General features: G+C 35.8%; 5 protein-coding genes and 1 pseudogene across 6 annotated transcripts; 4 read left to right on the plus strand and 2 right to left on the minus strand.

The window, feature by feature from the left end:
• Positions 1-14,952: 14,952 nt before the first annotated feature.
• Positions 14,953-15,537, plus strand: LOC131005042 (uncharacterized protein At2g29880-like). Its single transcript, XM_057931840.1, has 2 exons — positions 14,953-15,300; positions 15,385-15,537. Exons 1-2 carry the CDS (start codon positions 14,953-14,955, stop codon positions 15,535-15,537), a joined length of 501 nt encoding a protein of 166 aa, XP_057787823.1.
• A 7,131-nt stretch (positions 15,538-22,668) lies between these two features.
• LOC131017200 (uncharacterized) lies at positions 22,669-25,425 on the plus strand. Its single transcript, XM_057945939.1, has 4 exons — positions 22,669-22,936; positions 23,431-23,597; positions 24,573-24,677; positions 24,836-25,425. The coding sequence occupies exons 1-4, from the start codon at positions 22,877-22,879 to the stop codon at positions 25,251-25,253; spliced, it is 750 nt and encodes a 249-aa protein (XP_057801922.1). The 5' UTR covers positions 22,669-22,876; the 3' UTR covers positions 25,254-25,425.
• A 452-nt stretch (positions 25,426-25,877) lies between these two features.
• LOC131017192 (uncharacterized) lies at positions 25,878-27,000 on the plus strand. Its single transcript, XM_057945932.1, has one exon. The coding sequence runs from the start codon at positions 25,878-25,880 to the stop codon at positions 26,886-26,888; it is 1,011 nt and encodes a 336-aa protein (XP_057801915.1). The 3' UTR covers positions 26,889-27,000.
• A 186-nt stretch (positions 27,001-27,186) lies between these two features.
• On the minus strand, positions 27,187-27,851 carry LOC131017210 (uncharacterized; annotated as a pseudogene).
• Positions 27,852-43,101: 15,250 nt separating this feature from the next.
• On the plus strand, positions 43,102-49,184 carry LOC131024483 (hydroxyproline O-arabinosyltransferase RDN2-like). Of its 2 annotated transcripts, none has more exons than XM_057953992.1 (9): positions 43,102-43,509; positions 43,706-44,265; positions 45,511-45,578; positions 45,655-45,856; positions 46,524-46,621; positions 46,732-46,801; positions 46,905-46,976; positions 47,143-47,256; positions 48,832-49,184. In XM_057953992.1, the coding sequence occupies exons 2-9, from the start codon at positions 43,873-43,875 to the stop codon at positions 48,892-48,894; spliced, it is 1,080 nt and encodes a 359-aa protein (XP_057809975.1). In that variant the 5' UTR covers positions 43,102-43,509; positions 43,706-43,872; the 3' UTR covers positions 48,895-49,184. The 2 variants fall into 2 exon arrangements, with proteins under 2 accessions (XP_057809975.1, XP_057809981.1); XM_057953998.1 differs by having other exon boundaries at positions 43,370-43,509; positions 43,762-44,265.
• On the minus strand, positions 49,143-53,227 carry LOC131024474 (non-specific phospholipase C2-like). Its single transcript, XM_057953982.1, has 4 exons — positions 52,778-53,227; positions 50,400-51,054; positions 49,596-49,775; positions 49,143-49,523 (listed from the first exon to the last, which is right to left on the minus strand). The coding sequence occupies exons 1-4, from the start codon at positions 53,189-53,191 to the stop codon at positions 49,237-49,239; spliced, it is 1,536 nt and encodes a 511-aa protein (XP_057809965.1). The 5' UTR covers positions 53,192-53,227; the 3' UTR covers positions 49,143-49,236.
• Between the last annotated feature and the right edge of the window lie 18,862 nt (positions 53,228-72,089).

Here is a 72,089-nt window from a genome sequence, read left to right on the forward strand (position 1 = left end):
AACGACGGGACGCATACCAAGCCCAACCTATACATCAAGAAATGTGGCCCATTGAGACCCAAGTTAGCAAGGCCATTCTTCCATTTAAAATATTTGTGTAGCATGACTATTTTTGATAAATTACTAAGTCAAATGGGTCTTACAGAGGTACATTATATTTAGTAAAAATTACTAAAAAACCATCCACACGTAAGACATTGATTTTTTTTTTTTTCACTATTTTCTTTTCTTTTGAAAGTAGTTTTGTAGTTTGTTTGTTTTCACTTTAAGGAGGAATAATATTATCTTTTCTTAATGTAAAAGGAATAGATGAAAAATGGTGAAATAATCATCTGTAAAAAATGAGAAAAAATAAAGAAAATATTTAAAGGAAGAAATTTTTGTTATTCCTTTTTTTTCCCTAAAAATTTATGAATCAAATAGAACACACACTAAGATAATTTAGCTATATGGGCTGTAGATGATAGTTTGGGCTCTCTGATATCAAAGGCCCATTTTCCTTCTGGCTAATATGCCCATTGACATTATTATTCTTCTAAGATTCGTGGGCCTATCACCATAGATTTTTTTTTTTTGGGCGAAGGATCACCAATCACCATAGAAAGTTATTATAGGTTTTCTCACATTCGAGTCTTGACGTGCACTTGCTTCATGCAATTTTCCATATATCAATTATAGCACCTGAGATAAAACTATAACGCGGATTATTGGGTGCGACCGTGGCATCCCATGCGATGGTCGACCCGCGCCCCAAACCCGCCCTCTTGACCCGAGACCCTGATCCGTGTGGGTTTGATCCATGTTCCTAATTATTACATTTGTTTATAATAATTGTTACTTTTAATTGACATAATATATATATATTTGTACACATAAATGTATATTTATGTTAATATAAGTAGTTAACATCAATATTGTGAAGAAATATAATATTTTAAAAACATTACCTTTCTTTATAATAATAATAATAATTTTTATTATAATAATAATTAATTTTTATTACAATAATAATTACAATTAATATAATATTTTTGAAACATTACATTTCTCCATATCAAATATTACTTTTTATTATTACAATGATTACTTTTAACAAGCATAAATAATTACATTATTATTTGATCAAATAATTATTATCGTACGAAAAAATAATTATTAATATGTATAATGTTTTATATTGAATGAAGGTAAATATTTATATTAACATAAATATACATTTGTGCGACCAAATGTATATCTTATGCTTATTAAAAGTAAATACTCCTATTAGGGTTTAGTGTTCATATTTAGGGTTTAGCTTACAGGGTTTAGGGTATAGTTTACAAAATTTAGGGTTTAGAAAATATAATACTTTATATTAAATGAAGGTAAATACTTATATTTATATAAGTATACATTTGTGCGAACAAATGTATATCATGCTTATTAAAAGTAACAATTATTATAAACAAATGTAATAATTTAGGATTTAGGGTTTCGGATCTGGAGCGCGGGCCGGGTCGGGGCAGACCCGTCGCACTGGAGTGCGACCGTCGCACCAGAGACCGACCCAAACTATAATGTAACCTTTTCACACCAAAAGAAATCTAATATTTATTTTACATGTAAAATTGTGAATCGTAAAAGAACCTCAACAAATTTTATATACCAAAGTATCCATCACAAATTTTAAAAACAATCTCTCTTCATTTGCTTATATCGTTTTAATTGCTTCTTTTTGTGCGCGCGCATGTTTGTTGTTTTTAGTGTGTGTGTTTTGTTGTGTGTTTCTTATTTATATCATAAATCATTTCCATGTGTTTATTAACCTTTTGTTAAAAAAAAATGGCTAATTATAGATATTAACCCTATTTTTTTTTGTCATTGATAAACTTATTTTACAACTTAAAAGTGAATTCATGCATTTAATGTAGTAGCCCGCTCTTTTAATTATGATTAAAACTAGTAAATGCAATTTTTATAAATGAATCCAGTTTATGGTCCTGATTTTTTTTTATTATCAGAAACGGAGTTATTATTTTAGCTTTATACTTTATAACGTATGAGAAAAACGCGACGAGGATTATTCAGTCATTCAATAATTTATTATCCAGTTTAATAACTGACTTAGCAAAGTCAAGTTATTAATTTATATGCGATAGAAATATTATTTCTATTATTTACTAGAAGTCGAGGAATTATTCCGACTGCAACGCAGATTAAATCTACGGATTTAATTTAAGTTATATTACAGTTTATCAGCAGGCAAGGAAAAAGATATCAAGCAGATACATAAATGCGATGATTTAAAATCGAAGCCAGTATTTATTTACAGTTCACAGATTACAGTCTAGTTCCCAGCTTGGGGAAAATCGTCTAGTATATTACAAAAGCAAAAGCTCTTCAATCAATTAAAGTTTAGATAAAATTTTTATTTCCATCTTTTGCTAATGATGTACACGTATTTACTCCACCAACACCACTCCAACCTTTTGCTTTCCTCCTCAGCCAACCACCACCACTATCTCCAATATCTCCAATGATTTAACTATCAACTCCACCACTACTTGCTCCCCACCCAACAAATACAATATTCACTCTCATTTCAATTTCATCCAAAAGTTCAGAGGATCAATTCCAGTTCGTTTCAGCCGAAGCTTTCAAGGTAATGCTTGGCTTCAATGCTTTCTTCTCCTTTGATTAAGTTCATCCTGCAATTGTTAAGCAAATAAGCAATTTATTTCAGTTTCTATCCACTGATTCAATAGCAACAAACAGCCACCAACAACAAGCAATTACAGGTAAACACTAGGCTCAGCTCATTCAATCCATTCGTATTTCATTCAACAAGCATGATCGATTAAAGGATACTAAGCATACAATGAGTATATTCATAAAGAGACTTAGCAAACTCATATAATCTTTAGGCAGAAATCAGTATGTATATGTATTCTTTTCATGAGATATATATGCATGAGAACTTTTATGATGCAGTAGCAAAGCCACACGCCATTAATCCCTTGCATAATCGACAATATAGAAACTAAGAGAGTTGAGTTATGTACTGCCAGACTAGAATTTCCTATTAACAGTAGAGTATTACTAACTTAGCAATTAAGAAGAAGAGGAAGATAGAACAAAGACTTAGCTTATGGAAGAAAAGAGAGGCCGACTTCCTTGTTCAGTCCAGCTGCAACGACGGAGATAACGGCGACAAGCTCCTGCTACCTCGTCGTAAAACGGGAACAACAGTAGCGGTAGCAGGCGGCGTACCCTCCTCCTCCAGAATCCAGCAGCGGCATAGCACGGCTCGAACCCGCCGACTGCCGGAACGGAGAAAGGCGGCGACTCCGGCGAAACAGCAGCAGTCGGCGGCGACTCCAGGCGAAGCAGCAGCCACTCCCAGACGACGACCGGCACCGTTTGAATCGCCGGATCCCAGACGGAGGTGCGACAGCAAGCTTTCCCCTCCACTCGCCGATTTTGGAGAAGCGACAGCGGCGACAGCAGATCGAAGAACAGGCGAGAATTTCCTTGAGAGATGTGAAGTGAGAGAGGGAGTGAAGCAGCGCCGCTCGCCGGCCTTCACAAGGCGGCGGCGGAACTTCAGCGTGAGGGAGAGAGACCGGAACCGACGGCCGACTATCGGATTCACAGCAGGAGCAGCGGCGGAGCTCACGAGGCTGCCGTGAATCGAGAGAGAGAGAGAGCTCGATTGGATTTTGAGAGAAGAAAGAGAGAGAGATCGGCTCCTTGAAGAGAGAGAGGACCGAGAGTTGGGATAGAAGGAATTGGGCTTGTTATTTTTTTTAATTTTGGGCTTGAGTTATTGTTTGGGCCGAATTTGAGCTTGTTTATTTTAAGGAAATTGGGCTTTTCCTTTTAATTTATTGTGGGCCGAATTATTTTAAGCTGGGCTTGATGTTATTTTTAATGACTTGGGCTTCATATCTAAATTCGAATTGGGCCTTTATCTATATTATTTGGGCCGAATTATTTGAGCTTGGGTTTGTTTTATTCTAAAGGAATTGAGCTTCCAATTTAATTGGTTGGGCTTTCATTAAATTCGAACTGGGCCAGTCTTTTATTTAATTGGCCCTTCTCATTAATTCTATTGGGCTCGATTTAATTAAGGAGTTGGGCTGATGCATATTTTATGATGGGCTATTATTCTAGTCCCATTTATATTTCGTTGGGCCAGTTTAATTCATCATTTTGGCCGATTAAATTGCCTTTTTGGGCTAAGATTAATTCTTTTCAGTCCACATTAATTATCATTTGGACCCCTATTTTAATTGTTTTGGGTCGAAGACTTTTTAAGTTGGGCTTTAATTTTTTTAAAGCTTGAGCTGAAGTTACTCCTTTGAGCTAAGCCTAGCAGTATCAATTTTTGATGGAGCCCAATTATTTATCAGTAATGAGCCGCCCAGTTTATTAATTAATGTTTTTGGACTTCCGACTTTAAAGCAAGCCATTATTGTTTATTTCATTTAAGCCACTGGTTTATTTAATTAATTGGCTACTCTCTTTTGAGCCTATTAATTATTTGAGGTTACGCTAGTAATGATGCTTCTATCGAAAAGCCCGATAATTTCTACAAGGTCACACCTCGTTTAAAGCCGAGTTAGTCCTTTTTCAATCAAGTACAAATGCGAGGTTTATTTCACGACTAGAATATTCCGATGAGGAAGGAAGAATCACAGTTTTATTCGACCGCGCTAGACGAGAATTAGCTAAATCTATTAACGAGGATTAATAGTAGAATTCCCGATTATCGCTCAGAGTATTAGTTCATGCATACCAGATTCATGCATAGTTAAATTACGCTTTCTCATTAATTAAGAATTTTCCTCGAGGCAATGTCTTATTTTATATTCTCGTGATTAAGGTCAAGCGCGAGAGTAAGAACTACACAAGGAGTTAGAGTACCTTAGCAAAACTTTGCTATCAGGTGGGCAATTTCTTACGCGTAAATAAGATGTTATGCAAGTGTTATGCTTTTAAAATGCAAATTGGATCTTCAAGTGTGGTATGCTTTATTACGCTTAAATGAGTTAAGCTTTATTATGCTGCACGTTAAATGATTTACGCCTATGTAATTTACGCTTGATTACGCTTATTTACGCTTGAATGCTTTATGCTGATAAGTTTATGCTTATGTTTGATGCTTGCGTCTGTTGGGGGAGGCCTCCCTCAACAGTACGATGCCGTGTCCGCTGAGGAGGGCCTTCCTCACGGCGCGATGCCCGTGTCCGCTGAGAGAGGTCTCTCTCGCGGCGCGATGCCAGTATGCCAGTGTTACAGCGTCTATTGGGGGAGGCCTCCCTCAATAGTACGATGCCGTGACCGCTGAGGGAGGCCCCCTTCACGGTGCGATGCCCGTGTTCGTTGGGGAAGGCCTTCTCCACGACACGATGTTTGTTAATGAAGGTTGATGATGAAGAATGCCCTTATGCTATTTAAGAATTTGGAAATGTTTAATGAGCAAAGAATATGAAAGAAACTCATGCCTCTTATGCGATATTGTGAAATTGTTAATGATGTTATGTTATATGCTTGGCAACTGCCCACTAAGTACTCTTGTACTTAGCCCTTCGATGTTTATGTTTGTGCAGGTTGAGCTGTGATGGGCGATGAAGTGTTGTTGCTGAGTGGAGTTTTTGTCGAACTTAAAGGATACATGTCTTCATACATGTATCTCAGTTATGCATTCCGCTGTAAACACTGATTATTTCAGTTACGCCTTCCGTTGCAAACTCTGATAATGTTTTAGCCAAGCCCCTAACGACGCCTTTTTCCTTTTTAAGGAATATAACGCGTATACAAGTTCTTTGAGTACCCTTTTTATGCGAACTATGCCTTTTTCCTTTTTAAGGAATATTTCACGCATATTCAAGCTCTTTGAGTATTCTTTTATGCGCCCCTTTCTAAACCCGCTTCTTAATTTCCCTTCCCCAGTCATGGTTTTCCCGGATTAATTATCCTTAATTAAGGCCGGTCGTGACATTTAAAAACTTATTTTATCAAATATTTTGAAATAGTTTATAATTCCCTAAACAATTTAGGGTTTGTTACTTTAATTGTAAAAAAAATTATTGGAAAATAACGGATAAGAAAATATGAGAATATATTATCATTTTCTCTCTTTTTTTTATTATATGGTTACTAGGGATGATTATTTATTTTTTTATATATCATATACTACATTTCTCCTATACAGTAGTTTTCTTTATTGGAAATAGGTGGCTAAATTATTAAATTATTGAAACCATATCTTAGCCTCCCTCAAGGGTAAAGGTGGAAAATTAAAATTTTGAAAAATATTTTTACACCACTATCTAAAGATAGTCTTATTCAACATTGAAGAGAAAATGAGTAAAAAGTTGTCCTAAAAGATATTGAGGTGGTCTCCTGTAAACCCGGGTGTACCGTACACCCAGGTTGTACCCGATCCGGATCCTGACCCAATTAGACTATCATGACCCATTTTTTCTTGAAATGATACTAACACTAACACGAAATGACACTAGCACGATCTTGGAATGGCATCAACACTATTTTGTTTTACAAATGACACTAACACTATATTGAAATGACACTAACACTATGTGTAAAATGACACTAATACTATATCGAAATAACACTAACATTTGACATTCGGGTAGGATAGTCCAGTTGGATTAGATTCGGGTCGGACACGATCCGAGTGCCCCGTACACTCGGGTGTACATAAGATTTTGTGAAAGAAATTTCACTTTACCCCAAAAAAAATTATATCATAATAAATATATTAAGATGATAATAAAAATGATGTATATATTCTCTCATTTTCCATCTAAGCAAACCAAAACTGTTGGGTCCATGAGGGTTACGAAACTGGTGTATGGGAGGGGGGAAAATACACCAGAAGGCTAATTTTGACTTTTGAAACTTTTAAAGCTTCTTGAAAAACTCACTTTCATAAACTGAAAGTAAACTTGACTAATACTAAGGATAAGACAACACAAAATTTCAGTCAAGGAGTTTCAAGTTTGAGAGTGAGCACTAAACTGGATTTGAAGAGGGTTCAGTTCAAGAAACAGATCAATAGAAAATTGATCCAATTTGAGCTCCAGTCTAGTGTAAGTAAAAGCAGATAGGTGTTATGAATCTCACAGACAAATCAAAGATTTGTCAATTCAATCAATAATACACGCAGCGAAAAAATGATCTTTTATAAAATAGTCTTTTTGAGGGTTGGGTTGTCAGTTTTCAGAATTCTCTTTTTACTTATACCAGTTTCAGTTGAAATAACAATTGAGCATATAAAAAGAAAAGTAACAAATGAAGGCGATAAAGAACACAGAGAATTTTACGTGGTTCAAATCAACATCCTACGTCCACGGTCAGCTGGTTAGACTAACAACCACTAGGCTTGTGCTTACGGGTGCACAACAAACCTTACAACTGAAACAACCGTTTCAGTGCCAACACACAGGGTTGGACTTCTCATCTCTTTTCTCAATCTCGCAGGTTTGCTAAGACTTCACTTGTCTTTCTTGCGAGGACTGAGAACTCTTCGAGTCTAAACAACTGTCTAAGACTCTAACTCTCAAACACTATATTCGCTCGGTTGAAAAGGGAGTTTGTACTACCAACTAGATTACAGAGAACAGGCTCTCTGTAATCGACATCTAGGCTTAAGATTTACAAAGGAATGCCTAGAGGTAGGTTCTAAGAGAATATATGTAATCAGATAACTGATTTTGACTTGGTGTATTCTCTTTTTCGATTCAAACTATGGATAAGTATGAATAGGCTGACTTGCGAATTTGACAAAGGTTCAACAGAGTGTGCTTGAATCGGTGAAGATTGAACTTGGACGTTGAACCTATGTATAGGCAAAGTCTTGAATAGATCCGTTGATGGAGATTGTCTTCAGGATTTTGCCGTTGTGAGATAACATTGAACTTTGGGCTCAAGTCTTCAATCTTCTGATCTCCTTAAGTCTAAAAGAGGTAAAGTAATCTTTCTTGGAGATGGTGTTGCAGGCCGATGTGACACAGCATGAGCATGAGAGGCCGATGGAGATTGTCTTCAGGATTTTGCCGTTGTGAGATAACATTGAACTTTGGGCTCAAGTCTTCAATCTTCTGATCTCCTTAAGTCTAAAAGAGGTAAAGTCTTCTTTCTTGGAGATGGTGTTGCAGGCCGATGTGACACAGCATGAGAGGCCGATGTCAGGAAGGACGATCTCCTATCTTTGGCATTTAATGCTTTTGTCCTTATCATTAATTACATTATGTACAACGGTTGACTACTTTAGCTTCTTGAGGAATGGACTGATGCAATCTAAAGTATCAGTCCGAGTATAGTCATGTAGTCTTCAGTGCCATTCCTTCAGTCGGCTATGCTGATCATGTGTCTTCAATCTTCTCCTTCAGTCAACATCCTTTATTCTTCAGTCTGTAGTCTTCAGACACTGTCTCCAGTCCCTGTTCTTCTTTCCCTTTTATCCATCTAATTCTCAGATTTCTACTTCCTCAAACTAATAAGTCTCAAACTATTTCCCATTTTAGGAATCGACGATTCAAGGGATCTCCAGTTCGTCTACTGCTCAAGATCCAATTTTTATATGTTATAAACCTATTTTCCCTTTATTGCTTATTGTAAAACTGAGATTTTGATGGTAAGGAAACAATACTGTATCGTTACTATGCTTATGTGTAGCTATGTCTTTTCTGCTGTTCTTGATTGCTGCCTTTATGATATAAAGTTAACTGTATTGAAAAGAAAAACTACCTTCTTTGATGTCTGCTGTGGATGATTGTGTGTAATTTGTGTGTTGGATGGATGTTTACTAGTAGTTAAGATTTTGCAGAATGAAGAAAATGGTTCAACGCGTGAGGGATGAAGCTTATACTGGCTTGAGTCGGTTTGTGTGAGCAGCTGCGTAAAAGCTAAATGCTACGTGTATGAAGAATAACTAATCTGGATTAATAATTTGAATAATTTAACTTACACTAATAAGGTTGACTAATCTGCTTAATGAAAGAATGTTGGGTTTGGGCCCCTTTCTTCATAACAAAACTCCTGGCCCAAATATATAGTTATTGGGCTCGCAAACTTAGCTGAATAATTTAAAGTACTTGGCCTTTGAATAAAAATTGAGATTTTGGCTCCTCTCTTTTTACATAATATGAGCTTCTAAAATAAAATCATGAAATCTATAACTATAAGTCTCAATATAACTCAATTCACTAAGTACTTAATAAATTCAAGTCTTTCTTGCAACTATCTTTGACGTAATAAACCAAATATCTAATTTATTAGGAATCGATCTCTCTATTTAACTATATCTTAACAAATAATAATATAGTTAAGGTGAGGGCTACTACATATACTTATATCATCAGTTTTAAAATGAGCATTGAGCGAACACAACACTACAAACCTATACAAAGTAATTACAAGGCTTCATTCTTATGTTTTTTGGAATATTATATTTTTTTTAACTAAAATAGTACTCCCTCCGTCCACGAAATAAACTCCCAGTTGGGGTTCGGCACGGAAACTAAGAAAGCTGAAAAAGGTGGTGTAAAGGTGGTGTAAAAGACTAAAAGGGTAGTGTTTATGTATTGTGATTACTTTTACTAATCTTTAACTAGCAATTTGATAATAATAATAATAATAATAATAATAATAATAATAATAATAATAATAATAATAATAATAATAATAATAATAATAATAATAACAACAACAACAATAACAATAAAAATAATAAGGATAATAATAATAATAACAATAATAATAATATTAATAATAATAAGAATAATAATAATAATAATAATAATAATAATAATAATAATAATAATAATAATAATAATAATAATAATAATAATAATAATAATAACAACAACAACAACAACAACAACAACAACAACAACAATAATAATAATAATAATAATAACAACAACAACACTTCACTCGCGTTGGATTTCTCACTCCTAGCACGAACTGGCACTAGGATCTCACGGAGTCAGAGTACCTTCCTGAACTCCTTTTCAACTCAAACACTTGATTCTATCGGTCGAAAAGAGGTTTGAAATCTTGCCAACTAAACTTCAAAGAACAAGTTCTTTGGAGTTAGTTTTGACCTAGGCTCTGGGTAAACAGGGGTTTGCCTAAGGTCTAAGAGAATGTATGTAATCAGCAGTGACTGATTTTTGACTTTGGTATTCTCTTCTTCGATTCAAGCTTTGGAGAGGTTAAGCTTTTGGCTGAGAAATAATTTTGGCAGAGTTTCAGCTTATGTTGTTGAATCGGTTAAGATTGAAGTGATCCTCGAGCGCTATTTATAGGAGAGGTCTTGAATAGATCCGTTGGCGAAGAACGTCTTCAAGATTTCTTCCGTTGGAGAGCTTTTTTAATTTGGACTGAGGCTTCAATCTTCGAGGTTCCTTGTTTGGTGAGAACGGCTATGTTGAAGAGCAGAAGATGCGACGTCTCTGATAAAGTAGCCACCAAATAGGAATGACCTATGCAGAGAAAGGAGGATCCTGAGATCTCTGCATTTAATGCGGCTGTACTTTTGGAGTACGTGGCTTCCTTTGAACGTTGGAGGTTCAGTCCGAGGAAGAATGTTTAACTGATACTTGACTTTAGTATCAGTCCGCTGAATCCACGTGGCACGCATTAAGTAATCAGTTCTGGACTGATTCTTCAACTGATACTTCAGTTGGTAACTTCAGTCTTCAGTCTTCAGAACAACAAACTAAACTAGAAAGGAACTCTAACACTTGAGTTCGAACAGTTCTAGTCTATTACAATTAAGGCCTATGGATTTTGGTATCATCAAAACAAGGATTAGGATATTCCATTAAGTTCCCAAAAAACAAGTTTTCAGAGTTTCCTTATATATTAGTATAACCCAACATTTGAACTGAAGTTGTCCACAAGTTAATAAATTGAAACATATATAGCGAAAATATAATAACATAATTATTATAATCATATAATCCAATAATTATGTTATTATGTGTTATAATCCTATAATTATTATAATCCTATATGTTTTTGCAATTATAATCCTATAATCCAATATATAATCATGTTATTATATATGCACAACACACGCGAATCTAAAATCACAATCACCGCACATTGTACGAGAGATACACTAGTTTTTATATAAGGGCTCGTTTGGTTTTCAGTTTTGGATTAGTCAGGATAAAAATTATTCAGATAATTAGCGTGGATTAGGATAGATAATTACTAATATTGAATGTGTGTTTGATATCATGGCTAATTAATCCTGAAATGTGTTTGGTATCCATATGAATAGGTTGGATAAACAAAAAAAATACCAAAATTATCCTCATCTATTTTTGAAAATCCCTAGCGTATCCTTCCACATAGCCCACTATGTTGGATTTGTATACTGAAAGCAAGAACGTTTTATGCTTGTATACAATGATTCATGTGTTCACTATTTAATCTCCTATCTGATTGTGTTCATGTTTGCATATGTATGTTCTTTATCTCTATATAAGTAGATTATATGGTGTGTTGTAGATCACAGAAGACCATATAATTGGAATAACCTTAAGAGATATAAAAATTATCACAGCCGAAATGACTCTAGGACGAGTCGTTGGTTTAGGCTGCAGTATAGATGGAAGGAGTTTGTCTTGACTACTTGTCTATACTGGTACGTCATAACGTATTGATAGGATCACAGTGAGATGTATTCTTCTATCTGACATAAGTGAAGAATCAAGATCTCGGTGACTTAATAGAATCTTAATACTAATAAGATTTCAAATATATATGTTTATTCGTATATCACTTTGACTTACTATGGGTGAGAGTTATATAGTAACTTGAGTACTCTGTATCTTGGGTGATAGCGGTTAATATATGATATTTGATTATCTGTATTAGTACCCGTATCCGGTATAGGATAATGACATCCCCTTAAGGAGCTCAACGAGGATTATTGCGTTAAACCCTGCAGGTTGATTAAGTCCAGACGCAATAATAAAGTTTGAGTGGTACTGCTTAAGGATTACAAAGAGATTAATTAATTTAAGCTGTCAGAGCTCTAATTAATTAATGGATGTCGGATATTTTAAATACGGGGATTTAATAAGTCTAAATACAAGCCCAGACTCATCACCGGCAATAAAGGGGTAAGTCAGTATTGATTCTCTAGTGGAATGAATTAATACTTATGAATTAATTATGATCTGGGCTGATCATAGAAATTAATTCATTAGAGGCCCATCTTTATTCCTTGTATCTGGTCCCTGGACTGGCCCAAAGTCTCATGTGCCCTAGTAGGAGAATTTTCGCCTATCACAGTTCTGGTGCCCTAGGACTGTATTTTGTCTTTAAATACAGCTGTATGCTCTCAGGAAAACACACACGCTATTTAGGTTTTTGAGAGAGCAGCAGAGGGGCGCAACTTGAGAAGGCCGAATCTCCCTTGGGAACTTTCACAGTTCGTTGTCCATCCAACGGTGAAAGCTGAGCGGGATACAGTTCAGAAGATCAGAACTGGAGTCTTTCAACTCAATCATCGACAGCCTCTGCATACAATTCTCAAGTAAGTAATTCTAACTCCTATGTGCAGCACTTAAATTCATAGGAGCATGTTAGGAATTAATCGTTGTATGGTGAATTAAGATATCCGAGAAACGATCCTATTGGGGCTATAATCCTTCACACTATCCATTATCAAAACAACAACTTGATTTTCGGCCCTTTCACCACCCAGTTAAGAATAGGAAGAGTCGCTTACCAGTTGCAGCCGAGAAGAAGTAGATTCGACAACCTCCATTGAAGCAGTTTCAAGGTCGACTTCTCTTGCGAAAAAATGAGCCAAGCAACAACAGGTTTTCCATCTTATCCGACGCTTCGTTTCTTTGTTGAGATACAATAATGCCTTAAAAAAATCTTGACATTTCCGTGTGATTGGGGCCGAGATAAACTTGTTTTCTGCATTCATGTATAATGGCCATTGGTTTTGGGACACAAAAATGTTCAAATCTGTTCTATGCGTGTAGTTTCAATGAACATCTACTAGAATAGTGAAGCTATGTACAATGAATATCTATTAGATTGGTCGGGCCGCGTACTTATTTTCAGCCTTACGTTTCCGTCAATATGTGATATGCTTTTAGCCTTTTCATATCAAAATTGAATCATCTGTTTTATGGAGTTTAATATTAGCATTTTATGATGAAATACAGTTCATAAATGTGTTCATACATGCAAGTTGCGAGTGCTCAATACTTGAACAAAATTGAAATTGTTTTGGTGTTGTAGCCGCCGACGGCAGTACACGTTCTGGCAAGGCTAACAAGACGGACCAAAAGCGCCGTTCTTGGTCCACTCACGAATAACAGGTTTTGATTGCATCATTGAAAGATCTCGTTGCACAAGGCTGGAAATCCGACAACGAATTTCGCGGAGGCTATTTGAATAAGCTAGAGGAGTCTATGAGGAAGGTGTCCCCGACCACTGACTTGAAAGGAATGCCACATATCAACTCCAAAGTGACAACATGGAAGAAGACGTACTATTCACTTTGGAACATTCTCAAAGTTAGCGGAGTTGGCTTCAATGTTAACGGGAAGCATATGATTGACTGCGACGACGAGCAGTGGGAAAACTGGGCCATCCGCATAAGCCTAACAGAATACCAAACACAACATAAATCTGGAATAAATTAACTTATACAGGGTATAACCCAATATCAAACACGCCCTAAGAGTGATAGCAAAGTCAAATTAAAATTAAAATCCATTTAAATGATAAAATTAAATGAACAGTCTCTATACCATATCATCCACACAATTGACAATTAAAACAAATTGTATAGATGGTAGTATAGTAGGTAACAAATTAAGCAGGTTGGGTTAATTGCATTAAATTAGATTTACATATTATATAGTGTATCACCCGCGCGATGCGCGGCGATTATTTGATTTTCCATTGTTTTTCCACTGTCTTATTAATTTGATTTTTTTTTTCAATTCCAATCATATCATTAAAATTGATTTTATTTCCAATCACTTCTCTTTATATATATATATATAAATAGAGAGAGAGAGAGAGAGAGAGAATGGATCCATAGAGAATGCATATATTTTTAAGAATAGAGAATTGATATTGTCCCTTAAGGGGGTGTATTCGTTCCGAATTTTTAAAGATTTCTGCAGACTTTTAAAAGTCTTTTAAAATCTGGGTGTATTAGTTCAAGACTTTTAAAAGTCTATATAAATCTGAGTGTATTCGTTCAAGACTTTTAAAAGTCTATGAAAATCTGGGTGTATTCGTTAATCTACGGATTTTTAAGTTGGAATGACTTTCATTGATTTCGTTCAAAAAATAGGCATCAACAAATCCGACCAAACACCACAAGAATTCATAAATCTGCCAAAATCACCCAGCGAGCGCGGCAAAGAAGCCAGCTGCCGTAGGTGCCCAGCGCTGGAGCCTGACGAAGCCAGCGGTCGCAGGCATGCAGCGCGCGCTGGGTCTGCCGCGATCGGACAAGCGAGCGGTCGCTGGCATGCAGCGCTCGCTGGGCTCCACGTGCGTACAAGCCAGGGATCGTTGGGCTCCCTTGCCCCGGACAAGCCAACGCTCGCTGGGCCCAGCTAATTCTTTATAAATAATAGTCTCAGCCGTCAGTTTTCTTCCTCGCACAAAATTTGAACCAGACTCGAAAAAAAATAGAATTTTAGGGTTCTGCATTAACTATTAGCAAGGTATTCTCTCATAAATCTTGTATCTTTATATTATTTTGGTATTCAATTTTTCTATTGCATAAACCTTGTATCTTTATAATTTGTTAGCAGCTTTATTTTGTTTTTTTATTGCATGTGAGTTGATTACAGTTTTTGTTATTTTTATTTATACTTTCTTTTATTCATTGTTATAGTACTATATACGTATATATATTTTGTGTCTAGTAATATTATCATGGGAGATTCTCAACAACAAGACACGAAAAAGAGGGCAGTCTATGAACCGTGGACTAAGGAACAAAGCGATGTATTGTTAGAAATTTTGGTTGAGTCTGCAAAACGGGGATGGCGTGATAATAGTGGTATATTTAGCAAAGCTACTGTTGAAGAAAGAATACTACCTGCTCTTAATCAAAGACTTCGGTGTAATAAGACTTATAACCACTACCTAAGCCGTATCAAATGGTTTAAGACCCGTTGGACTGCTTATTCAACACTCATGAAGTTTAACTCTGGTTTTGGCTATGACAACAACGCTAAAAAGTTCACGGCCCCGGATGAAGTTTGGGATGCATACTGTCAGGTAAACTTGTTAGGAATTATACTTTTAAAACAATGTTATTTAAATAATTTAGTTAATTAATAAATATATTCTTTATTATGTTAGGCTCACCCAAAAGATGCATACTTGCTCCATGGGAATTGTCCGGATTATGAAGACTTGGAAATTGCTATTGGAAACGGTGTGGCGGTAGGGAAAAACTCAATTGGATTGGGTAGTGCTACTGATGCTAGGACACTAGGAGCTGATAAAAAATAGAGTTCCGCACATAGAGGAGTTGAATTATGATACTGAAACTGAGGCGTTTGTAGGACTTACTCAAGACAATCCGCCATCATCCGGTTCCAAATCACCTTTGGTATTTCCTGAAGTGTCTGTGGAATCCACTCAGAGAAGAGCTCCCGCCAAAAGAAGTAGAGGCCAATTTGAGATAAATGTTGGTCACACTAAAAATAGTTCGCATTAGGAATTCATGGCAGAAATCAAAAAAATCACTACCACAATTGATGGAGTTCAAAGCCTCTTGGTGAAACGAGATACATATCTAGAGAAGAAAGAAAGGGAAAAAACTTATACAACTTGGGATGCTATCAAAGAAATCCCAGATTTGACTGAAGACGTTCGCAACAAAGCATTTGACTTGCTTGATACCAAGTCCAAAAAAGATGGATTTTTGAGAATGACTGTTGATGAACGTAAAAGTTGGATAACTTACAAGATTAGAAATTAGGGAATAGTGATGTTTTTTTTATACCATCTTTATATGAATACATTGTTTTGTTGGTTTTTTGTTTTAAGACTTTATTTTCTTCATTAATGAATAAGTTTTTTTTTTTTTTTTGCATTTTTAGTCTATTGCTTTTATTATTATTTCAATTATTATTTCATTGTTTATATTGCATCATGAATTATGAAGATAAAATTGAAAATGAAATTGAAGATGAACTTGATGATGAAATTGACACAAAAATGGAGCTTGAATTTTGTGATCAGGTTAGGCTTTTGATGGAGGCAACTAAGGCAATTATCATTTTATTGGGAAATATTATGACGATGCCTCCGACCATTGACAACTCTTTGATGCGACGACCAAAAACTAGGGAAGGATTCCATTTTGTACGTAATATGCTCGATGAAGATCCAAACAGTTTTCGACAGTTGTATAGAATGTATCAGGATGTCTTTATCAAATTATGCCAGATCATTAGAGAGAAAACTCATGTTCAAGATACACGATACACAACTGTTGAAGAAATGGTGGCAACATTCTTGATCATTGTTGGACACAACGATCGTTATTGTAATGTTCATCAAAAGTTTGATCGTTCACATTTTGCTACTAGTCAGAACTTCAATAAAATCTTGAGAGCATTGAACACCATAGCACCGGACATGATGGTTAAGCCGACTACAACAATACCCGCTAAAATTCGGGAAAGTACTCAAGATTTAATCCTTTCTTTAAGGTATGAATTATTTCGATATTATATTGTTGTCATTGTAGTATATCAATTTTTTATGCTTTATTTGTATAACATATTCACTTTATTTTAGGATTGTATCGGAACTATAGATGGAACTCATATCCCGGCCATGGTCACAGGCAGAGACGTAAGCAGTTATCGTAACCGTCATGGGGTGCAATTGCAAAATGTTTAGGCAGCTTGCAACTTTGATTTGCAGTTCATCTATGTGCTTAGTGGATGGGAAGGCTCGACCCATGATTCAAAACTTTTAACTGACGCATTATCCAAACCTAATGGACTTCATGTGCCTCAAGGTAAATATTTCCTAGTGGATTGTGGATTTGCTAATCGCCGTCAGTTTTTGGCTCTGATGCGTGGTGTTCGATATCATCTCAAAGATTTCGGTGGTCAAGGTCGTCACCCCAGAAATGCAGATGAGTTGTTCAATCTTCGACATGCATCATTGCGAAACGTGATTGAACGAATTTTTGGAATCTTCAAATCACGATTCACAATTTTCAAAATGGCTCATCCGTTTTCATTTCAAACACAAGCAGAGTTGGTATTGGCTTGTGCTGGATTACATAACTTTCTTCGAAATGAGTGTCGTTCTGATGAATTTCCAATTGAAGATGAAGAAGAGAATGCTGCACCCGATGTTGAGAACGATGCAGACAATTTGGAATATCTTTCTCAAAGCCAGCTGTTTCAGAGGAATGAAGCTAATGCATGGAGAGCAAGTATTGCTAATGCTATGTGGAAAAAAAGGTCAACGAATGGAAACGATGGAAACGAATATGATGAGACTGAAGATAATGTCTAGGGAGGTGTTTTGATGGATTGTTATCCCGATGTCGTTGAATTATAATTTTTTTTAAATATGGATTTTGTCAGATTTTTTTAATGGATTTTGATGAATTATATTTTATTTAATGGATGTTGATGAATTATATTTTTTTGTATGAATATTTATGAAGTAGTTTGAACGAAAAAACATGACTGAATTATAAATATAATCGAAGGCATGATCGACTATAGTGGAAATTAGGATTTATCGATTTTTTTGAGAATTTATTATTATATAATTAAATTTTATTAATTATAATTAGAATTTAAATATATCGAAACTGGCATGGCATGAACTGCAGAGACCCAGCGGCCGTTGGCCCGTTGGGACTCAATCGCTGGGTCCTAGCAGTTCATGCCATGCCAAGTTTCTGCTTGATCCTATTTTGCTCAAGTTTCTGCTCGATCCTATTTTGCTCAAAATAAAGTGATATAGTAGATTGTAGCATAATTCAGAGTCTTCCAACATTTCAATATTTGAAGATGGTTTGATAATGTTCAAAATAATATACTAAAAGAGTTATACTTTATTCATATGTAATCATCAAGCTGCACGAATGTCCATTCATCATAGTACAAAATGAAAAGTAAGAAACAAGATGAGAAATGTCAATATCCTTTGTAGGGAACGCACCAAACCAAAGAATGAATTCATAAAACAAATAACAGAATTCATCATAACACAAATTTATAGTTGAAATCCAATTTCAAATACAAACTCAAATTTTAAAAAAAAATAATCATCCAAAATAATAAAACAATCCAAACATTCATCCCAAATTTAAAATTTAAACAAATCACCCACGAGGTCTCCACGCCTCCCACTGACGCTGTAACTCGGCTATCTGCTGGTCTTGTGCATCAAATCGGGCATTCATATCTTGCCTCAATGATCCAATTGAAGCGTCGAAAGGATCACGGAATGAAGTCAAATCATCATGAAATCGTTGATAGTAATCTCCCGACATTGAACCACCAGCTTGTTGATCTTCATTGCCCCTTTCTTCTTCCTCTTGATCTTTATCTTCGTTATCTTCTTCTTCATTCCCACCAGCTGCGGATGATGTGTCGACCCCAGAATCACCAAAAGTGGGAGGATGACAGCCAACTGCAATCTCGGAGTGACCCGGGTTCGATCCCTCTTGGGAGCAAATTTGGAGATTGGAGATATAAGGTGGATTTTGGTGAATGGGAGAGATAAGGTGGTTCTTGGAGTGGATGGGGAACTAATTACTAACATCTAACATGACTTTGTCCGATCAAAAAAAAAAAAAAAACTGCAATCTCGGAGTGAACAAACGATCTAACACACTGCCTTTTTGCATGAGGAACTATAGTGAATCTATCAGAAATCAACTGAACTCCTTTCAGCTCACTAAAATCAATGAATTCAGGTTTGATTTCCTCATGACCATCCTGTGCGCCCTCGGTGTTAGGTAGAACTCCAAATGCATGTGCCAAACCAGTGACAATGGGACAAAAAGAAGCATGGGCAGAAGAACGTTTCTGCATCTGAGTCATAGCCGACCAAATAAATTGTGAAATGCAAACTTTTGTGCCATTTAAAGCACAAGACAACAGGAACACTTCATTTGCATTCACTTTATTTGCCTGCTCCTTTCCAGACACATTATATGCAAGAAATTTGTGCACTATGACCAATGTCGGATCTTTAATGAATCCATTCGGCATACCAGATGAATTCCAATTATCAAACCCCGTCAATTCAGTCCAAACTTGATTTGCATTGAATGACCGAGGTCTCTCAGATTCCCCACTAGAAGAAAATCCAAATATAGCTTTCATTCTTGCCAAACTAACAGTATACTCCTTCTCATTCATCCTAACTGTAATCTTCTTCTTATCACCACGCACATACATAGTAGTTAAGAATTCATAACAGAGAGGATCATATCCAGAAAAATTAATATTCCTAGAAAAAGTATCCATTCCCAAATTCTTCAACAATCTCATTACTCTACCTTCAAGTCGAATATCCTTAATCAAATCCAAATCTAAATAATGAGGAGTAGTAATCTCTGATTCGTTAAACTTTTTAAATACAGTGCCCTCCCATTCAGAATTCAATTGAAAGGGACACATGTACCTTTCCGAGAGATCTTCCTCCTCCTCTTCCTGCTCCGAATATTCTTGCTCCGAATATTCCTCTTCCATATCTTCCTCTCTCCTGATGTTGGCGTTTTTTGTTCGCGGCATATTGTCAGCGGATTTGGAGAAAATATGAGGCAGCGAATCTGGTGAAGGCGTGGGGTGGAGCGCGGTGGAGATGAGAGGCAGCGGACAAAATGGAAAGAAGGAGAAAATGGCGGTGGCTGGAGAGTTGTGGTTCGCGGATGGAAAGGGAGGAGGGCTGCGGCGCAAATGGAAAGGGAGGAAAATAGAGTTAGGGCACCCAGCGGCCGCTCAAACATATATATATCACACAATGCCAGCGCTCGCTGGGTATCCAGCGCTCGTGTGATGCTAGCGACCGCTGGCTTTGTTTCTATCGCCCGTTGAAGCCCAGCGCTGGCTGTATTTGTAGAATTCAAATCCAAAAATATCGCGTCAAAGTCTTGCAAATTCATTAGAAATCTCATCAAGAATTCATTCAAAATCATGAAAATTCTGTCAGAATTCTATAGACTTTTAAAATTCACGGATTTTTAAAATCTATAAAAATCCGGAATGAATACACCCCCTTAGATAGCGCGGATATTACGGTTTAGATTATTAGGTGTATTTTACATCCAGATTTAATTGAAGGTTAGTTATGTAATTTTATTATTATTTCACCGCTCTAACCTAATATGGAGTTGACCGAATCTTCATATTTTCAGTAGTTTGTGGACATATCCTGTGTTTTTTTTTTTTTCATTTTTACTATTTAATTATATCTACACACCTGGATTTTATTATGATAAACTTTTTTTTCGTCTGTAACATTTAATATTAAAAACCTGCAACTTCATTGTATCATTCGAAGAGGAATATGAACGAAGATATGTTGGACTTTTTTTTTTCAGTTTGTTTTTATTATCAATGTTAATTTTTATGTTCTTAGTTGTTGAATATGATTATTTTTTGTACACTTCAGTCGTGTGTGTTTATGGTGTTTTTACATATTCGTTGAATGTAACTAATATGCTCATTACATGATACGTTTAGTTTATTTTTATATTATTTTGAACTTAATAATATCATTTAATTTATGTACACAAAATAATTGTATTCAAACCAGAGCTCATTAATTTGGTAGTTTGTCATTAGATAATATTCACCGTGTACATCTCATTCATAAAAATATATACTGTATGTGGAGGATGAATCCAACAATCACGGAAGCGACGTCAGCAACGTCTGGATCGATGGGCACTAGCAACCTGAAACCACTAGCAACGTTAGAGCCCTCCGAAGAGCACCGGTGGGTGTGTCGATGGAAGGGCCTCCGACGCTCAAGTCAGTAAAATGATAGAAATAGTAAGCGTAAATAACGTAACGAAACAAATAAATAGTAGTAATAAGTGATGTATCCGGGAGATCGGAATATCCCGGAAGTTGAATGAAAGCTAATGAGCGGTGTGGAATAAGGGACGACGGACGTCCGGGCTAGCGGGGCGATCGGATCCCTAGAGTGTTGTGAGCGTGGAGGCGGAACAGAAGAGCGGAGAGAGCACCAGATTGAGAGATTGTGAGTATAAGATTGAATGTCAATGATGGCGTACCCCCTAGTGTTAATGAAGTAGTATTTATAGGTTATGGACCTGCAAGGAGGCGACTAGGGTTTGGGTTTGTTGGAATGTTCTTTGAAACCCTAGCGGTTCCGATTTTTTAGGAAACGATCTTCCGCGACTGTCGTTTGACCTAGTCACCTATGTTTGACTAGGTTTTCGTGAGCTTATAATCCAGTTTGTATACTTTCGTGTCGAGATGTTTATTATGGCGCTGCTGCCAAAGCAGAGGGATCGCGCCTCTGCCAGAGCAGAGGAATCATGCCGCTGCCAAAGCAGAGGGATCGTGCCTCTGCCAGAGCAGAGGGATCGTGTCGCTGCCAAAGCAGAGGGATCCCGCCTCTGCCAGAGCAGAGGGATCATGTCGCTGCCAGAGCAGAGGGATCGCGCCTTTGCCAGAGCAGAGGGATCATGTCGCTGCCAGAGCAGAGGGATCGCGCCTCTACCAGAGCAGAGGGATCATGTCGATGCCAGAGCAAAGGGATCGCGCCTCTGCCAGAGCAGAGGGATCATTTCGCTGATTCCTCTGGCGAGGATTTCGCTGACTCCTCTGGCGAGGGTTTCGCTGATTCCTCTGGCGAGCACTTCGCTGATTCCTCTGGCGAGGATTTCGCTGACCTCTGGTCAGTCGGATTTTATCCACTACACTGTATTCAAGTAATAATAAGAAATATCATTATATATATATTATGTGATATGCACATGGATTATATATTTAAATATACTAATATTAAAATTTAACTTTTATTAATTATAGATTTGATAATAAAAATAAAATACAAACCATATATAGATTAATTATTATTATTTGAAAGAACATTCACATAATTCTTTTATAATGCGATTGTTTTGTAATTTACTCTATTAAATAGACTATAATTTATAATTTGATGTCTTTTGATAGTAATGTTATATTATTTTATTCATAAATTTTATACATTAAATTAATTTTAGATGCATGATACAATAATCAAAGTATCATAAATAAATAAAGAAAGAGAAATAAGAAAATAAAAAGTTAATTTTTTAAAGTTTGTTTAGAGATATATAATAATTGGTTTTATTATTTATAACATAATTTGAAACAATTTTCTTACGAAACACAATTTTAAATTAAATAATTTGATTACGAAACACAATTTTAAATTAAATAAGCACAATGAGTTGTATCTTTAAAAAAGAAAAAAGCAATGAAAAGGCACGGTTTTGTAGGAAATGAAAATGCACGATTTTCTCCGCTTCTTGGTAAATTGATTTATAATTTTTCACTTCAATTTCAATTATATCCTTGAATTAAAGTAAATTACATTTACTTTGCTTTTTATTATATATATAGATATAGAGATAGATTAGGCAGATTGAGCCCGTCTCTGACCCAGCGGCCATTTCTAAGTTACCGCCCTTTCTCCCCCAACCGCCCTTTCTCCGCCTCAGCCGAATACTTCCCCTTTCTTTTCTTTTCTTTTTTGGTTTCTTTCTCCTATTTCCTCGAATTCGGTATATTTCTTGACAGATATCCGTGGATACATAGTGGACTTGTAGGTTATTGCAGGGATGTCTCGAGCCGTTGTAGTCGGCGGTGTAGCTCTTCATGATCTCGCCATCCATGTCCAGGTTTGTCCACTTTCTTTCGTTTTGGTTTACTTTCCCAGCGAATGCATAAAGAAGTTTTATAATTTGGCTGTTAACTTATTGTTGGTGTGTTTGACCGATTTGATTGAGTTTTATACTTGATTAACCCTATTTAATAGAGTTCTTGACCGATTTTGTTGCGTGGATCTACTTTTGTTTGAATCGGATATTAGATGAATACACATTAAGGGTAATTCATTACAAGAAGGACATGTAACGTAGATTTGTTGAAAAAATAGGGGGAAAACCTATCTCTCTATGTGCGCAACTAAGTTGAGTAACAATTAGTTGGGAACGACTGCAGTGTGGGAAGCTTCGCTTCCATTCTTGGTATTTTATTTTGTGTTACTGTGACAGCTTGAAATACTTCTTTTCCTTTAGGTTTTAGGGTTCTGTGTAGATCTTTTATCTTGGTTGTAGTGCAGTGTCAATAGTATTTATTTGGATTTCAATTGAATTGAAACTGTGGATTTCAGCTTGACATGGAGGGGAACTCGACAGCAGCGGTGGAGGAGACTAACCAAGGGGGTTGTGACACTAACAATAGTAACATCAATAACCATTACGGATTTTGTGCAATATGTTTGGATAAAATAGTACTCCAAGAAACTGCACTTGTAAAAGGTTGCGAGCATGCCTACTGGTTTGTCTGGATCTCTTATTTTCTGTCATTGTTTGTGAGATCGTATTGAGGGTACGATCCCAATTGCTTTAATGTGCCATCTGTGATACGATGATGGGTGTTGCAGACTAGGATGCATGAGAACCACTTTCTGTGGGGCTGTGTTGGAGTTTGTCATCCCTGAAGTTGCCATTGCATCGGTTATATTTGAAGCACGGGAATTTCTTACAACTTCTTTGAAACTTGTGTTTTGCTTACATCTTAAAGCTGAAGTTTCATTTTGAAATACTTGGGGGGATTGCAACCCCTGGTCCTTCATCTCGCTGCATAATACTAAAGTAAAAAATGGCATGTATTTTCTTTTCTTGTAACAAGTTAATAGATTATAGTCCAAGTAGATAAAAACATGCACGACCAGGTCCTGATTGAGATGTTGGCACAAGTCTAAATTATCTTGTAGACATTAGCTAGTGATTATTTGAGACTTCTTTTAAATCTAATTCCTTGCCAGTTTAAAAGGATAATAATATTAATATGAGTTTGCTTTATGTTCAACTTACTTTCGTGGTAATACATTGTGTTTCATATCCTTTTCCTCTTTTTTGTCATCACATGGAATTTATCAACTTTGTTTGTCCTCTAATGAGTGAAGGACTGAAAGGAAATGATTACCAGCTAATGGTCATATTACAAAATTTAACTGTTCAGGGTTATTTATTTATTTATTTATCATTTTCTTTCTCTTTTTTCCTAATCTTCATTTTTGTTCTATGTCTTACTGTGTAGTGAAATAACCTGTATAACTCACTCTGAACCTGATGTCAACTGAATATGTAATTATGTATTATTATTTGGTAGTCCTATCAATTTAAAGATCTATTGTGATGCAGCTTACGTGCCATTCGTTGTTGTGAAAGTGAAAGCATGTTTTGAATTATCTTTTGAAGTAGATGGCAAGGCAATTCCATTATTAACTAACCAACATGTTTTCTTCAGTGTGAATTGCATCTTGCTATGGGCCTCTTGCAAAAAGGAACCAACATGCCCTCAGTGTAAAAAGCCATTTGAGTTCCTTAATATTCACCGTGCTCTTGATGGAAGGTAATCCAGCTCTCCTGCCTTATTTTCCTCGGAGATATTTCTCCTTTAAAGTTATTATTAATATCAGAAGATAGCAGAACTTAGAGATTGTGGAAGTAAACTAGAGTACATTTTGATGCACATGATATGTCTTACAAGTTCATACTCTTTTTGAACAGCATCCAGGATTATATCTTCGAGGAGAGTGTATGCCTTCTTCTAAGAGCGTCTTGGTTTAAGCCTTTGGTTGAAGTGGTGAAAGAAGAGTTGGAGATAGTAGAAGAGTGTTACTATGATGATGAGGAAGATGAATATCCAGATGAGTATTATTTGGGTAGATCCTCAAGTCTCTGTATTGGTAATCGTCGATGGGGAGACAATGGATATGTTAGTGCAGGAAGACAAGAAGCACGGCCATTTCACTCCTCTTCTATCCATGATTCAGGTGCTGGTTCATCTCGTCAGCCCAAGAAGAAAGAGACTCCTACTAAAGAGATGGTTGGGCGGCGTGCAAAAAGGGCTTTGAAGCGAGAGGCTGCTGACAAGGCTGCTGCAGCCAAGCACCAGCAACATCTAGCGAGGTTTGGCCGCAAGTAGATCCTATTGCCGTGAAAAACTACTATATTCTCCAAGCTATTGTCAAATAAATATATACTCGATGCTGAATTCGAAAGTGTTGCTTGCCCTTTACTATTCCTCTAACATTTAGTTGTACATTTTATGTCTGTAGGCTAGTTCGACTTGATTCTAATGTTAGATTCTTTTTCTAGATTTTGGTTTTTACTAAGTCTGCTAGCTGATGATGTTTTGACCAAATATGTGATGAGGATCTTTGCCGTTAGGATTTTGTGTGTGAACCAATAATGAAAAAGGTATGATTGTATGCATGCGTGGCGTCGACATGTTGTTGTAGTGGGATGATGTGTGTGACCAAAGTTACGAGTCTTTGAAGGTTTGGAGAGGGAGAGAGAAAGGTGGTAATGAATAATGAAAGATGGGGGGGCCTCCATTGCCCTTAGTGGAGCAAGTTTTCGTCGCTGCAAAGTGGAAAAATAAGCTGCATTGTGAAGCAAAGCAATATCACCATCTCCTACCAAACCCTTTTTTCTATCTCACATCATCATTCTATTTCATTTTCTTTTCTTTCTCACCTACTGCAGACTTCAACCTTGTTAGTTCCCTTCCACTATTGAAATTTCTAATGATTTGGTTGTGTTGAAGATGGATTCCTTCTTCTCTGGGGTTGTTGAAATCCATGTTCATCACGCGAGGAACATCCACAACATATGCATCTACGAGAAGCAGGATGTGTATGCCAAGTTCTCTCTGACCTGCAACCCCGACCACACCGTCTCCACCAGGATCATCAACGGCGGGGGGAGGAACCCCGACTTCAACGACAACCTGGCCATCGACATCAGCCACCCGGATGCTGTGCTCAAATGTGAAATCTGGATGCTCAGCAGGGCCAAGAACTTCATGGATGATCAGCTCCTTGGATTTGTATTAGTCCCAATCTCTTCCCTCTCTGCTAATGCAACCCTCACTCAGGATTTCCATCTCTCCTCCACTGATCTCTTTCACTCCCCTGCTGGCACCATCAAGCTCTCACTTTTCTTGAATGCAAACACTCCCACCAATCCCAATCCCAATCCCAATCCCAATCCCTATCCCAATCCCAATCCCACCCCTTTTGTTGCAACTTCACAGCTTCTCTCCCAAGACACCATCATCTCCGATGACTACTGCAGGATCGAGTTCCCTGACGTCAGCGTGGTCGATCAGAACCAGCAGATGGTGTCGGAGTACTTCGCCAAGAATGGAGCTCCCCTGAGGCCGTGGGCGGACGGCTCGTTCCTCCGCCTAGGGGCCGCGCCCGAGGACTACGAGATGGTGGCCAACTCCTCGGACGAGAGCAGCAGTGTCCAGAACTCGGGCATGACGAGCTTGAGCGATGATCGGAACTCGGCGGACTCGATGGAGAAGAAGGGGAAAAAGAGTGAGGAGGAGAATGAGGAATCGGCAATGCAGCAGCAGATAGTTGATATGTATATGAGGAGCATGCAGCAGTTCACGGAGTCCCTCGCTAAGATGAAGCTGCCCATGGATTTGGAGAAGGCTGAGGGAGATGTGATTCATGATGAGAGTGAGAAGATGAGCAAGGATAATAATAATGATAACAATAATAATAATAATTGCAGGGTGTTCTATGGCAGCAGGGCTTTTTTCTAAATTATATATGTTGATTTAGATTTGAGTGAATGTCTTCTTCTTCTTCTGCTTCTTCTTCAATCTGTGAAATAACAGAAATAAATTATTGATGAAAGTGGATGCATTTTGATTATTGGTGTTGCTGGATAGTGTAGAGTAGTGCTGAGTTAGGCACGGAAGTGTTGGTTTATTTTGTGATGTAACGTTTCGTGTTTCTTTCACCTAGTAAAGGGCAGGCAACACTTTGGAATTCAGCATCGAGTATATCTTTATTTGACAATAGCTTGGAGGATATAGTAGTTTTTCACGGCAATCGGATCTACTTGCGGCCCAACCTCGCTAGATGTTGCTGGTGCTTGGCTGCAGCAGCCGCCTCTCACTTCAAAGCCCTTTTTGCACGCCGCCCAACCATCTCTTTAGTAGAAGTCTCTTTCTTCTTGGGGTGACGAGATGCAGCAGCAGCTGAATCATGGATAGAAGAGGAGTGAAATGGGCGTGCTTCTTGTCTTCCTGCTCTAACATATCCATTGTCTCCCCATCGACGATTACCAATACAGAGACTTGAGGATCTACCCAAATAATACTCATCTGGATATTCATCTTCCTCATCATCATAGTAACACTCTTCTACTATCTCCAACTCTTCTTTCACCACTTCAACCAAAGGCTTCAAGGCCTGGATGCTGTTAGAAGAAGAAGCCATACACTCACCTCGAAGATGTAATCCTGGATGCTTCCATCAAGAGCACGCTGAATATTAAGGAACTCAAATGGCTTTCTACACTGAGGGCATGTTGCTTCCTTTTTGCAAGAGGCCCATAGCAAGATGCAATTCACACTCAAGAAAACATGTTGGTCAGTTTGCCTTGCCATCTACTTCAAAACATGCTTTCACTTTCATATGTGAGGTGTGTGTAACTGCATTCATTCTAGAATTCAGTAGGAAGAGAGAAGAGAGCATTGTAATCAAGCTAAGCATAGCCATTGTTGCTATAATCTCTTGTTCTTTTCATCAATATAAGTTCCATCTGCTTTTCTCCGTGGATGTAGGCACTTGTGCCGAACCACGTAAACACTTGTTCTTTCATTTATTTTTCAGTTTCTTGGTTAATTGTTTTGGATCGAAATCTACATTATCTGATCTCCCAAATAGATACTGAGCATGGATTTAAATTGAAAACTCAAATAATCTAATAAATATATTATTTTTCATTCAAATTCAATAACTCAAGAATGAATCAATCATTCATCGCACCTTGACCAAGGTCTTAGAATTATGAATATATCAAAAAATAACAAAACACATATAAGATTACGATGGTGTCTCAAGTCTAAGGACTAATCGTAAACTATTGTAACTTAGAAAATCTTATTTCGATAAACTCCATATAAGAATTTCTAGCGGGTCAATTCAATGTACTTGTTCTCCAACAAGCATCTACATATATATACTTGCATCAACTATGCCAACATTGATGGAATACAATGCTCTCCGTTTGATAGTTTTATTAGGATATGACAAGATAATTTAAGTCAAGATAGATATCGTAGATAATGAATGATAAATATCGTATATTTGTGTTTGATAGTTAAATAGAATCAATGAGATAACTATTTTTTTTGTTTGATAGAGAATATATAACTTAAGATTAAATTAACAAAAGAACAGGAGGGAGGGAAAATTTTCCCGGGCAGCCCCTTTTACAACATTTTCATCCCAAATCATGATAATATTATCATGAGTCATGACATGCAGGTGTAATAAAATTTTCCCATGATGTATATTTTTTTGATCTTCTAATTTTGCCCTTAACACTAAGAATGCCAGTGAGTGAATCTTATTCGGATCGAAACCATTAATTTTTTTTCTTTAATTTTACTTCCCACCCCATCCAAACCCCCACCCCACCCCACGCCCCCACCCACCCCCCTTACCCACGCCCCCACCGACCCCCTCCCCACCCCCCAATTTTTTTTTTTAATTTTACTCGCCACCTCCACCCATCCCTCCCTACCCCACGCCCCCACCCAACACCCCCTCCCCCCCCCCGCATCCCCCCCAAAAAAAATTAAATTTTTCTCGCCACCTCCACCATCCCCCCACCCCCCACCCCCTTGCCCTTTTTCGCAATTTTTTTTTTAAATTTTTCTTGCCACCTCCACCCCGCCCCCACTCACCCTCCCCCCACCCCCCAAAAAAAGTTGGATGGGGGTGGGAGTGGCAAGAAAAATTTAAAAAAAAATTGGGGTTGGGAGGGTGGGCGTCGGGGTAGGGGGTGGCGAGACAAAAAAAACTTGGCGAGGGGGGTGGGGGGAGGGTGGGTGGGGGTGTGGGTAAGGGGTGGGGTGGAGGTGGCGAGAAAAATTAAAGAATTTTTTTTTGGGGGGGAGGGGGTGGGTGGGGGTGTCGGGTGGGTGGAGGTGGCGAGAATAATTAAAAAAAAAATTGGGGTTGTGGGGGTGGTGGGGAGTGGGTGGGTGGGGGTGTGGGGTAGGGGGGATGGGTGGAGGTGGCGAGAATTTGTTTTTTTTTTTTTTTTTGGGGGGGGGGGGTCGGTGGGGGCGTGGGGTAGGGAGGGGTTGCTGAAGGTGGCGAGAAAAAAAAATTTGGTTGGTGGGGGGTGGGTGGGGGCGTAGGGTAGGGGGGGGTGGAGGTGGCAAGAAAAATTTAAAAAAACAATTGGGGGATGGGGGGAGTGGGGTGGTGGGGAGGGGGTGGGTTGGGGTGTGGGGTAAGGGAGGGTGGGTGGAGGTGGCGAGAAAAATTTTAAAAAAAAAATTTCGGGTTGGGGGAGGGCGGGGTGGTGGGTGGGGAAGGGGTGGGTGGGGGCGTGGGGTAGGGGAGGGTGGGTGGAGGTAGCGAGAAAACAAATTTATTTTTATTTTTTTGGGGTGGGGGGTGGGGGGTGGGGTAGGGGAGGGTGGGTGAAGGTGGCGAGAAAAAATTAAAAATATATATATATATATATTTGGGGTGGGGTGGGGTGGGGTGGGGTGGGTGGTGGGGGCGTGGGGTAGTGTGGTGGGATGGAGGTGGCGAGAAAAAAAATAATAAAAAAAAATTGGGGGGAGGGGGGTGGTTGGGGCCGTGGGGTAGTGGAGTGGGGTGGAGGTGGCGAGAAAAATTATAAAAAATAAATGAAGTATGTCATAAAATAAAATTGAAAGTATAACATAAAATAAGTAAGTCAATAATAAGGGTAATATTGTCATTTAACAATTTATCCATCATTTTCCCACAAAGAGAACATGTGTATTGGATAAATGAAGTATAGAATAAAAAAAAAATTCCATCAAAGAGAACATAAGATAACAAGAGTGGAAATGATAAAATTTTCTCACCTTTTCATTTTCATCATTTTCGCATGATAATTTTACAACCAAAGAGAACGCACCCCAAATGAAATGTCAACGTTTACATAAACTCAGTCGTCCTATCTATATCTTAGGCCATTAAACTGCTTGTTAATTTATTCAACCATCTTTCTCCCTTTTTCTTTGTTTTGTTAGAGCTACATGTACACTCATAATATACTTTATGCTCGCGGACACGCTAATCTTTTTAGGTGATTCAAATGCCAATAGTCTTAGTGTTTCTATAATCACTCAGGGTTTTGTTGCATTATGTTATATTTTATAGCTTTTGTCTCGATTTTTGCTATAACAAAAATAAAGAAAAAAAAATTATGGTTCAAACTCCACCACTGTACGATTTTGACGGGGTATTTGGTGCGATTTTGCTACGTTGAGGTAGTAAACAGCTTTGAACCTGAATATAGGGTCATGTACGCGATAGAGACGCCATCGATAGGAGGAATTTAGTACTTAACCCTTTTTTTTTATCATATATATTTATTAGAGATGGAAAAAAATGAGAAAATGTTGGGAAAACCTTTCACACCCTTATCCTAAGATAATCTATATATAATATAAAGCAGGAGTTTTAACGGTAATAAATTCCCAGCAAATTTTCTCTCTCATCTCTTTTCTCAATCTTTTTTCTCATGTTTTGATTCTTTTCCTAAAATTATCTAATTTGATTCATAAACAAATATTTAAGATGCATCTTAAATTAAAGACCACAACAAGATCTTTAATTTGATATAAGAATCACAAAAGGTTGATTTAAAACCAATAAATTATGATGATTTAAAGTTTCAAACTGTGTTCAAAATTTTAGTTTTAAAACGAAAACCGTATTTGACATTAGAATATTTCAAAACTCACACAAGTTCACTGCTATAATTGAAAATAAAAAATCATTTTCCGCAAATTTAAGAGCGATTTTTCAAAAGATATCCTCTGTGTCCATCACTTTTACATAAATAAAAGAGCAAGAAACTGGGAAAGGAAGATAGACGAACAAAAGAGGGAGAACAATATCGAGAAATAAAAAAGCTAAAATTACAACAACTCACAACTTTGAGCACATAACCCAGGAAAAAGTTTCCTGTTACATAGAACAACCTTTATATGAAGATTTGATTTTTTTTGCAGTCACCTTGCGATTTCACGGTCTCAATATTCTCATGGACATGTAGTACACGACTCTGAGTAATGGGTGCCTATACAATTACAGAAGCAACCACTCATCTTCATCGGCTACGGCTAGGATGGCGATAATAATGGAGGGAGGCGAAGAGATTGGCGTTGACAGATTAGGGAAAGATAAATGAGGAATAGGAGTGAGAGAAACAAAAATGGGGCTGCGAGACTAGGTTAAGCCTTAATGTCTCTTACTTTTATGTTTTTGACTATTCCAAATTATTGTTTGGGATAATATATGTGGGCTTGCAACTATTTGGGCCTCTATTTTAAAATAAATTTTTTAGATTATTAATTATTAAGTTTTGGTATTGATAGTTTAGCTTTAATTTCTTCAAATGATATTTATTTGAAATTGTATTTAGTTTAACATGTACGATTATTTCCTTTATTTATGTGAATAAAAATAATTTTTCCACTTTAATTTATTCATCCTAATCTGTACATATACATATTAATTAACTATCTTACTTGATATGTTAAAAGTTTAGAGTTTAGAGTTCAAGTAGCTAGGTACATGATATGATGATTGTTTTATTATTAGGTACATAAAAAATAGATTGTTTATTATAATCTGTTAATCTGAAAATCATTATTTTTAATGAAATTCTACACAATAATAATAATAATAATAATAATAATAATAATAATAATAATAATAATAATAATTATTATTATTATTATTATAATAATAATAATAATAATTATTATTATTATTATTATTATTATTATTATTATTATTATTATTATGTAGAATTTCATTAAAAATAATGATTTTGTGATGCACCTCTTTTGTTGTGGAATAAAGGAAGTATTGAGATGGCTATAATACAATTAATGAATCAATATATTAGATTATTAAGGTGGGTTATCACTATCAATTTTGTTATAATATGTTTCTTTTATGGCACTAATTTATCTAATAAGCATTCTGAGGAAGAAACTTAGGTAAAATGAGATATCTCATTTTATTTTATTGAAGTTTCACTTTTTCATTAATTTTTTTACAATTTGTAAGAATATGATTATTTTCTTAATTACTGACCAATTCAAAGTTAAAAGAAGACGTAGTTAAGTAATGGGCTAACTCTACAAAAAATAATTTTCTGATGAATTCATATCATTATGTATGCACATTGAGATGTGAGCAAGACGTAGTTAAGTAATGTGTTTTGGAAAGTAACTAAACAAAAGTTTTCATCAAATAAGTGTAAAATTGAAAATGATACTTTCGAAAATAAAAAGTACAAAAAATAATTCCGAAGAATATTATATGCATGATGAAGATGCTTATAGCAAACATTGCCCATAAAGAGTTAAGAATTCCGAAGTTATATAAATATAGAATTAAAATAAATTTTATTATAAAAGAAAAGGAAAAAAAAACCCCGAAAGCATAAATCCGCAAACTAAGGGCACGAAACTCAAAAGGAGTTCGTAAAAAAAAATACCAAACAGAAACAACTCAGTACTGAAATTCAGGATAATCATCCATTTCATCCGACCAATGTCCATGTACTATATTATTCATTGCCCGCATACTGGGACTGTTGCTGAGGTCGACCACAAAATCCCTCGGTTTGTAACCCATTTCTTTTGCATTCCTGAGGCGATTTTTAATGCAACCTTCTGGAATTGCATGCACAGGCTCCTTGCCCTTTCCCGAGCCCTTTGGTCGGCCACGTCCTCGCTTCTATATAAATATAGAATATATAAATATAAGACCTAAATATTACTTTTTCATAGTTAAATAGTATAATATTACTTTGCATTTATTTTATTATTATTTATAAAATATTTTTTTATAGTTATAATTATAATTTATAGAGTTTTAAATGACGAGCCTGCGCATCGCGCGGGTGAGCGTACTAGTGTTATTTAATATTGGAGAGAAAATGAGCGAAAAGAAGCTGCCCGAGAAAATATTTCACACTATTCGAAAAACAAATCATCATAATAAATAGGTGAAAATTGTGAAAAATGAGTGAAAATATTTTTTTTCTCTCTATTTTTCAATCGAAGTAAACGCACCCTTATAGTTAATTAATATACTTCAAAGCTATGAAACTATTAATTAGGGTCAGAGCTGTTAACCCCCGTTAAATGGCGCGCGGGAGGGGGGGGGAATTTGGTACGATTTTGCTACGTTAAGATAGTAAACAGCTCTAACTCTGACTATGAGGTCATGTACGCGATAGGGACGCTATTGATAGGGGGAATGTGGTACTTAACCCTAAAAAAAAAATTAGTACTCCCTCCGTCCACGAAATGAGTACCCATTTGTGGACGGCACGGGTTTTAAGAAATGTATGGAGTGTAGTGTAAATAGTTTAAGGGTCCCACTTTTGGAGTGTATTAATTAAAGAGTAGTGTGGGGTACACTTGCCAAAAAGGGAAATGAGTACTCATTTCGTGGACGAACGAAAAAGAAAATATGAGTACTCATTTCGTGGACGGAGGGAGTAATATTTTTTATCCATTCTTTTTCAGTTGAAATTTTACAACAAAATAAATGAACCCTAAATATAAAATTAATAAGTCAACTTTATTTTTTGGTTTAATATACATTGTCTAATTACTCCGTTTACAACAAAGCCGATCATAAATAGAAATTATAGACGGGATATTCCACTGATCAAGAATTTCAATATTTGAATAGTGCTAGTGCATCATTACTGTAATACATAGGCCACACTATATTTATTATTTTTAAATTACATAAAAATATTAATATATTATTATTTATTAATTAGATTAATTAGTAATAAAAAATAATTTTCATTAATTTAATTATTAATAATTAATTTAAAATAGTCTATGATAACAATATTATCGACTCAATGAGTATCGTATAATAGTAATTAAATTTATAGATTGTAAAGCAAATTATTTAAGTCAATCTCATTTTAAGCAACTAGGGCTGTAAATGAACAGAGCTACTCGCAAGCTATTCGAGATTTGGCTCGAAAAAAATTCGTTCGGAGCTTGATTCGATAGTAAACGAGCCAAGCTCGAGCCTGATTTCGAGCTCGAGATTTTTATCAAGTCGAGCTCAAGCCTGACAGTACTCGGCTCATTGAACTCGCGAATATGTTCGGATTCGATTATTCGCAAACATGTTTGCAAGCATGTTCACGAACCCTCAGCCGAGCCTTCAATCGAATTAGTGCACGAACTCGAGCTCGAGTAACACATTAATTAAGATTTTTTTCCTAAATTTATAACGAATTCGAACTCGAACATCATATCATATATATAAATATCTAACGAGCCGAGCTCGAGCTCGAGCTCGAACTTGAATTCGACAGTATCGAGCATCACCTGAGCCGAGCTCGAACCAAGCTCGAGCTTGGTAAATGGGTGATGAGCCGAGCTTCATCAACAAGATAAAAGCTCGAATCGAGCTCGAACACCCGAATATTTAAACGAGCTGAGCTCGAGCCTACTAGAACAAATAAGACTAAATCACTAAACAATCAATATAATAAAATTAATAGCTCATACTTAATATAGCCATTATGGATTCTTAAAAGTCCAAACTACAGTATATAAAAAGTCCATAACTAAATAATCCAAAACTATTTAAAAAGTCAGAAAGTATACCCAAAAAAAAAGAAGATAACAACAAACATAAATAAATAAAAATTCATGCACAAAATATAGCTAATATTAAATAAAATTTATATAATATTTGAAATTCTATACTTTTAGATACATAACTAATTTTTCATCTACAAATTTATATAAAAATTAATAAAAAACAAATTCCCTGATAAAAAAAAATTAATTTTGAAATTTAAAACTTTTGAAATGAATCTATATAATCTCATTCTACTTAATTGCATTAAAAATTTATTATAACTTAAATCTATGTAAATTTAAAAAATATTACACCTTCATCCATAAAAATTGTATGGTGGAGTGGAGGACACAAATTTTAATAAATAATTGAGAGATGTTTATAAAGTGTAAAAGATAGTCCCCCAAAATTGGCTAAAGAAAAGGACTTACCGAAATTGATGTGGAAGATAGTTGAGTATTTTATAAATACTGAGTGTGTATGAAGTTTAAAATTTAAGGGATAGTTTTCCCAACAAGAAAACATAGAATCTTTGTAGACGGAGGAAAATAATACTTCCTCAATCTCATTAATAATGTCACACTTAGGGGTGTAAATGAACCAAGCCGTTCGCGAACTATTCGGGACTCGGCTCGAAAAAAGCTCGTTCGAAATTCGTTCGTTTTCTAAACGAGCCGAACTCGAGGCTGTGCATGTTCGGCTCGTGAGCTCGCGAACATGTTCGGCTCGAACCTATTCGCGAGCCTATTCGCGAATAGGCTCGCGAATAGGTTCACGAATATGTTCGCGAATAGGTTCATTAAATAATAATTTTATATATTTTATTTGCTAAATATTTTTTAAATAATAAAAATAATACTCATAATTAAAAAAAAATACTACTAACTTGATAAATTATCTATTTGTTAAAAATAAATTATAAATTATGATTCATAAATAGTGACAGTCTAGTAATATATGAACAAATATAATTTTTTATTTTAATGAAACCTTAATATATAAATAATTCGAACTGAGCTCGAATTCGAGCCGAGCTCGAGATAAACGAATAATTAACGAACCGAGCTCGAGCTCGAGATAAACGAATAATTAACGAGCCGAATTCGAACCAAACTCGAGCTTGGTATTATATAAGCGAGCCGAGCTCGAGCTTATTTTTAGGCTCGAATTCGAGCCGAACCAAATCTTCACGAACCGAGCCCGAGCCTAGAGGTATTCGGCTCGGCTTGGTTCGTATACAGCCCTAGTCACACTTACTATATTTGGACATTCCACTATTAATGTCTCATACAATTTTAGTCTAAAATTAACTATTTAAAATATTATTAATGGTAGGCCCAACTCACTTTATACTCAAACTCACCTAAAATAACTTCAAATGTCTTCCAACAACTCACTTTATGCATTAACTACACTTTTTCTTCATCTTTATGCCTAAAAATAATGGGATTGAGGGAGTAAGAAACATATAATCTTTGTGTACGGAGGAAGTACAATTAAACAATAATGTAATTTTTTTGAAAAAAAAATGAAATCTACTTTTATAAAAATAATGAAAATTAATTTTAATATTTTAAACGATCATGACTTGCACATTTCAAGTCTAATTTTTTTACATCAAATTAAAAATCCTATTATAATCTTTAATTTGACATCTATATGAGTATTTTTTTTATGAATTGAAGTTGACAATTATTATAAAAGAATCAAAACAAGAAAATAAGATTAAATGAGAGAGAAAATTTGATAAGAAAAATCAAATTGTCATTAAAACTCATATATTTTTTTTTTGGTAAATAGAGGGGGTTTTATTACCAGTGAGCAATGTCGCAAAATTTTACAAGCTAACAAAGCAAAGACTACTAACTGAGTCTAATTCTTCAAATATCTCATCATTTTCCTGTCATTTACTCCCATTGTAATTATGTGTAGTTGGCACTGTCTAACCACTTGCTCAACCGTACACACATTATCCCCCAATTTCCTTGCATTTCGTTCCTTTCATATGCAATAAACCGTAGTAGATAGCACCAACCTATAGAGATGTTTCCTTGATTCTGCATTGTGTCTCCATGAAGCTCAGCTCCCCTTGCCAATCTAACACTTGTTCATGAACTCCACTCCATCCAGCAAGTTGCTTCCAAATATTTGCAGAAAAAGAGCACTTGAAAAATAAGTGATCAATAGTTTCTCAATCATGCACAAAGAACACTCCTCATCACAATAAATTTCAATTTTCTCCAGCTTTTTCACAGTAGATAGTCTTCTTAAAATAGCCGGGTGGTGCAATATTCCTTGTAAGCACCATTTGTCACTCCACCTTTGGAGCATCACCCCTCATTGCCACATACATTTTTCGTAGAGAATGTAGACTGATTTGTCTTATATATATTATATTGATTTATCTTAATTTTTTAATTAGTATTATAGTTGTCCTACAAGAAGGTTTCCATTTTGTCAAGATTAACAAATAAAAAAGCATGTTTAGAAAAAAAAAAAAAGAAAGCAAAACATCAATGGAAATATTTAGGGAAAAAAATTGCTAAAAACAACAACTAGTATTCTAGAACAGAGCTAATATAAAATAATAAGGGTTATTAATATTTTTTGTCTCGAACTTTCAATATTTTTCATAATATGTTCCGAATTTTCATTTTCTTTTTTAAAAAAATCGAACTTTTAATTTTTTTCATAAAATAGTTTGCTATACAAAATCAGATGATGGAAAGATGACAAAAAAAAAAACTTCAAACTTTCAGCGTTTTTCAATAATGGTGGTTCCTAATATGGTTTTTCAATAATGACGATCCCCAAAATATTTCATTCGACGAGATCAGTCATCTTTCTGTTACTAAATTTTGTATAGCGAAATATCTTATAGGAAAAACTGAAAGTTCGAAGTTTTTTAGGGAAAAATGAAAGTTCAAGATATTTTATGAAAAATGTTGAAAGTTCGGGACATAAAATACTATTGATCCAAATAATTAATGTACACAACTTTTAAATTAAAATAATAAATTTATTTAAGACAATCATATTTTATCATCAAAAGTCAATAATATAATAGAATTACCTTAAAAAATATGTATACATAATTAAATAATTAACAAGGTCAAACTTAAATCAAGTTAGTTAAATTTGCACTAAAATTTATATGTTAGATTTAAAAGTCAACAGTACGTAACAAAAAGTATCAACAAATTTGCACTAAGAATTATATAATAATAGCACCTCTTTGCAGATGTAATATGTAAAGTTACTTATATACCCCTCATGTATTTTATTTTTCTAGAAATAATTTACCTTATTTGGTTACTGATCAAACTATTTAAGTATTTAATTACAATAATATCACATGTATCCTATATTTATATTACCAAACAAATCCTATGTGGCTTGAATTTATGGCAAATTCTCTTGTACAACCGTCCGCATAGTGCAGGCGAATGCTTGTATAAATAATACATCAATTGATGTGTAACTCGTCGAATTTTGACGGATAATTATTTTAATTATATTTATAATTATAATAAACAAAATAATATTTATATCAAAAATGTATAGTAACATATATTAAATATTCATACATATTTACATATATAAATATAATTTATCACAAATAATTGATTATCCGTCTCAATAAAGACTCAAATATTAAAGAATAAACATTCACATACAAAATTAAGAGATTATAAATTAAACAAAAAAATTATGTAACCATGCTGATAAAATATTCGCACCCGTAAAAAATGTATGTTACTCATACCCAGATAATTTGAATAGCAAAACACGTAAAATTAGAGAAAATTACGCAAAGACATGTTGATAAATGTTCTTACCCGTCTAAAATGTATATACTCGTACTTGTCCCAATTTTGATTAGTTACACGAACTCATTTAATTTTATAAATATAAGTTGTTACAAATTTATATATTTATTCATGATATAATTTATATACTCGTATTAATCTCAAATTCAATTAAAATATATTTTTGTACTCATTCATGTCTCAATCTCTTATAGTTATATCCGCTAATTAAATAATATACTTCCTTCGTCCCTCAAATAACTTTATATTTTTCTTTTTTGGGTCATTCCCCAAATAAAGTCAGGCTTGGAACGTTATTTGTGCAGAGATGACCTGGAAAAACAAAATCAGGGTGACTTTCCATCGGGACTAGGTTGACACTCCTGGATCCACCCAATCCGGGTCAACCTCCTCGATTGCTCCTTCTTCCACCACAGCGCTACTTGTTATGCTCAAAATAAACAGATCTAACTTAAAGCTATAAAGACGCAAGAATGGTTTGGAACTTTAGGATTTTGTATTGACTTTGAGTAATTTGTGAATAATGTATCAGGTAGGTCATAAAATAGTGTGTGTTTACTGTTGGAACTTAATGAAATATCATAACCCTAATTTTGATGATACCAAAATCCTTAGATTTTCTTTGTAATAGACTAGAACTTTCTGAACTCAAGTGTTGGAGTTCTTTTTCTAGTTTATCTAGTGTTCTGAAGACTGAAGACTGAAGACCTCAATTGAAGTTAGCTGTGAAAAGGCCAAGTCAAATACTGAAGTTTTGACTAAAAGAGTTGCTTACTGAAGAATCAGTTATGGCTTAAGTAATAATGCAGGCCACGTGGATTTAGCGGACTGATACTCAAGTCAAGTATCAGTTGGCATTCTTCCTCGGACTGAAACTCCTGAGTATAAATAAAGCCACACACATTCAAGTACAACCGCATTAAATGCAGAGATATTGAAGATCGTCCTTTCTCTGCAGAGTATTCATTTTTGGTGATAACTTTTCAGAGACGCCTTACCTCTTGTACCTGAGACGTCGTTCTTCACCAAATTAAGGAACCTCAAAGATTGAAGCCTCAGGCAAATTCAAATTACTCTCACAACGGATGAATTCTTGAAGACCATCTCAGCCAACGGATCTATTCAAGACTTCTCCTATAAATAGAGCTTGAGGAACACAACAATCTTCACCGATTCAAATGCACAAGCTGAAACTCTGCCAAAATCGCAACTCAACCATTCACTGTCTTCAAAAGTTTTGAATCGAATAAGCGAATTCCCAAAGCCAAAATCAGTTCTCTGATTTCATACATTCTCTTAGTTCCTTAGGCAAATTCTTTGTAATATCCAAAGGCTAAGTTTCTGATTACAGAGAGCCCATTCTCTGTAATCTAGTTGGTACTTCAAATCTCTTTTCACTCAAGAGAAAAGAGAGTTTGAGTAGAGAGGAGTTCAAACCAGTGTTCTGACTCCAAGAGATCTTAGCCACCCGCTGGAAAAGACACTTGTGTCTTAGCGTGCTAAGAGTGAGCGAGAAATCCAACCCAGAGTGTTGGTACAGGAAATTGTATTTTCAGTCTAAGGTTTGCTGTGCACCCGTAAGCACGAGCCCAGAGTGATTGTCAGTGTGTTTAACAGACCGTGGACGTAGGAACTTGTTCCGAACCATGTAAAAATCCTTTGTTATTTTTTCTCTTTCAGTTTTACTTTCTTATCTGTGCACAAACTTGTCTATAACTGAAACTGATTAATTGCAAAGTGAAACTATAACCTGACAACGTGTTAATCAAAGGCTATTTAAAAGTTAAGTTTTCCGCTACCAGTGTTATTAGTCTAATTGATAAATCTTCTGATAATCAGTAAGATTCATATCACTCATCTATTTCAAAACCTGACTATAGTCCCTTTTTGGATATCAGTCAAAGTTCTGTTGTTTAACTGAAACTGTTTAACTGTTCTTCTCTTCAAACTCATTTAGTATCAGTTGATACTATTTCAGTTAACATCAAAAGTTTTCCAAAAATAGCCTACAAGTGTATTCCCCCCACCCATACACCTGTTCTGCAACCCTCCGAAACCCAACATTTACAATGAGACTTTTGCATGTATTTATAGGCTGAAACATTGATAATCCTAATAGAAATAGGACTTTGTAAGTGATTGAGTTGAACTATAATTCCTCGAGTTTATTCATGCTTTCATGTCAATCTTCTACTTTATCGGGTATATGATAGCTTCAAGATAATGTCAAATCTGCCAGGCAGTGCTGTTTTCGGTCTGGTTAGGTTGACTTTGCCTTAATTTCGCCGATTTTTCGAAGATGCATACTTTTTTTCTCCTCACATTTGATTTTATAAAAAATATTATTTACGAAGTATCATTTTCTGTTATTAAAAGTGACATTTGTTACGGTGGTCTCGACCTAGGACCTCAGGCCTTGGGTATTAACCACCACCGCTAGGCCAACACTAGGGATGGCAGTGGATCTTGGACCCGGTCCAGATTCGTGGATCCAGATCCGTTCTCAATTTTTTGGACCCGACGGATCTGGATTTGGATCTCAGTTTTGAAAACGGATCTGGATCTGGATCTTGAAATTTTAGATCCGGATCCGGCCCAGATCCGACCCGTGGATCCGTTTTATTTTATTTATATTTTTTATATTTTATATTTAGTTTACTAATAATATTAACTAAATTAAAAATAATAAATAAACTATATTCAAAAGAATAAAAACTAAAAGTAATTAGATAAAAGTATTTTGTGTTATATTTTTCATGATGGAAATTAGATGTTATTGATTTTGTGATTTTTTTTTAATTTAATTTAAAAATAGTAGATCCATGGATCTGGACCCGTGGACCCGCGGATCTGACGGATCTGGATCCAAAAATTTCAGATCCATGGATCTGGATCTGGATTTGGATCTGGTATATGAAAACGGATCTGGATCTGGTATTGGCCAGACCCGGTCCAGATCCGACCCGTTGCCATCCCTAGCCAACACACGCACACAAAAATTATTAAAATATATAGCTCATGTAAATAATATTTTCGAATGGATCAAAAAGGATAAGGATAAAAAATAATTAAATTAAAAACAAAACAAACAAAAAAAATAGAAATGGACCGAACGAACTAGATCAACCTGGAGAATTGGTGAAAATGATATCGATCAACTACATGGTTGAAAGCCACGCCAATAAACCAACTAAGCTAGACATCCTATTGATGTTTATAAATATTTATGTATTACTAATACCATTTGTCTGCGTTATATTGACGGATATATAAAAAATCAACTATTTATTTATTGATTGGAAAAAGAAGCATTTTAATAACTGAATCGTGCTTTATTATTTGAGAGAAGTCAAACTTAAAATAACATATTTTCTTCGTTTCACTATAAGTAATATAAAATTTTTGGACACACGGATCAAAGACAAGGTGTAGCTAAGTTAAATGTGTAAAAACTGTACTTTTTCAATGGTTAAAATTCATCATTTATGAAATATGTCATTTATAGTGGAACAACTCAAAATGGAATATATACTACTTTCTTAGTGGGATAGAGAAAGTACTCACTCCGTCCCATTTGTATTGACCATTATTTTTGAGTACGAAGATTAAGAAAACATTTATTTACTTTTGGGAGTACTTTCCCTGTCCGACAAAACCAACTCATGGTTAGGAAATGGCACAATGAATAACTTTTGTGGAGAACAAAAGTAATTACTCTCTCCGTCCACTAATTTATGACCTAGGGGAGGAAACACGGTTTTTAAGAAAAAGTGTACTATTATTTATTAGTTAAATGGAAAAAATGACCGACAAAATATATTGTTTATTAGTTGAGTGGAGAAAGAGACAAATAAAGTGTATTGTTTATTGGGATCCACCAATTAAAAAATATATAAAGAGTTACTAAAAATGGGTAGGACATAAATTGGTGGACGAACCAAAAAAGAAAGTAGACCATAAATTAGTGGACGGGGGAAGTATATTAGTGAACAGAAGATTAGTAACATAATTCATTAAGCATTGCCAAAATCAACAAAACACCACAATTAGTAATATATAGTGAACAGAAGATTAGTAACATAATTCATTAAGCATTGCCAAAATCAACAAAACACCACAATTAGTTACAATATTACAAAGATTAGGAAATGGCAGGAGTTTCTATTTGAATTCCGACTCCCTTAATTGCAATAAACGTTTTGGTTGACAAGTTGACAATTGACATGACTGCCCACTAATATCACCGCAGTCTATGAATATAGTTATAGGAATAGGAACTATTCAATAATTTATCCGTTAGTTGAAACATAGAGAGAATACTTTACTCCCTCCGTCCACGAAATGAGTACCCATTTGTGGACGACACGAGTTTTAAAAAATATATTGAGTGTAGTGTGAATAGAATAAGGGTTTCATATTTTTTAGTGTATTAATTAAAATGTTTTGTGGGGTACACTTGCCAAAAAGGGAAATGGGTACTCATTTTGTGGACGGACGAAAAAGGAAATATGAGTACACATTTCGTGGATGGAGGTATCATTATTTTGTAATTAAATATTGTCCCACGTCTAATTGTACATGGATCTCTGCGTGTACAAGTCCACTGCTACAAAACGTTGACATCAAACTCCTCTTCATTGCGTGTTTTAGTGTCTAATTGTGTTTTCGGCCGTGTTGTTCGCCCCTGGTATGTTTGTAGATCTGCTATTCTTTGCGTGTTTCTTAATTCACTGCAAAATGCTAATGCTACAGATGCTCAAAGTTGAAGCTCTTTTAATTTTTGATTGATTGATTGTCAATTTATGATGCTTTTCCGAGAGGGAGAGAGAAGGGTTTAAAGATTTAATCTTTTTTTTTTTTGTTGTTGTTTTTGTATCTTTCAGAATAAGTTTGTCATGATTACTGGAAATTTGTGCCAAATGTGCACACCTGTTTATAGAATTTGATTTGGTTGTGGTGAATTGCTGGAGGGATTTGGAGTTCTTGGGTTTTGTTTGGAGGAATTTGCGAAATAAGAGTTAATTAGATTGGATTCTCGGTGAAGCTTAGGATGAATACTAAGAAGAATGTGGGGCGTGCATCGCCCTTTTTGTTGGTGTTGTTGTCGTTTGGTTTCTTCCTAGCAACGTACAATTTGTTGATTTTGGTAATGCACAAGACTAGTAGGGGTGTTACGGAGGAGTTGCATGATCCAGTTGTTAGGAAGCCTGATGAGGTGAGGGAGGGCACTGGTGCAAAATTTCATGTTGCTTTGACAGCCACTGATGCGCCTTATAGCAAATGGCAATGCCGGATTATGTACTATTGGTACAAGAAAATGAGGGATATGCCAGGATCAGATATGGGGGGCTTTACTAGGGTTTTGCACTCGGGGAATCCTGATAACTTGATGGAGGAGATTCCGACTGTTGTTGTAGATCCTCTTCCGGAAGGGCTTGATCGGGTGAGCACTCTCTGTTAGCTTGCTGCTATTAATAGTGTATGGAATTCTGGTTCTTCTGAACTTTGCACCTAATGTGCTCTAAACTTTAACTCTTTAAGTATTACTCCCTCCGTCCACCAATTCAAGGCCTAGGGCAAGTGTAAATTACACTTGCCCTAGGCCTTGAATTGGTGGACGGAGGGAGTAATTTTTTTTTCCTATTTTACTAATTAATTAATAATCATCTTGTTCAGCTTAACTCATAAAAGGAATAACTGTAATCTTGTTTATTATTCATAGTATTTTGGTTGCCTTACATCCTACTTATCCTTGTAATTAAAGAGGTGTGAATTTAGTTGCATCTTTGATTTGTGTTCCTAGCTGTGATTGACTATGAGGACCGAAGATGTCTGTTCTGATCACTATCTTGGAAATCTTTAACATTTCAAGCACATTTCTAAGTACAATATCCTCTAGGACAAACATATTTTGAGGATATTAGCGTATATGGTCTTTACTATTTGTTATATCTTGTGATGATAATACAAGTAATGATATGAGATGTGTGTGTGTGTGTGTGTGCATGCACCATAGAGAGTAAGTAGAAATATGACAATGTCAATTAAGAATTTTCTACAGTATCAGATTTTTCAGTAACTGAAAATAAGTGTAATCTGCATCTCCACAATGACGATTTTGGACCAGAAGGAATTCCCTCGGTATAAAAGTTATAATTTTACCAAATCTGAGTGAATAAGGCATAGGAAGTTGAGATTTTGACCTTATTTCGTCAGGAATGTCCCTTGTGATCAATCCATAGATACCGACAGTGGTGACAGATGGAAATATGAAATTAATAACTGCATGTTATTGAACCACTATGACATAGTAATGTTAAGTTCTCTTTTCTACACAGTTATTTTTGTCTAAGATTTGGCTAGCTACTGAGAAATATTAATAGAAGTTTTCGACCAGGTGGTGTTGCATTCGGTTGAATGACCTAGGGATTAGGTATCCTAATACTTGGTTTGGTTAAATAATGAGTAACAAGACTTTATTTTGGAAGTCTGACCAACTAGCAAGATGAGTATTATAAACTGAGAGAGATGCAGTTCTTCTGTCAAACCGTAGTATCTTTCTTATTTACATGTCTATTCTCCCCTGAAAAATATATGCAAGGTTTCTACCAGATTATTGTTTTTACTTTTGTTCTGCTCCACTCTGAAGTTACTCTTAACATGTTCTGTTATCTTTTTATGTGAACAGGGTTACATTGTTTTAAACAGACCTTGGGCATTCGTGCAGTGGCTGGAGAAAGCCACAATAGAGGAAGAGTATGTTCTCGTGCTTGAGCCTCTCTTCTCATTCAGTGTGTATTCTAAATCCCTGGTCATGGTGTTGCCAATGCAGATATATTCTAATGGCAGAACCTGATCATGTTTTTGTCAATCCGTTGCCAAATTTGGCTCGTGGAGATCATCCAGCTGCATTCCCATTTTTCTACATAAAACCAACTGAAAATGAGAAAATTATAAGAAAATATTATCCTGAAGATAAAGGCCCAGTGTCCAATGTTGATCCAATTGGCAACTCTCCTGTAATTGTAAAGAAGGTATGCTCTTAGTTTCAGTTTAGATGTTTACTAACTCTCATTGCTTAAAGCAGATAACTACCTATAAGAAAATAGGTGCATGTTTTTACAATGTAAGCCGTGATATTTCATCCTTAAAGTTTGGGGTACTTTTATTAACATCTATGCACTATTACTCAATGGGGGCGTGTTATTGTGCTTATCGTTCATGGAGAAAGGGTAGAAAATGGCGTGGATATTGGTAATGATTTTATTTTCACCTTTGAGATCAATTCCTTTTCTAGTTTTCTCATTTGTTGGTTTGCCAATTTCCTCTAAAATATATATACAGTAATGCTTTATGCTTTTCGGTTCGGAATGGAAAAACATGTCTTGTTATGTCAAACCTATTTATGCATCCATAAACAGACTTTGTTTATTTCATTAAGGAGAAGAGATTGCTCTTGTTAAATGAAATTTGAAATTATGAAAGAACTTGTTCTAAAAAATTATGCATATGCCTTAGCCATTTCTATTTTGGCAAAGCTCCATTAGAAACTTCCCACATTCTCAGCATCTCCTTCTTGTTGTTTCACTTGTTTGTAATACGTTCTCTTCATCTGGTTACTGCATTTGTATTCTGAATGTATCTTTCTGTTGCCTCATGTATGTTCACTTTCACAATGCCATACAAACCTTTTTGCTGCAGTCGATTTTGGAGAAAATTGCACCCACATGGATGAATGTATCTTTGCGAATGAAAGATGATCCAGAGACTGATAAGGCTTTTGGATGGGTTTTGGAAATGTAAGTGTTTTGTAAACAATTCGTGTATGAGTTTATCTTTCCAGTGGTCAATTTGAGATATATGGTTGGTCAAACATAATTTTTATTTGGTTTAAATTCTCTTGTGATAGGTACGGTTATGCAGTTGCATCTGCTTTGCATGGAGTACGGCATATCCTTCGGAAGGACTTCATGCTACAGGTCCACATGATTGCTGTTGAAGACCCCCTTTATTTTTCTTTTCTTTTTTTTCTTTTTTTTTTTCATCTCACCACCAGTTTAATGTTGATCTTTGTTCTTCTAGCCTCCATGGGATTTGGAAATTGGCCAGAAGTTTATCATTCATTATACATATGGATGTGATTACAACATGAAGGTAAAACAATTTCTACTGTTTCACATAGTTGTTTTTTGGAATTTGGAATCCTCTTGGTTTGATCAAAACTTTTTTTTCTTTTTTTTCTTTTTGAGATGGGAACTATTTATTCTGTTTCCTTGTATTGTTATTTCTGTAGACATTCTTCTAATTGGAAAATTAACAGGGGGAATTGACTTATGGGAAGATTGGAGAATGGAGATTTGACAAGAGATCTCATCTGCGTGGTCCTCCCCCAAGAAATATCCCATTACCTCCTCCAGGCGTTCCTGAAAGTGTGGTATGCTTTCCAATATTATCACTTCAATGCATGACAAATTGACAATTACATACTAGAAGAGGCAGTTCGTTCCGTTCGTTCCCATTGCATGCAGTGTCATACTACTTGCCTTGATTGTTATTATACTATCATTTATTATTATTATTATTTGATTTTTGTTTTTGCACTTCATTTTTTGATACTTTCAAAATAGCTCTATGAGATTGAATAGATCAATTTTATTGAAACTCTATGGCGTAAAATAAGCATCTCATATCTTAATCTCATCATTCTTTGATCTCATGGAAGAATAATTATTGTAGCCACGAAGATAAACTTTAATTCATCTTGGTGTAAGTATATTGTTAATATAAGTACAACCAGGTAGGCTTCTAACTTGTGTTCTTTCCATGCCATAAGTCCAATACTTTTTCTATGTTTGAGGCTCTTCTCCCTCTTAGTTTCCTAGGTTGGCTCCATTGACGAAGAAACTTTATTGGTTGAGATGAAACTCATTGGATTACGTAGTTGTTGTGCAAGGAGAGATATAGCATTATTTTTAGTTTAATAGCCATAAGGAATTCTGAAGTTGACTATATGAATATAGTTTTATAATCAGTCATCAGTCATCATTATGAGCATAGGTTGTATAATCAGCCATGTTACGTGTAAAAGATTTTAACTATCTCATTGCTTGCATCTAGTAAACTTGTACTCCCTCTGTCCATGAAAACTCTTCCTCAATGAAGTGGGCACGGATTTTAAGAAAAGTTAGTTGTGAATTTGGTGAGTGGAGAAGGGGCTCCACAAAATAGAAAAAGTGGTGATAGTTAGTGGGTTTGCGTGGGTCCATTAGGGGTGATGTGTGTAAATATGTGTGAATTTTAAGGGTAATGGTTAGTGAGAATTATTTCCAAAAAAAAGAGTAGGAAGAGTTTTTGTGGACGAACGAAAAAGGAAATTAGGAAGAGTTTTTGTGGACGGAGGGAGTATAATTTTCCTTTCCAGGCCCAAAAATGAAGATATAGAAGTTCATTTTCTCCCCTTTCAAAGTTCATATGTTCTTTAACTAATTATGAACCTTCCAAAACGGCAAAATATATGATGGGTCTTATAAGGTGTAAGTAATCATTTTTGCCAGAACACTCCAATCTTATAATATGTCCAATTTATATTATTGTAGTTAGCAAATGCCTAGTAAGAATAGGATATGATGACTCCTTCATTAATCATGATTCATGAATACCAAATGTGGATTCTATATTGAGAAGCTTTTATTTTCAATATATATAGTTCATGGACCAGTTTTAAGATACTGAATTATTTAAAGTGAAATCAATTTAAACATTAACTGGAATGCAGAATTATGTGAATTGCTTCTTTTTTATCCTCTTATTAGAAGCTATATCATGCTGTGTAATAGTGGTATGTTGTTTATGAAAAATGCTGCTTAGTGTCCATGGTTCACAGCCACGGGACAAACTTTGTTCACAGGAACCTCTAAAAGTATTTGGTATAGCTTGCTATTTACCTCGTGACTCATATTGTCGGCCGAAGATTAGCTAAACTTTGTTGGATATGCATTCCTGTCTACAGGTGAGGCTTGTGAAAGCAGTGAACGAAGCTAGTGCAAACATTCCTAACTGGGACACACTGTGAATTTTGGCCGAGATACGTTCCTTAGTTTTGGATCATACGGGAGCTTGAAGATGTGATGTTTTTTGCGGCCTTGATAGTGGTTAACTATACAAAATATGAATTTATGAGAAAGAGAGAATACATGTAGAAGAAGATGAGGGTTTTGTCCGACGTATATCCTTTTTAGACACCTCTAACATCAATACACAATGAAGCAGATGACATTCTTTTTGTGCAAATATATTCTAATGTTTGCTACTCCGGTCTTGTTTGTGCTTGAAAGTAATGCAATTTCATAGCAGATTCACTGATTTGTTGCTAGTAAGTATAGTATACATAGTCTTGATTGATTGATTCTATATTCTATGTTCTTGTGGATAGAGAGGGTCTCATCTTGACAATTTGCTCGGAGTCGACCCCCATCTTCTTCGCAGCAAAACCTGCTTCGAAGAAGCTTTTGACCGCCTCGTCCATGTAGTGTGTCCCTTGCCGGACGGTCATATTGGTGGCAATGTTTCCTGGGAACCTTGTGAGGATGTTTTCTCCTTTGAGAACTGCAGCGAGCTGTACAAGCTCTTGCTGGAATTCGCTCAAGGGGGCATCCTCGTTCGCGTCTCCCTCTCTGATTTTGACTGGATCTGGGAGTTTCTCTGTGTGGAAAAACAGGGGAGATGAGATTGTGTGATGTGTAAATTGAGATAGGGTGGAAAGTGGGAACTAACCAGGGCAGTCGGTTCTGGGATGAGTGAGCACTTGGAAAAGGCCTTCAAAAGTGCCTGCCCATTGCTCTCTCTTGGTGAGAGGAGGCGATGGCAGCTTGAATATCTTCCTCACCGTCGCCGGAATCGATGAATGCTCGTATTCCGACGTCGGAGTAGGGGACCCGTTAGGTCCATGAACAACTGCAACACATAATGCCAACGCCAAAACTGTCAATGCTTTGTGTTTCCGTTCACAGTTCTTTTAATTCCACAACTATAAGAAGATTTGCAGAGCAACAAGACATGCAGCATTCCTGTTCTATTAATAGTAATAATAAACTGACTATGTTTTTCAAATAAAATGACAGAATTTTCTTTCCGGAAAAGGGCAATTTTCATTTTCAAAGATCCAACCGCCCACATTAAACTTCCCTACTGCAGAGGTAGTGGAAAACACATGACACATCAAAAGAGCAAAGCACACACACAATCATAGTATTCGAAATACTATGAATACACATGCATTTTGATGCTTCTAGATACGTAATCCTTTATTTCTATTAACCTTAATTATTCCATATAATATGAAAAGTCTGCCAAACTACAGTAATATGAAAAACTTTTTTTTTTTTTTTTTTGAAAAATTAATACGAAAAACTTAGAAAAGGATAAAAGTAGTTTGACATCATATTTGTTCAAAATTCTAAAATAAATTAAATACTTAAAAACTAATTTAAATATAGTGGCATATCGAAGAAAAATATTTGTTGTTGAAAGTGTACCCGGTTTTAGAACTATAAATTGAAGAAACAAAAAGTGATATACCAGTGGCCTTCTTAATCCACGGAGAGACAGCAATGGTGGGAACCCTAACTCCCAACCTGTCAAAGTTGAACTTAAAGGGGTCGGGCCCCACAATCCCATCGGGGGTGGGGACCCCCTTATTGGGCGTGGGCACGTGATCGTAGAATCCGCCATGCTCGTCGTAGGTGATGAGAAAGAGGGTTTGGTTCCAGTGCGGGCTGCTCCTCAGCGTCTCGTACACCTCCTTCACCAGCATCTGCCCCTCATGCACATCGTGCGACGGGTGGTCGTCGTTGGCCGGCGCCGCCTTCGAGTCCGTGTACCGCTGCTCCACCACGGCGTAGGCCGGGAGCTTCCCCGCCGCCGCGTCGCGCTTGAAGTCGGGGGCGTAGGAGTGGAACCTGGAGATGTACTTGAGCTTCCGGAGATTCCGGTAGAAGAGGGTGGCGGGGATGTTCTGGAAGTAGATGCCGAAGGAGAGGCCGGCCGCCTCCACGTCCTCGAAGATGGTGCGCTGGGGGTAGCCCAAGGCCAGCTTCGTCGCGTCGTTGGAGGTGGCGCCGTGGGAGGTCCCCGAGTGGACGTACAGCCGGTTCGGCTGCGTCGACGCCGGCACCGACGCGAACCACCGGTCGAACACCGCGAATTCGGACACTAGCGCCTTGTACACCGCAACCTGCCCATCATAATATTTATTTTATATTAAAAACTCAAGATTTCAATTTTTTAAATTTTGTAGCTATAAAATTGAATGCTAATTTTATTTTAAATTTTAATAATAAAAATAAAAATATTCAATTATATGTTATTAAAAAAATAAAATACTATAGTAAACACTTTTAGCATGAGACGTTTGAGAGAAGGTGGACATGCTTTAAAGGGAGATAAGACGCGTCGTTGAATGTGGATTTCATAAATTGTCGGCTACACTAGATCTTTTATTGTTTGAAGAAGAAGGGCATTGCATGATTAGTATTTAAACATACCTATATATGCTCGTTTCAAATTGAAAAAATTATTCCTCCATTTCAATTACTCCACTTTGATCAATATTTTTTCTGGACTGTCTTAATTAAATTAATCAATTTTTTTATATAAAATAAATATAATAAAAAAAACATTCAATAATTTATTTTGTATCGTTTCCCAATAAATAAGATTAATAAGTAGACCTATATATCTTTCCGTGATTGAAACTTATGCACACAATTAATTTTTTCAAAATACTATGAATTAAAAAAATTATGATCACAATTTAAAGCGTGCAACTTTGTCGTTGAAACATGAGTATGAAATCAGATATATTTTCAACAACTTTGTCGTTGAAACATGAGTATGAAATCAGATATATTTTCAAAATCTGAACTAAATAAAATATGAATAAAACACTTAATTTTGCAATTGAAACATGGGTATGCAATGAAGTACTGGAATAGAAAAAAAAAAAAAAAAGAGAGCATTCAATATCAAGAGTATGAAGTGAAGTGGAGTACGAAGAATGATGTAGAGCATTCAATTAATCAATCTCATTCTAAATGATGAAAATTAAAAGTATGAGATGAAAACACGTATCATCTATAAAAAAGATCTCAATGAATACATTTATTATAATCCACCGCCACATTATTACTGTATTTGTTAATTAATTTTCTATACATGAATATATGTGTAAATTTATGTGAAAGACCCTAAAGGATAAAGGATCCCATGTGATGAAAAATGGAAAGGAGAGATTAATTGAAAAATTCATAGATGATAAAATTGCCAAAATGATCCATAAAATAGGAGAACAGTTGATTTGAAAATTAGGACAATAAATTTCGAACTTGTAAAAATAGGACACTAATTAATAAGTGTTGCACCCGCAGGACATTTCTCGGCCAATTATCGAGTTTTCGGACTTTCCCGCATGGACCAAATACATGACATTTTATTTGGAGCCGTAAAAATGACGTGATTGCCACATAATCAACACCTCCATGCAGGTTGTCATGTGCTTGGTCCTTGTAAAAAAGTCTCAAAAATTCAATAATTGACCCATAAATGTCCTGCGGATGCAACGATTATTAATTAGTGTCCTATTTTTAAAAGTCTGAAAATTATTGTCCTAATTTCCAAATTAACCTGAGCTATTGTTCTAAAAAATCCTCTTACTCCATAAAATAGCTAGCTAGCTCTAGTGTCGTCCACACACTAAATTTATATATACCTTCCGAATAAGTTGTTCATCATGACAAAGTTGATACTTTGTATTTAATTGATGAAAAAAAATTTACTTATTAAATTTTTAATGTAATAGTTAAAAATATATAGTAAAAGTAGAAAATTTGGAGTTTTTGGATATATATTTGGTGGTAGGGACACTCATTCGTGGGGAAGGAGAGAGAGAGAGAAGGGACCTTGTCGGGTTGAAAACCGTTCATGACGCTCTGGGGCATGTGAGGGTCGGCCATGGAGGAGGCCTGCTGAGCAAAGCCATTCATGGGCGGCGTTGCGGCGGAGGTGTCGTTGGATCCGAATATCTGTTCCCGGATGGCCTGAAAGGAGTGGCCCGGGTCCGGGTCGACGAAGTGGGAGTCGTGGCCGAATGAGAGGCGCTTGGAATTCGGGTCGGTTGTGTTGATAGGGTTGGATTCGGATCCATCAACTCCGTTTATATCCGGGTTGAGCTTCTTCATCCACCCCAGCATGTGGTCGAACGACCGGTTCTCCATCACCAGCACCACCACTGTTTTTATGGGGCTGCCGGCGGCGGCGGATAGGAGGAGGAGGAGGAAGAGGAGTGATGAGGCCATTGGTGAGGATTTCTGCATTATTATGTGTTGGGGAGTGAGGATTGGGTAGTGATGGAGGTGGGTTTTTATAAGAGGCTCCAAGTACGTTTCATCATGTAATACAGTAATAGTAGAATTTATGAAATAAGACTCACCTTGCCTCACTCTGTGTCTCACTTTTAATTTTGTTTATTTTCTTATATATTTTTTCTTTAATTTTAATTTTGTATGTTTTAGTTTAATTTTATGATTATTCACTAGGATTTATTCCATTAATCTAGAGTATATAATTATTTTTTATTATTTAATTTCGCTAATAAAAAGTTGATAAATTCAAAGTCATGGTATATACTTTTTAAAAAAAATTAATTTTTTGAAATAAAAACTAAACATAATTCATAGTATTATAATAAATTTTATTTTTATAAAAAAATATTTTAAAAATAATAGATATAAGCATGAGACACAATGACACACATAAAATTGTGGGACACGGAATCTCATCCCGAAATTTAGACCTATCGTTTCAATATCATTCATTTAAAGTTACGCAAATAAAGAAATAAAATTTCACTCATAAGATTGAATAAATTAATGAAAAAAATATTAATCAGCATTTAATCACCTTTTCCAAAATTTACTTCGTCGACTCGATCGAGTAAAAGATCCAAAATAATTTTGAATAACTAATAATGACTTTTTGTAGTGTTTTAGGTTAGACCTCCTTATTTAAAATATCCCATGTAATGGAATTTACACCTATCGTATGATTCATTTAAAACTACCCAAATATAGAAATAAATTTCAGTCATGAGCTTTCACAAATCAAAATATATATGAATTAGCATTTAATCACCTTAAAAGATTCGAAATAATTTCTGAAAAGACTAATTTATTTCATTTTTTTTCATTTTTAATGACCTTTTGCAAGAAAAAGAGATTTTAAAGCATCAAATTTTATTTTATTTTGTATATTTGTATAAATAATTAAATAAATTTAAAAACAGTGTCAAGGGCTGTAAACAAGCCGAGCCGAATACCAGCGAGCTCTAGCTCGGCTCGTTTAAATATTCGGGTGTTCAAGCTCGGCTCGAGCTCAATTCGAACTTTAATCTTGTTGTTTAGCTCGGCTCGTGACCCACTTACCGAGCTCGAGTTCGGCTCGTGTGATACTCGATAATGTCGAATTAGAGCTTGAGCTCGAGCTCGACTCGTTAGATATTCGTATACATGATTTTCGGGCTCGAATTTGTTAAGAATTTAGAAAAAACTTCTTAATTCAAGTTCGAGTTCGTGTCGTTTAAGGCTCGTGTACTAGCTCGATTAAAGGTTCATGAACAGACTCCCAAACATGTTCGCGAACAATCGAATCCGCACATGTTCGCGAGCTTAGTGAGCCGAGTACTATCAGACTCGAACTTGGCTCAATAAAACTACCAAACTCGAACTCAACTTGTTTACTAGTGAGAATAACTTGCAAGTAGCTGTATTCATTTACGGCTTTAGTTATAAGGGTTAATAGCCAGAAAATACACGAACTTTCATCGGAATTACATATTGCACACGACCTTCAAAAATAGCCAGAAAATACACCACATTTTATTTTAGTCGCAAATTGCACCACTGAAGTACCCAATCGTGATGCAATTTGCGATTAAAATAAAAGGTGGTGTATTTTCTAGCTATTTTTGAAAGTCGTGTGCAATATGCAATTCCGATGAAAGTTGGTGTATTTTCTGACTATTAACCCTAGTTATAATTAGTTTTGTCTCTTAGGTTAGGTTATGGCCTCCCGCCTCCTCATTTGTGACGTTCATTATTGCATGCATTGAATTTCGTCAGATATTTACGTTTATAATAATAAAATGCCTCTTAGTACTATAAAGTCTATAATGAACATATTATGATTCTTTCTACATATTTCTTGACGTATATATAAATGAACATTTATTGCAAACCATCTACCATTTTTTCAGTAATGATATAAAACAAATAATCATCAATTATAGTTTAAAACTTAACATGGATAAGAAAATCTGGTGAGTATATAACTTTATCACAATGTTAAAGGGTTTTGTTAACATCATTTTGCCATATTGTTGGATACGTCCACCCTCCCAATAACTTTATAATTTTTCTTTATGGATTGTCACACAAATAACTTTTCTTTTCAGATTAGGACACTACTTCATCATTAATAATACTCCATTTATTTTTATTTTTTTCATTTTCAACACACTTAACAATTTTATCTCAAAACTTATGTCATAATTCCCTCCTAGAAAATTATTTAAGTGACGGTGGGAATATTAGATTTGAGAATCCATCGATGATAACTAGCAACCAATAAGAGTTAAGTCTCTTTTCTACAGATAAATTAAGCGTAGGTTACTAATTTATACTATATCAAAAAGCTGATATTTCAATTTGAAATCGATTTCAAAATTATTTAAAAAATGAGTGACAATTTTGTAGTTATAATAAAATTGAAGGTTTATTTGTAAACTATATATTTTTTTACATCCTTTTTCTTTATCTTCTTATTTTTTGTTTTATTTATCTCTAAATTGTGAAATACAAGTATTATAAAATATTTAATATGTATACCAAATTAAAGATCACGATAGAGCTTTAATTTGCTATATTTCACGTAAATTTTATTTAAAATGTAAAAGTTATATTTATTTAAAGATTGAAATTTTTAAAAAAATCTCTCTCCTTTCTCATCTTTTTTTTGAATAAATTGATTTTTTTATTTCTTTTATTTGTATTTTATTTTCATTTTTCAAACTTTTTTTTATCTTTTCGTAATATCAATTTTTATTATTGTACTTTTTTTATTTTTTATTTTATCAATATTCAGCTAAAATATATTCAACTAAAATTATTTTTTATTATATTTATAAATACGATAATTGAATTGACATTAATTTTATAATATATACTCCCTCCGTCCCACTCCAATATGCTCGTTTTCCTTTTTGGAATATCACACTCTAATAGACTCATTTTCCATTTTGAGTAAAAAATGTGTACTTAATTGGTGTAGACCACACAACTTTTCTACCACTTTCCTACTAAAAAAATAAGTTTTCTTAATCCCCATGCCCAAAAAAATGAGCCTATTGGAGTGAGACGGAGGGAGTATAAAAATATTTTCCGTGCATTGTAGCACTCCAATTTTTTTCTTTTTCTTTTTCCATTTTCATTGCTAACACATAATTCATCGTTGTTTGAATGTTAAAAGATTCCCCGAGAAAAATAGAGATATCTCCTACATTATCCATAATATGTAGAAGTATCGGCGTAATTTTATCGTTTATTTACACTTAATCTTATACAAAATCAATAGATCTCAATGAACAGAATTCATTACAATTATTTTCTTTTTTCTTCACTTTCTTTCATGAATCGGACAAGTCAAAAATTCCTTAAAAGAAATGGAGGGATGCGTTCTTGAAGGCTGAAGGACAGTAGCACTTAAATTTTAAAAGGGTTAAGTACCAAATACCCCCCCAACGTTGGGGCCCCTATCGCGTATAGGACCCTATAGTCAGGGTCCGCGCTGTTTACTACCTCAACGTGGCTAAACCTAAGCAAATTCCCCCCCCCCCTAACGTTGGGCCCCTATCGTGTATAGGACCCTATAGTCATGTATTAAGTACCAAATACCCCCCCAACGGTGACTTAATGCAGGGGGGTATTTGGTATTTGAGGGGGGGATTTGCTTAGGTTTAGCCACGTTGAGGTAGTAAACAGCGCGAACCCTAACTATAGGGTCCTATACGCGATAGGGGCCCCAACGTTGGGGGGGTATTTGGTACTTAACCCATTTTAAAATTCCAAACAACACTACAAAAAAACACCTGAATACCGGCGAAATTATCGGCGGCGAACTTCCCGCCGGTAATTACCGGCGGCCCAACGACGCCAAAACAAGGCGGGTCGTTTTTATCGTTTACCGGCGGCATTGCTGCCGCCTCTAATTAGCGGCGGAATTGTCACCGTCGGTAATTAGAGGCGGCGCTATTTATAAAATAATTTAATTTACCTTTAAATTTATATAATATGCAGATTACCGGCGACATTGCCGTCGGTAATTAGCGGCAGCATTTTGCCGCTGGTAATTCTGCTATTAAAAATTTGCAGATCCCCTTTCACGCACAGATCGACTTCCCCTCAAACCCTCCCCTCCCTGCCGTGCCTCCAGCCCCAGTTGCCGCCTCGCCCTGCCCCCAGCCGCCGCCGCCGAGCCACCGCCGCCGGCCAGCCACCCTGCAGGTATTATTTCTCTCTTTCTCTTTAATTATCTCTCACTTTCAAATCTCATTTTATTTCTTTAACATTTCAGTTGAACGACGCCGCGCCGTTGCCGACACCGCCATCGCCACCGCTCCGCCGCCGACCACTATCGTACGCTTTCGTTCTCGTTATTTGATTTATTTATTAATTATTTTGTTAGATTAAAATTAATATTAATTAGATTAATTTTAATTAATTTATAATATTTGAAGTATGATTAATTAATTTAAAATTTGTTTTTTAATATTATTTTGTTAGAATCTAATTAATGTTAATTTGATTAATTTTAATTAATTTATAATATGTGAAGTATGATTAATTTTAATTAGTGAAATTAATTTTAAATTTGTTTTTACAATCTAATTAATAATTTGTTGAAGTTTGATTAATTTTAAATTAAAGTTTGATTAATTATAAAGCATGATTAATTTTAAGTATGAATTTGTTAGAGATTTATTTATGTTAAATAATTTTGTTAAATGAAGTATGATTAATTGAATTTTAAGTATGCTAGTATGTGTTTATCATGAAATGATATGATGATATTATATATTGTTGGATAGATTTAATCAATTTCTTAAGGATCTTCTCACTTTGGGATAGAAATTGATTATTTCTTAAGGATCTTCTCCCAACAAATGATTGTTTCAAATTTTATTACTTTATTTTTATTGCTTTATATGTATTGTATTATTGCTTCGACATAGTATAGGCTTAGTAAATTAGGACCACTATGGTCACTATAGCTGCTGGTAGAGTCGAGCACTTGGTAGTTAGGATAGTGGGGTTATGCTGTCGAAATTTCGTTTGATTCAAGTAATTTATGATATTTTATTTATTTTTTCAATTAGAATTTGCAAGAATGAGTGATAATCGCATGTGGATGTATGCGAGATACAATGATCGTTCTGCATTTGAAACGGGGCTGGAGAGTTTCCTTGATTATGCGATAAATCAAACGGCGTATACAGATGGAGTAGGTAACATTAGGTGCCCGTGTAAGAAGTGTAACAATGAAGCCTTTTTATCTGTACCTACAGTCAGAAAACATGTTACTAGGCGTGGATTTGTCCACAATTACACAACTTGGGTTTATCACGGGGAAGCACCGACGTGTATGGCGACAGAACATGCTGGACCTAGTAATTACCAAGTAATGGATGAGGATGATGGATCATACAATAACTACGAAAGGATGGTGCATGATCATGCTGGATCTAGTAATTATCAAGATGTGTCAAATCTGGAGGAGCTGCCCAATCATGATGCTCAACAGATTTACGACATGTTGAACGCGGCCGATAATCCATTGTACCCAGGCTGTGACACTTACTCACAGTTATCCTGGATGACTCAATTCATGAGCATAAAGGCTGAAAGTCACATGTCAGAGAGAACTTACAATCAGTTGTCTTCGATGTTTCAAAATGCTTTACCGAAGGATAACAACTGTCCAGAAGACTTCTATAGTACGAAGAGAAATCTGCGCGGTTTGGGTTTGCCCGTGGAAAAGATCGATTGTTGTGTTAATAATTGTATGTTGTATTGGGGGGAAACTAGTGAGCTACATAGTTGTATGTTCTGTGACAATTCCTTCAATCACCGGAGCGGAGTTAGAGGTTGCATATGATAACAATTTTCTTGTGTGGTTTAACCATTATGTAAGTCGCGACTTCCTTATGTCTAATATACATTTACGTGACTAAAATTGGCTTGCAAACTAAAATCAATGCGTGTAACAGGTGAGTCATCCTTTTAACGATGATTTGAACCCGTATGTTAAGTCGCTTGCAGTCGGGCCCTTAAATGAGATTGAAACGTACTTCGGTTATTTTGTGAATGGTTATAGATTTCAGATGGCGATGAACCAGAATCAGATGATCAACCGTTGACATCTGATGACGACGATAGTGATGATGATAGTAGTGTTGGTTAGGGAACATATTGATGATAGACATAATTGTATTTATAACTGTTATTTGATAATGTATTTGTTTGTACCCAGTATTTGATAATGTATTTGTTTGTTTGATTGATGGATAGTGGGGGTTATGATGTCGAAATTTCGTTAGATTCAAGTAATTCCTGATATTTTATGTGTGTCAATGCTTATCTAAATCAATTTGAAATAGGTAACATGTCTCATCGTAGAAGTATATTTTCGTTTGGTCGATCTGGTCGGTCTGATCGGGATGAGCAGCCGACTGATGACACATCTGATGGGTCCGGTACAAGGATTTCAGCGACTCTTGAGACTCCCCAGGCGTCTAGTAGTTCACGGGCTAGACGGCCCAGAGGCCCTACAGCTGCCGACATCAGGAACAAATCGACTAAGGAAGCACATGGGAGGATTGTCTTTCAGAGGATGCCTAATGGGTAAGTATTTTAATTTAAATCATTATTTTTCGTATAGCAAACAAATCCTTAAATTAGTTTTGCACAGTGCTTTGATGGAGCCAGTGGGCCTGGCCAAAGCCTGCACTAAAGCATTTAAGAGGGTGGATAACCCAGGCGGGTACACTTGGAGGTTGACTCCCCCGACTGTGAAGGATTCGTACTATGCCGAATTACAGGTATGATTGAATTTATAGTGCATATAAATTTATCATTATCTATTGTAAAATGTTATATATTAAATTAACTATTTCTTTCAACAGAAAGAGTTTGCTTGGTCGCCTGAGGACGAGTTTGAGGTCAGGGGCATGTGGGAACAGAAAGCCAGCAAGAGGTACAGTGACATGATGAGCGACTACAAGAGGAAGCTCAGGGCTAGTACCGATGAAGGTCGGGAGATGGATAAACCCCTCTGGATGTCTACCGAATTCTGTTCAGGCCGTTTCCCAGCGAGCACGTGCGAACCGGATGTCTGAGCCCGATGGACCCGGTACAGGGATCAGCAGGCACGTGGGAGGGTCTCAGTCCACTCGTATCCTGCAACAGAGTCTGGTTAGTAATTATCAAATAAATTCATAAGTAATATATATATATATATATATATATAATATCGCAAATAATAACTTATTTATCTTATATGCATGCATGGACAGAGCTTGGAGACTGGATTCCCCCCGGCTGCACAGAACTATAGCACCTTCCTCCGCCTCCACATGCGCGAGGATGGAACTTTTCTGTCACCGAGGGATGCGAGACTAGATGTAAGCGTTTAAGTTTAATCAAATATTAGTAATTCATAGTGAAATGTATTTATTTTAATACAATTTTCAATTGTTATGTCTGAATTAGGAGGAGATTCGTCGCATTGCTGTTGAGACTGGGCGAGAGGCCCGACAGGTCCCGGCTCTACGGCACTGGAAGTGCCGGTAGGAGCCAGGTTAGTAGGGGGTCTTCTCAAAGCACATGCACTTCCATGATGTCTCAGCAGCTGTATGAGACACGGATCTCCACGCTGGAAGAGCGTCTTCAGGCCGAACAAGCAGCACATGAGGCCGAACGAGAGGCTTCTCGAGCAGAATGTGAGGCCCTCGAGCAGCGTATGGCTCAATTCGAGGAGTTCATGAGGCGGTCGGGTCAGCTACCTTGAGCAGCACTTTATGTTTTGGAACTATTAATTTCATGTTTTAGACTATTTAATTCATGTTTTGGAACTATTTGTTCGAACTATGTTTAGGAACAAAATTACACTTGCACTTTCTTTTTACATTTATGTTATGTTGAGCAACTATTAATTTCATGTTTTCAAACAACATTACAATTAATTCGTAACAAAGTAATAAATTCAAAATAACGACGAATGAGAATAAATTCAAATTACTTAGCTTATAACAAATTATCTCCCTTGTTTATAATAAAAATAAGGACGTATGGAAATAAATTCAAAATACAATTATCAAAATAAAATACTTATGGTGTATAAACTAGATTGATTAAAAAATATATATATATAATAATACTAATAATAAATTAATAAATAAATACTTTTGCGACATAAAAATAAAGACAAAAACGAGTTCGATCCGTAATTAACAGCATCTCATCGATATCATCTCGATATATTATAAGGTTATGAATATATGATTTTGTATATTGAATTAGACTTTAAATGAATTAATAGGTACTATATATATCAATAATACGAGTGTTCTGTACTGGTGACCATTCGAAAGGAACTTCAAAGTTAAGCGTGCTTGACTTAGAACACAACTAAGATGGGTGACTGACTGGGAAGTTCGTCTAACTTATGAAATAAATGAATAAATAAATAAAAATAATAAATAAATAAATAAAAATAATTTTTATTTTTAATTAAAATAAAAAAAATTACCGGCGGCATAATGCCGCCAGCAATTAGCGGCGGCATTTACCGTCGGTAATTTTATGATCTCCGGCAGGATTCACCGCTGCCGGCCGGTGAACATTACCGGCGGCAAAATGGCCGTCGGTAATGTGCCGGCAGATCTCCGCCGTTCACCGAGGAAATATAACGGCGGGATTTACCGCCGTTAATTACCGGCGGCGTGTTTTGCCGCCGGTAATTGTGTTACCGACGAGATGCCGCCGGTAGTTCAATTTCCGGCGACCGCCTCGCCATTACCGACGGCAAACGCCGCCGGTAATCTACGATTTTTTTGTAGTGCAAGTAGTGAAAACTCTTCACCAAGATGCATGTAATCATAATCTAAATGTTCATGCAGGCTTGTGAGTTGTGACCACATCATGAATTATTGAATACGCTTATTTATATGGATATAGATTGTTTTAAGCATATAACGATCTATATATTCTCTTTTTTTAGAAAATTACTAATTTTATTTTAAATATTTAAAATATAATTTAAATTAAAAAAGTTATTACTCTACGGGGTCAACCAGGTTAATTATAATTAGAGTTAATCAATTAAAATTTAACACTATATATTGGGATAAATGGACAGAAAATATAGAGGAATGATGCTTTGCAGTGAAAGGGAAAATGCCATTTTCATTAATTCGATAAACACATGAGGGTGGTGGCGGCATCCGCATACCGTTTGATAGTTGCTGCTAACATATTTAACCATTTTATGCTTCAAAAAACATGTGCAATCTATATGAAAATTCATTTATTGAGAATAAAAAAAATTAGGAACCTCAGTTGTAGTACGTCACAATCACATTCTATATCATCCCATTTTTCTTTCTAAGGCGTCATAAACTACTGGATTATATTTGAAGTTAATTATATTAATTTTTTTGGGTTACTTTTTTTAAATATACAGACTTTCAATCATTTTTAATTTTGCACACAATTTAAAAATTTATCCATAAATATAAAATTTCAATTTTCACATGAAATTATTTTTTAAAAATACTAGTGTATCCCCCGCGCTATGCGCGGTGAATGTGAATATTAGACTCACGTAACATAGAGTTGAGCTTAATAAATTTATGAAAAAATGAAAAAAAATCAAGCTAAGAACTAAGAAATTAAGTGTTTAAAAAACTTAAAAAAGAAAATATCATTTGTTTATTTGATTTCCTCTTATGAAAGGACTTGTTTACAATTGATTTATTGTTGAGATACAATACCAAGGTCCATTTAACCTCGTTTCGACATTCAAATAATAATATTTGAGAAGTGCAAATCGTTGGTTGTCACATATTTCAAATTTGCGTCAGAATAGAAATCTCTCGCTTTCCACTTTTATTATGATTCCCCTTTACCCTCAGATCTGTGACCTTTTCTTCAGGTTTCGCATTTTCACTGAAGTCATAATTGAATATATTTAAGCGCTCAATTTCAATTTCATCCTCATCTCGTAAATTGTGAATATATATGTCGGATAATAATAATAATATAAAATAATAAAATTAAAATTTGATACCAAATTTACTATTTGCAAAGTGATGTAAAATATTTCAATATAACCTAGGCAATTCATAAAAAAATAACATGTGTCTATACAGATATAATATCACTTATATAAGGAGTTTCTATAATCATACAAATTAAATTAGATTTATCATATAAAATAGGGTTAATTGCCGCTAAACTCAAAAGCTTTTTGAAATTTCGCGATATTCTCACCAACTTCAAAATCGGCGTATAAATACACGAATTGAGAATTCGTTCTTAATGTTCCCAAAATTAAAAAATCCGACGAGATGACATGGCAAATACCTATGACATGTCAATTTCATGCCAAATCAGCCTTGACATGTCATTGTTTTAATTTTTTTAATAATTTTATTTATTTATAATTAATTTTAAAAAAAAAATCACCTACGCTACCCCATCCCCAAACACCCCCCCAAACCTACCCCCTTCCCCAACCCCCCGACCACCACCTCCCCAAACCCCCGGCGCCACCCCGACCATCACCTCCCAAACTCCCGGCCTGCAAATTAACACTCCCCCAAGCCTACCTCCTTCCCCAAACCCCATTCGCCTCCTCCATTTACCCTCATCCCCACCCACATCGCCGCCTCATCCACCCACGTCGCTTCCCTCACCTTCCGCCTGCTCCACGCCGCCGAGACTTAGGGTTTGTGGCTTCGGGATCGAAGGAGAGAAACCATGCCCTTTCTTCGCCGTCAGTCGCCTCTTTCTCTCTCTCCATTTTCGGCTCGTCAACAACCCTCACCCAATTTCATCCCCATTTTAGTTTGTGAATTTGGGGATTTGTTGATTTAGGGATTTTATTGATTTCATCCCCAAATTTGCCCCTTTCTGAAATCTCATAGATTGATCCCGGAAATTGAGGAGTCCTCTTGCTCACCGGTGAAATCTCGTGAATTTCTTCGTCTGGGGTTTAGGGGAAGAGGTGGCGGAGGAGGAGGGCGGCAGAGCGGGCGTTATGGGTGCGGAGAGTGTGGGTTTCTTCATCTGGGGTTTGGGGGGAGAGGTGGCGGAGGAGAAGGAGGGCGGCATAGCGGGTGTTGTGGAAGAGCGCGGTGGCGGCGGGAGGAGGAGGAGGAGATGGGGAGGGTGAGGTCGCGATTTGATGAGGCGATTTGAAGGAAGGGAGGCCACGATTTGCAGAGCGGCGGTGAAAGGCGAGAGAGAGATGGACCGGCGGCGGTTGTAGGTGAGTGTGTGTGTTGTTGTTGACAGTTGAAAAAGGCGGATATGGGCGGTGGTGGTGGTCTGGTGGCTGGAAGTCCAGAGCTCGGCGATGGTGGTGGCTGGAAGTCCAGAGCTCGGCGATTGTGGTGGCTGGAAGTCCAGAACTCGGCGGCGGTGGTGGTGTGCAAGAGAGAGAGATTTCTGCAATTTTTTTTTCTTTTTTTTTAATGTTGTTGGAAATCAAAACGACGTCGTTTTGATTTTGAAAAAACGACGTCGTTTCCTTACGCCGCCGACTATGCCACGCTGTAATTACGGTAGTCCACGTCAGTTTCAAATTGGGGGAATTTTTTAATTTTGGGAACATTAAGAATGAATTCTCAATTCGTGTATTTATACGCCGATTTTGAAGTTGGTGAGAATATCGCGAAATTTCAAAAAGCTTTTGAATTTAGCGGCAATTAACCCTATAAAATATGTGTTTTGTGTAAAGAATAAAAAAAAAATCAAAATATTTTACACGCTTTTTGTAAAAATACATCAGCTAATATTAATTAATATTTGGCTTTAGAATTTTAAAGAGAATATATATTAGTTGATAATAATTAGTGTTATATTATCCCTATTTTAAAAAGGAATGAATAACTTTTCTATTTTATATAGTAGGATTTAATTACTTGGATGAGAGTAGTGAGAAAGTACATGAAAATATAAAATTTTAAGAATTAATTAATAATCAATTAATTAGTTAGATAAAATTATTGAGTTAATAGTTCTTAAAACAAAATATATTATGTAGTATATATGTTATCAATTTATAATAATAATTACATAATTTCCTATTAATACTTTTTTAATATGTAAAAACAAATAAATAAAATATAATTTTAAATATATATATACACACACATATATATAATTCTTTTATGCGTGTGTATTGTTGTTGACCATTTAATGTTTTAGCATAGTTACACAATGTTCTATTAATAATTTTAATATATAAAATATATGTAATTTTAAAAAAATATAATTGAAAAAAAAATGAAAATTAAAAATATATGGAATTGAATTATTCTTGACCATTTGTAAGTTCAATATTATTGCCAATTAGATGCGCGGTTTTGTAAAAAATGCGGTTTTGAAAATATTCTGCCAATTCAACACATGATGGTTGGCGGTTTCCTTATTTATAATTTTTACACTCCAATTCCAATTATATCCTTGCAATTGAATTAAATTACATTTACTTTGCTTTTTATATATACTAGTGTACCTCCCGCGCTATGCGCGGTGAATGTGAACTTAGACTCGCATAAAATATACATATATATGTTTTATAATATTAATATAAACTAATAAAATTAAAATTTGATACAAAAAATATTTTTTGCAAAGTGATATAATATTTTAATATAACCATTATAATTTATACAAAAATATAACATGTGTTCATATACAGATATTGTATCACCTATATAGGGAGTTTCTATAATTATACAAATGAAATCATATTTATCGCATAAAATAAGTTGTGTATAAGTTTGTTATGTAACATTATGAATTTGGTATGAAAATTGATGAATTAAAAAAAATCAACCTATGAAATTTAAATTTTGGACCAAAAATTCATTCAGCAAAGCTATAATTTCACCAATGATCTTCATAATTTATGGGATAAAAATGGTTGCTATATATAAGGGAAGAAAATGGTTGCTATTAAGCATACTGGTCCTTGTGTTAGTTGGTCCTAGGTCTGATTTTTGTGTTTCCATGTGATTTCTGTTGGGTGTTGTCACTTTTGGACAACGTCATATATGAGATATTTGTTGATGTTTTATTTACAGGTTGAGGGTCTGCCTAACCCCTCACCCCTCGGGTGTTTTTTTTAAGCATATTGGTTCTTGACAGACCATATCTCACCACATATTTTTGAAATATTAATAAACACATAAAGATATCCGAACTTAATTTAATACCTATCAAAGATAATTGTATGGATACAAAAAAATACATACATTAATAAAAATAAAGAAATTGTCATATTTAGAAAGCAACACTAATTTTAAACAAATTAATTAAAACATGTAAGATTTTATTTATCTCTTATAACTTTTGATTCAATAAAAAAATGAATTATTTAATCTTGAATTTAATTTTCATTTATTTGATGATGAAGCAAATATTGAAAATTAAAATTAAAATTAAGAAAATAATAATATCCGATAACATGTTTTTAAAATATGTTTTTTACGTAAATAATTTACACATAATTTTAGACTCAAGTAATAAAGATTATTTAAATATTTAACGTATTCAAATGGTTTAATAAAAAGATTATTTAATATTGAATGAGTTAGCTTATTCGGGGAAAACAGTTAGCAACACATTAAAAAAAATCAATTATTTAATATTTATATTTAATTTTATTTTTGAAATAGGCGATCATTTAATTTTTTTCTTTCGGCACAAATCATTTAAGATTGTTTTTGCTAATATTGAACTCATTTGTCAGTTAACAATTTTCCACATTTTTGTAGGAGATTTTTGTTAGTATAATTATTTTCTCAATTTCAATTATGTCCTTCAAATTGAATTAAATTACATTTACTTTGCTTTTTGTATATATAAAGATAAAGATTCTCTCTCTCTCTCTCTCCCCCTCTCTCCGTAGCAAAACTCACACTTAACGTGTGTTAGGTCCTGAGGGTCTCGAATAGGTGTATGGGGGGGGGGAATACACCTATGGGCTATTTTTAAAAACTCCTCAATCAGAGGGATCTCAGACAGAGATCTAAACGAAACTTTACACGCAAACAAAGACACCTGTTCAACTGAAAACAGTTTTGACCAAACAGGGTTGACGACTGATACTGAAAACTCTTCAGTAGGGAGTTATCAGTTAAGTTGCTGGAACTTAACTGATGCACGTAAGGGCTTCAGTCGAGTTTGCTAAAACAGAGAAGATAACACTCTTCCTGACTATCAAAAGATAGATCAGTCAGACTGATATCATACGCAGTGAAAATTAAACTTAGTTTCGCAATAGCCTCGGTGGAGCACGTTGTTGGTCTTTAGGTTTCTCTTTGCAGCTAATCAGTGTTCAGTTTATCAATTGAAATAACACAAGTAAGAATATAAAACTGAAAGTTGTAAACAACACAGAGACTTTTATGTGGTTCGAAAAAACCCTTTCCTACATCCACGGTCGGTTGATCAGACCAACAATCCACTCCGCAAGTGCTTAACAGGTGCACTGCAAACCAAACCGTGTGCTTGCCGGGTGCACACAACCGTACCACTGAAGAAAACCCTTCTTCAGTACCCACGCTTCACTCGCGTCGGATTTCTCTTGCTCAGCACAACCCGTGCTAAGACTTCTCACTCAGAGTCAGAGTACCTTCCTGAACTCCGAATCACTCAAACACTCTTTTGGGGGGGAGGTTTGAACGAGTGCCAACTATACTACAAAGAACAAGTTCTTTGAAGCAAGTTTGACCTTTGGCTTCTGGGTAAACAGAGGTTTGCCTAAGGTCTAAGAGAATATGTGTAATCAGCAGTGACTGATTTTGGCTTTGGAATTCTCTTCTTCGATTCAAGCTTTGGGGAGGTTAAGCTTTAGGTCGAGTAGCAATTTCGGCAGAGCTTCAGCTTATGTCGTTGAATCGGTGAAGGTTGAAGTGATCCTCGAGCGCTATTTGTAGGAGAACTCTTGAATAGATCCGTTGGCGTAGAACGTCATCAAGATTTCTTCCGTTGGAGAGCAATTCGAATTTGGGCTGAGGCTTCAATCTTCGAGGTTCCTTGTCTGGGTGGAAACGGCTCTCTTGATGGACAGGAGATGTGACGTCTCTGAAAAGTAACAACCAGATAGGAATGACCTCTGCAGAGATAAGATCCTGAGATCTCTGCATTTAATGCGGCTGTACTTTGTGAGTATGTGGCTTCCTCTGAACGTTGGAAGATCAGTCCGAGGAGGAATGTTCAACTGATACTTGACTTTAGTATCAGTCCATTGCGCGCATTAAGTAATCAGTTCCTAACTGATTCTTCAACTGATACTTCAGTTGATATCTGCAGTCTTCAGTCTTCAGTCCTTCGTTCTTCAGTCTTCAACACCGCAAGCTAAACTAGAACCGAACTCTAACACTTGAGTTCAAAACAATTCTAGTCTTTTACAAATACGACCTATCAATTTTGGTATCAACAAAACAAGGATTAGGATATTCCACAAAGTTCCCAACAACGTGCCTCCAACGCAAAACTACAATTTCAACTTCTAAAACGTTACATCACTATCACATCAGTTTGAAAACTCGCTTAATTTTTCTCATTATAATACACACTACATTTATATATCTATATATCCTCACTCTATTGTTGGCCTGCTTCTTTTGGGTACGGGTATTTGAAAGAATAAGATTGCAGTGTATAAATATGTGAGACCATATTGTTTGTGGTGTAAAATCATTGTCAAAAATAGAAACATGCAATATTAAGAAAATAGACCAACAATAATGGGACGGGGGAATATATGTTTTTCAATTAATTTTATTTGCATTATTATTTACTCCCTTCGTCCACCAAAAATATGATACTTTTGGTGGACGCATGTTTTAATAAAATAAATGGTGATTTTTATGTATTGGAGAAAGGGCATCACAAAATTTGAAATGATTTGTTGAGAATGAATTAAGAATGATTTTTTTCTAAATAAGGGTCATCTCTAAGGATAAAAGATAACAAAAAAAAGGTGGTGCCATGTCTTAAAATGAAAAGTGCCATAGTTTTTGTAGACACTCAAAATGGCAAAAATATCATACTTTCGTGGACGGATGAAGTATATATTATTTACATATTTTGGTTAAATATTTAATTTAAAATTTTACTCCTTCTGTCCACGAAAGAACTTCCTAGGAGAGAGTGACACGGGTTTTAACAAAAAAAAAATATTTAGTGTATTAAAAGTGAAGAAAAGTTGTTGAGTGTATTGGGAATGATGAAAAGTTGTTTTAATTAATATTGAGAGTAGTGGGGTATAGTCCAAAAATAGGTAGAAAGTTCTTTAGTGGACGTCCCAAAAGAAAAATAAGAAGTTCTTTCGTGGACGGAGGGAGTATATTTTAATTATTTAACATAATAAATTAAAATGACTTTACAAGTAAAAGTTAGTAGATTTAGAGGTAATAACCCTATCTATATGTGGAAATTGACATTTGTAGCCTAAAGCACATAGTTTATGACTTTTTTAGCCACCTCTTTTAAAGAATGACTTTTCTAGCCAAAATCCTCTTTAAAGACAATTGCGCCCCTAGGTCAACTGTGCACGTTATTAATCAACTGTGTACAAAGGATGAAAAAATTGCTTAATTATAGTGTTGATCCCCCGCTTCTCAAAATGGTATTAGAGCGGGTTTTTAATGAGGAATTATATTATGTTTAATTTATTTTATAATTGACCCATGAGGGATTAACCGATGTGGGAGGAGACTCCATTGAATTGGAATGGATCCGGACGAATGTCCGAGATGTCTTGTATACAGGATATCTTTCCAAATTTTGGAAAGAGAGGTTAGTCACCTAATGGGTGAATTACGATGGTATTGGAGAGCACTTATGCTCAACATTACCGAGGACGAGGAGATTGTTCGTGAGATCATTACGAACATCCAGGAGCATCTTGATGCCCTACTGGAGAATGTCGAGGCCAAATCGGCAAACAGACGAGCCAGAATCAACCTCCATCAATATCACATTTGATGGAACAGAAGGACAAGGCGGGAGTAGCTTTTCCTAGCTACCAAAAGATCGAGCCGAACTCTTCCGACAACGCCAACTTGCGGGAGATTCAAAGAACGGTGGAATATTACGACGTCAAGCTGTATGAACTACCGATGGAGATGAGTAAAATATCACTCAAACAAGAGAAAATACTAAACCTCTTGCGTGATATCCAGAAGAGGGTGGAGGAAATCGAACGGCGAAAACCATGTTCCGGAAAAATTCGGAATAAATGGTCCAAAGACCCGACGTATCCACTACCACTAAATGCAGCGCCCAAGGAGTTGCAGCCGGAGGATATAATTCGATTCGTAAAAGGAAAACAACATGAATAACCTTGATCGAATCGGATTAGAAGATCTACAAGAGTTAGCAGAATCCTTTGTTAACCTCAATATGGTTGATCTAAAGATGAACCAAGGAGGAGAGATGCCCAAAGCTGAGCATCAACAAGCAGAGTCGTCAAAGAAAGGTGGGGCTCAAGAAGATTCGAGCCAATATCAACGAACCAGACGACGCAGGCCTCAGATGCGGGATACTCCTGTAGGGAAAGCCACACTTGAACCAATCCATCCATACGGATTGATTCTCAACCTCGATGAAGCCAGTTTCAAAGATTAGGAAGGACTCATCGACGAATGGGCTTCAGCAATGAAGATCGTGATTGCCACGATAGACTATGACAAAGAGGAGTTTGTCAAAATCTTCGAGGCAAGTTTTGCTGGCATGGCAAAACAATTCTGGGATAATGCGGCAACCAAGGGAAAGAATGAGCTGTTTAACAAAACATCAGTCTCAGAAATCCTTGAGAAAGCTACCCAGCAGATTAAAGTCCATTTTCTTGGAATGAGTTTTTTCGAAGGCTCAGCCGAGGAAAAGCGCAAAAAATATCGACAGGCACTTTACAATCTAAGATTGGTGGTGCTAGAGCCAAAAGCTCTCGATGAATTTCTGCGCCTGTACACCCTATATGTTCATATGGGGGTTGTTGAGGATGAGACCGCCAAGGACCTCTTTTTCACAAAGTTTCCGAGTCCATGGAGGGAAATGCTCATCAACGAGTACGTATCACCAGGAGATTATCCACTTGACAGTGCGTCAAGAAGGATGTCATATGTTCATAGGAAGCTGTCTGAATGGTGCCAGAAGGCAGCGGACCAGAGAAATCTCAAGAAATTGAGAAGACTCAACAAAAGATCTCCATTGATGTGCGACAACATCGATCTTCCAACAGAGATTGGAGCCGAGTTGCTGTATCAACGGAAGAGCAGAAAGAAACATAGGTATCAACCCTATGAAAGAAATTCAAGAAGGAGTTCTTGGAAGCCAAGAACGATGTGGACAAGGTAAAAGTCACGCTCCTACAAATCAGGCCAACGGAGCGGACCATCAAGGAGCCGGTTTTCATCCCAAAAACGAATCCCGGCAAGGAAAACTTTCAGGCGTACCCAAGCCAAAACAAATGAAAGTTTTAAAGATTGCAACAGCTGGACGTGCGGTGCAAATGGGCATATTTCTACCAATTGCCCAGACAACGAGGAGAGAAAGATAAGAAGATTCGAATCCACACCGGATATCGAAGACGCTATCTATCACTAGGAATTGATACCCGTGTATCAGTTCGAAGATATATCCTCTGATGAGAGTATATACGAACAGGAAGAAGTCTTTAGTTCTGAAGATTCAGATATGACCAATGGATCAACCGGAGACGAGTCAGACTAAAGAAGAGAACGAGGTTTTCCACACCCAGACGGAGGATCAGAAAGGATTTACTAGCCATTTTCTGATTCCACAAGAAGAGGTGGTGAAGAAGCTCATGAAAAAATTCAAGAAGGAAACCGAGGAGGTTCAA

This window comes from Salvia miltiorrhiza, chromosome 1 (assembly GCF_028751815.1).
Source record: "Salvia miltiorrhiza cultivar Shanhuang (shh) chromosome 1, IMPLAD_Smil_shh, whole genome shotgun sequence".
In the NCBI taxonomy this organism is placed as follows: Eukaryota; Viridiplantae; Streptophyta; class Magnoliopsida; order Lamiales; family Lamiaceae; genus Salvia; species Salvia miltiorrhiza.

Bases quoted from the DNA above. Each gene is read 5' to 3' on its own strand.
- LOC131017200 (XM_057945939.1), top strand. From the start codon at position 22,877: ATGTCTCGAGCCGTTGTAGTCGGCGGTGTAGCTCTTCATGATCTCGCC. The intron at 22,937-23,430 runs GTTTGTCCACTT...TGTGGATTTCAG, and splicing joins ATCTCGCCATCCATGTCCAG to CTTGACATGGAGGGGAACTC. The intron at 23,598-24,572 runs GTTTGTCTGGAT...TGTTTTCTTCAG, and splicing joins GGTTGCGAGCATGCCTACTG to TGTGAATTGCATCTTGCTAT.
- LOC131005042 (XM_057931840.1), top strand. From the start codon at position 14,953: ATGGGAGATTCTCAACAACAAGACACGAAAAAGAGGGCAGTCTATGAA. The intron at 15,301-15,384 runs GTAAACTTGTTA...TTATTATGTTAG, and splicing joins TTTGGGATGCATACTGTCAG to GCTCACCCAAAAGATGCATA.
- LOC131024483 (XM_057953992.1), top strand. From the start codon at position 43,873: ATGAATACTAAGAAGAATGTGGGGCGTGCATCGCCCTTTTTGTTGGTG. The intron at 44,266-45,510 runs GTGAGCACTCTC...TTATGTGAACAG, and splicing joins TTCCGGAAGGGCTTGATCGG to GGTTACATTGTTTTAAACAG. The intron at 47,257-48,831 runs GTATGCTTTCCA...TCCTGTCTACAG, and splicing joins CAGGCGTTCCTGAAAGTGTG to GTGAGGCTTGTGAAAGCAGT.
- LOC131024474 (XM_057953982.1), bottom strand. From the start codon at position 53,191: ATGCAGAAATCCTCACCAATGGCCTCATCACTCCTCTTCCTCCTCCTC. The intron at 49,776-50,399 runs GTATATCACTTT...TATGTGTTGCAG, and splicing joins GTGGATTAAGAAGGCCACTG to TTGTTCATGGACCTAACGGG. The intron at 49,524-49,595 runs GTTAGTTCCCAC...TTTTCCACACAG, and splicing joins TCCCAGAACCGACTGCCCTG to AGAAACTCCCAGATCCAGTC.
- LOC131017192 (XM_057945932.1), top strand. From the start codon at position 25,878: ATGGATTCCTTCTTCTCTGGGGTTGTTGAAATCCATGTTCATCACGCG.